Source organism: Neltuma alba, unplaced genomic scaffold, assembly GCF_004799145.2.
Source record: "Neltuma alba isolate B1F8T4 unplaced genomic scaffold, ASM479914v2 tig00010855_pilon, whole genome shotgun sequence".
NCBI lineage: Eukaryota > Viridiplantae > Streptophyta > Magnoliopsida > Fabales > Fabaceae > Neltuma > Neltuma alba.
In genome coordinates, this window is record NW_021635649.1 from 367,329 (window position 1) to 427,043 (window position 59,715).

Below are 59,715 nucleotides of genomic sequence, written 5' to 3' on the forward strand. Positions count from 1 at the left end.
GACGTCGTAGAGACGGAAGCGTATCTCACTGGTACAAACCACGAGGCTGGCAACTCACGCTTTTGCTCCCGTTTTCCTCGCAGGTTAAAATACGCACTTTTTCAGGTGCTTACGTTAGCATCATCAACTACGCCGCGCACGTTAGCATCGGTACGGCGGCGAGGCGTCAAAACCGTCCGATTGACGAATTGAGTATCTCCACCGCCACGCTCTTCGCCGTGGAAAATATATTAACATTTTCTAAAGACGAAAATAAACAAATAAAAAATTCGGGAAATTTTCGATTTATCTCCACAAAGTTTTCATAGTGCCTACTCAGGGATAGTGACGAGCACAGGTCGCCAAGCTCTCTTGAGGAATCTATATCGGAACGCCGATGAGACAGGTCTGAGAGATGTGGTTCCGCCACGTCGGAATGCCGAACCCGTTCGGAATCTGCTGCTGAGGCCGGAATTCGCTATCGCCGGCGAGAATCCGTCCTGCTCTCGCCTTTCTTCATCTTGGCGCCTCTTTTCATCATCGACCGGCGGCGGAGAAGATACAAACAGATCCTTGAGCTTCCGTCGAACTCTGACCTCCTTTTCGTTCATTTCCGTCGGATCTTCATCGGCGAGGTCTACAGGAGCTTCCTCGCAGCGAGCGAATCGGCGGCGGTCAGGGCGGCTGAGGAACATGCGGAGGGTCTTGCGGCGTCGGAGGTGGATGACAGGGCTAGTGGTAGGGCTGCGAGTGGGGCTGCCGGCGACGGCGCACTGGGTGGCTAAGAGCTTGAATTTCTGGAGTGTGGCCATTGAAAAAGGGGAGATAGATTAGATTAAGTAAGGGAGAAGCGAAGGATTGCTTGCTAGAGAGAGAAAGTGAGATCTGAGGCCATTCGACTCGATTCGATTCCGATTCGATCGGCTTTTGAGCTTTATGACTGAGGGATGTTACAGTAAAAGACAGAAAGGGATAGAAGGTGGCCTGAAGCAGGAAATAAAAAGGAATACTGAGAATACGAAGGGCTTTCTCGGTGGAATATAAACACTGGCAGACACGTGGCTGTGGCACGTGGCATGCGTTTTTCCTTTTTTTAATTACTAGTGATCTAATATATATATTTTTTGGAAAAACCTAATTTATACTTTAATTTAAAATACATTTTTAGGTAAAAAATTTACGTGAATACTTTCAAATTAATTTATATAAATATAGTTTTAATGTTTTATGTTTCAATTTATAAGTGTGAAATTGTCTTACTCAACTAACTAGGAATGTGTGCTTGAGTGGTATGAATTCATTCTCCCTTAATCAAGATAAGGGATTCGATTTCTGTTTAGGCATGAAAAGTGTTAAATCCCTTAATGTGAGCCGTTGATGTACCTGAAAGATACTCATCTATCTGGCCAAAACTTAAAGGAAAACTTATATTGGAGTTTTTTTTTAATTTTTAATTTGGTACCTATGTGTTTTTTTTTTATATTTCATTTAATTTTACTGTTTTAGTAATATTATTAGTTTTTGTAACTTTGTTCAATTAGCATTTTTAATCTTTATACAACGGTTAACATTGCTAATAGGACAAAATTAAAGATTTAATTAAGAAAAAACACATAGGTATCAATTTAAAAATTAAAAAAAAATATAGGTACTCAAAATGGTTTCTCCAAATATTCCCAAGAGATTTTACTGTTGGCTTATTACAAGTCTTACTTGCAATTGCAATCAACTTTGTGTTCACTATCAAGTGCTCCGCCTTCCTCCCAATTTCCTTTGACCATTTTGGACTCGCAAGATCCTTCCTTCTTATCCCCAGTCGTCTAACTCTATACCCTCCAAAAGAAGACTCTAAATTAATATTCTTGCGGCAAGGTTGTATGGATTTTTTTTTATTTTTATTTTTTTAAAAATGAAGAGTCTTGGGTAATATTGTAAAAGCCGAATTGAACGTCAAATTAAAAAAGCTAACGATTCATAGATGTAGTTTTCATGATCAATCAATTTGACCCGCAGTCAAATCGGTAAGATAATAATTAAATAAAAAATTAATTATATAGGTATATAATATTATATATAAGAAATAAACTTATGATAAATTTAATGGTCAATATAATAGCGTCACAATATATGAAGTTCTCAATAAAATAATATTATATGACTACAGATTCACTAAAAATATATTAAACTTTTTGAGAAGGCCTTTTTTTTATAAAATTTTTGTATGTTTTATTAAATTCTTCAACATTTTTCGTCATGCCCAAAAAAAATTGTTTGGTTTTATAAAGACCGTTCTAATTTGTAGTTTAATTTCTGGTTCTAACTCAATATCTATCTCGATTCAACTGTGACAAATAGTTTTTTTCCCTCTTTTGTCAAAACAAAGTTATTGACAAGTTCCATCAACAATTCAAACCGGTATGGTATGATTGTCCAGTGTAGTCTGATTTTTCATAAAAGGCGACGTGCCTACTCCACTCCTCCTTTTTTTGGTGAACAAAACTAACGGTGTTAAGTTTAAAAAACTAAAACATTATAAAATTAAGAAATCAAATGAAATCTCATGCAAAATTAAAGGATCAAAGTTGTATTTTTGTTTTTGGTGAAAAAATGTTCCTTTTTTTTTTTTAGGGTTTTACAATGACAGCACCACTAGAATTTGGAGAGTTTGTTTTGCATCTTCATTTTCTCTTGTCTGATTTAATTAAGAAGCTCAAATGTGGTATTTTGGGAAATTTCAGCCAGAGGTGTTTTTTTTTTTTTGCCAATAACAATCAACTTTCATTAAAAATGGTTTAATAATTGAATCCTATAGGAAAAACGCATTTAAAAACAATTAAAGGGTATCATAATTCATAATAAAGCTATTATAGTAAGTGAAAATTCTTGCATTGTTAAGAAAAATTGATGGATATTTAATCCCGTGATCCAAAAAATAAGTTATATTTAACTATTTTTACCAACACTAAGTAAGGGAGTGGAAAATATGCTAACTAGTTTAAAATGCAGTTTTAATGTAGATAAGGATAAATTAAATGAGGGGAAAGATTTAACGTTCTATATACTCATCTAAATGGGACTTTTTTTATGGCAAAAAATGGAAATTTTTTTGGACTGATTATCTAAATGGGACTTAGGGGGTGTTTGGCAAAACCAAAACCTAGGTTTCAGAATCACTTTTCCGCAAAACGAGATAATCTCCTCCACATATTTACTTCGTAATCCGTAAAAGCACTTCTGAAACCATGGTTTGGTTTCTATCCAAACACCCCCTTAGATTATGAAAAGAGTGAGTATGAATAAATTTGCTCATAAATTAGAACAATGCCTTTAAAGAGATATGAAGGATAAAATTTTCAGGTCAGTCTGGTATTATTAAGAAAATAAATTCTTAAGAATGTTAATTTCTTCATTTGATTCTTTTTTATAAGAAATAAATAATTTTTTGCCAAAAAGACAATTAAATTGTTTGTTGGCCGTTGATTGTAGCTTTTGTCAATGGCATCAACGAAAGGAATGGACGATTAATGTAAAGATTAAATCTGTTAGTCATTAAATATGTAATTAAGTTTTTGTTATTTTGGGCAAAAATTTGTCTTGTTTGTTGACTTTGGTTGTGACAAACATTCGATGTTGCTTGATGAAGAAGATATTATAAGACAATCCGTCAAGGATAAGAAACAGTGAATAATAATAATCTTAGCAACCCAAAAAAGAAAGAACAAAAAGAAAACAGAAAAGAAAAGAAACAATGAACACACCATTAAGTTGGCTTTTGAGCACATGACATGCACCTCTTTTCCAGTATTCTACGTAGTATTCTAATGTATTAAACAAAAATTAAAGGATTAAGTAACATTTAGTATCGTAAACCACTTTTTCTAATAGGAACCAAATTATGTTTTTAAAAGTGATTTTACAATATACAAAATAAATATGTAGAGGAGTTTGTATTGATTTACGGAAAAAAAAACTTTTTAAAATTTTCGAAACACCCCTCAATGTTATAAGCTAATTATTAGTGCATTTGGCACATGAAGAGCTTGTTTGGAATAGTTTATAAATAGTTTTTCAATCGTGATATATAGAATACGAGGTAAATATATGAAAGAAATTTACCTTGGCTTATGTGAAACGTGCTTATAAGTGATTTCAATCGTGATGGCAAATTGAGCCTCAACTGTAATTTTTGAATAGCATTATATTATTCTAAAATAATTTTTAGTGTAATTTTATCCTTAAACTATCCTCTATATTGTTAATTGAATACTCAGTATTTTAAAATAATTTTTTGATACATTTAACACGTTAATGTATTTTTTGGGTAGGAATGAGTATCATTTTTTTAGTCAAAAGATAGCACTAAAGCGTTCATTGCTACGGGGAAAAATACTTTTGAGAATAAAATTGCATAAACAATTATTTTAACTTTTAGAATATTGGATACTATTAGAAAATATTTTTAGATACTAGATACAACAAAAATTAGTTTATGAGACTGAGAATTATTGTACTTAAACCTTTATTTTTATTTAATACATTTAAATATTAAAATTTTTTTTGTTTAAAATAAAAAGAAAAGAGTACAGATAAGATAGGCTCACAGTGGCCAGTGCTCAAGTGAGATGGAGAGATAAATTGGGTTTGTACGTTTGGGACAGATGGGGCGGAACCACGACGCCGTATCACAGATGAGCGTTATATGCGGACTTGTCCAAACATCAGCAGAAGATTGAAACAGTAGATGAATGAGCCGATTTACTAATTCATACACGGAGCACAGAGATTTGGGTAAGTTACTCTCTCTCTATATATATATTATATACAGACCGCGCAAATATCAATGTGCATTATCACCTCATCTCATTTAGGTCAACAGTGAAATCATAGAAGTTATGAGGAAGTAGAAGTAGTAGAAGAGCTAACCCAGTTATCTGCAACTGAATCTGGTGAGAATGGAGGAGGGGCATCTTTCAAAAGCATGATTTCATCCACCCTTTTATTATTCTTCTCTAGATCTTCATGTCCACCATACCCTTCTTTTTGGATTCCTCTCAATATTTCCAGTACCTCATTCATGGAGGGTCTCATGTCTCCATCTTGCTGCAAACACCTAAAGGCCAACTCTGCAACTCCTGTTGTCATCTGCTTGATTGCATTGTCTCTTTCAAACCCTAGAAGTGGATCAATCAACTCATGAACTTGATGATTCTGAATTCTGTTTATAGCAAGACTGGCCAAATTTATATCATGGCGGTGCCTGGTGATGTCCACGGCCTCTAAGGATGATATGAGCTCAACTAAGACAACTCCAAAGCTATAAACATCGCTTTTACTGGTGACTTGGTAACACTGATAATACTCAGGGTCAACATAACCGGGTGTTCCTTGTGGGGCAGTTGACACATGGGTAACATCATTTGGGAACAACCTCGAAAGACCAAAATCAGCAACCTTGACCTTAAAGTTATGGTCTAGGAGAATGTTATTGGTTTTAACATCCCGGTGTATGACATCTGATTCATGGAGGTAGGCTAGGGCCTCAGCTGTTTCTACTGCAATGTTCAATCGGGTACACCAAGGGAGCAAAGAAGACTTAGATCGATTCCCATGGAGATGATCTGACACTGTTCCATTAGGAATGTATTCATAGACAAGGAGAAGTTCTCGGCTATGTCTAGAGGTGCATCCATAGAGTGCAACCAGGTTTTTATGCTTGAGTCGAGCTAGAATCTCAACTTCATTCCTGAATTGCTCAACACGTTTCAGATTGCTTTCGTAAAGCCGTTTCACTGCAACTGCACGTCCATCTTTCAGAATGCCTGATCAGCAATCAGAGCTGAATGGTTAAGGGAAATTGATGGCAAGTGTACAAGGGCTAGTGTTTGAGAATCCATAAGAAAAAGATGATATTATATTCTTACCATAATAAACAGTGCCGAAACCTCCATTACCAAGTTCCATGGAAGGATCAAAATTTTTAGTGGCTTCCTCAAGTTCAGCATAGCTAAACACCTTAACCCCATATAAGAAACTGTATTGCTTAGATTCAGTCATTGAGGTAACGTAAGATGGAACACTCTGAGATGAAGTTGTTGTGGAGGTAGCAACGCCTCTGCTATAAGGGGCCATGAAGAGGTCCTTGGTTTGTGATTGTTCTGCAATTCTTTTCCTTCGTCTTACGATAAAGAACAAGCATAATCCAATAAGAATTAAAAAAACTGCAGCAGCTGCACTAGTGCCTGAAGATAATTCAAGAAATTAGTAAGATCATGCCAAACAGCTGCTCCTTAAGAAAACTAATCCATACATGATCACAATAGAGGCTACCTGCTATAAGGGCTGTTCTGTTCTCTGAAAAATACAACAAAGATAAATGTCAAAACTCAAAACTTGAATGACATGAAGACAAACAAAAGAAAGACAGGATTGTCAGCTAAGATTCATTCTCAAATTGAACATAATCAATAAACGATCGAAAAACATCATCCTCATTTTCTTATCTTAAATTGAAGGGAGAGTTTGTACAAGAGAAACTGATAGCAACATTTGTCACTTTTTACTTTATGTACATAGAAGTTGACCATTTGATAGACGTTTATCAATTACAGTGCTCCAGTTTGGAAGCAAAGCTTCACTGCTATTCATTAACGAAAGTGAAAATTGAAGGCGAGGAGTTTTCAAACGGCATATGCACCCAAAAATGGTGTAATGATTAATGAAAATCTTGCACACATGTAATTTCAAAGTTTCAAATCTTCCATATATAAAAAACAAGACTGTATAGAGGAATTCAACTATTATTGAAAAGTCAAACTCAGTGATATAACACGCTCTCTCCTATATCTCTCAGCTTGCTAAAAAGCTCCAAAATATACCAGATTTTCGGCGTTCAGTTTGCTTGCTTCAAAAGAAAGCAAGAAAATGATAATAACAGTAAAATGTACCAGTCTAATAGACAAGTCTCACATATACAAATTAGAGAGTCTAAGATATGTAATGTTAGAGGTGAGTCGTACCAAATGGCTTAAGCCAAAAGTATAGTTAATGCCTAAAATCTAACATGATACTCCCTCCCAACCTCTTCATGAAAAGACAAATAACTAAGTTATGCATATCAAGGAGTTTCAGATTTAATTTTTTCCCCATAAAATGCCCCTATTAATTGTTTCACACGGTGACTATGTATTAATGATGCTTAATTAACGAGAATAAAACGGGAAATTTCATTCCGTCTGTCCCCAAAACAGTCGAAGTTTCTGGCAGATTGTTTGGCAGTTAGGAAATTCGGAAATTCAGAGGTGGCAACTAATATCTCATGCTTACTGCATAGCATGAGAGTTCACGGGAAACTTAACTTAACCTGCAATGTTAGTAACATTTTCAAATCTATTCATACCATCTCATTTTTCGAAACAGTACGTGTTTCCATTCGAATTCCGCGAGTTTTACATATAAACAGCATCATCGCGAAGTAAATCTACCAATCACAGGCATCAACGAACCGAAAAAGTTCAAGATACCTTGTAAGGGACACAGGTGATCCCCACAAATGCAAATCGGTTCCTCCAAATCGTAATCAAATCCACATCGGCCACCAAAATCAACACATTTCAAGCACTCATGTTCGTAAGGGCTGCTATAATTCACATTAAAACCCTCCATCAAAACCTCCCTAAGTAACGACCGATTGGTCGTGAGCCTAGTGACTTCACTTTGAAGAATCGGCACCTCAACTCGAGTACCACAACGAAAAATACTAAGAGCAGGGTCCTGCGGCAACGGACCAATCAAAGAATAAGAATCACTTCGATTCCCCTTAAACGCACACTCAAACAGATTCTCTGGCTTTTTGTTAATCTCAGGAGAAGAACCACACCCATAGATCAAAGTGAGATTCTCGTTCCCGGAACCGTACCTAAAGTTGGTTTGGTCAAAGGTGGAATTGACAAAGTGGTGAGTGCATGTTTTGTTCCAGAGGTCTATGCGAGCTAGGGTGAGAACACGTCCGATTGGGTCGAGTTTGAGGACTCGGTAACTCACAGACGAGATGTTGAGCTCGGGAAAATCGCTCCGGCAGGAGAGATGGAACTCCGGCGGGCCGCAAAAGGAGGGGCGGTCGGCGCCCGTGAAGGGGTAGGGGATGTCGTGAATGTTGCCGCAGTCGAAGGTGTTGAGGCACAGAGAGAGGGAGGCGTTGGAAGGTAACGACGTCGTACGGTGGAAGGAGGAGAGGATGAAGGTGAAGAGGAGGAGGAAGAAGACAATGGTTCGTTGTTTCCTCATTGGGTCGTTGGTGGGAGGCGGGCGGGAAGATTGGTTTTTGACCGAGAGAGATAGTATTGGCTGGGATTTATAATAAATAATAAATAAATAGTAATATTGATGGCAAAAAAATAATAATAATAATATTAAAATGAAGTTCTGAGAAAGCATCATGAGACCAAGATGAATTTATTTGACTTGGAATATATATAAATATATATATGTAAGGACAAAATATCATATTCATATGAGAACAGGATGGCAAAAAAGAAAATTATACCAGAACACTTCTAATTTCTAACGGCGTCTGAATATATAAATTTTTAAAGAAAATATCAAAATCTGCTTTCTTTTCCCATTTCCGTCTACAAAATCAGTAAGATGCGAGGACACCAACATTTTACTCCCTCTGTGACAATTAACTCAATTACATTAATAAAAAAAAATTGGTTAGACAAAAAACATATAAAAATATAACTTTTTTTTTTTTTTGAAGTACCTTGTCTGTGAGGGGAGAGAGCACAGGAGAGATAAACAAATTACAAGAAAAAAGAAGTGTGTGAAAAAAAAAGAATGTGGTGTGGAGCAAAAAGTGGGGATTATCATATGAACAATTTACATTAACATAAAATAAAAAATTTAAAAATTTAATCAATTTTTTCTAAATTAATCTTATTTATATTCTCCCAACAATAATTAAGTAAAGGAGGACGATGATAGAGTTAAAAAAATATTTAGAGTGTTTTAGAACAAACATATCATATTAACTAATTTAATTAACATTTTTAATTTACTCAAATTAGTTAATTATGTTTTATATCAAAGATCAGAAGAATTTTTTTTTAATAAATAAGAACATGTCATAACAAAAAAAAAAGCCATTTATAAAAGGGAATAAAGAGAGTATCTCACATACCAAAAGTGAGATTGTTAATGTTTAAGAATGAGTTAGTGGAAGGGGAGGGTTGGTGGCCGATAAGAGAAACAAGCTAACACAAGGTCAAGAGTTCAAATCCATATGAATGTAGAAAATATTTTTACAAGATTTATTTCTAATTATGCCTGACAAAACTCAATCTGATTAGGTGAGTTAACCATATTTTTGGGGGGGGGGGTTTCTGTTTGCATGTGTACCACCATCTGTTGGAAACATTTGCAAACATAAACGAGAAAAGAAGGGGAAAAAACACAGAGAGAGAGAGAGAGAGAGAGAGAGAGAGAGAGAGAGAGATCTTAAACAAGACTATACTCGTTTACATACCTACTCAAACCTTTGGGTGGTAGGGAATTTTGTTAAAAAGAAAAGTCATTAAACAAGACTTCATATTCTTTTAAAAGAATTAAAACTCATATTTAAGAGCGATGCGAGAATCATACTTTAGTTTTACGACTGACAACTCACATGAGAAATACTACTAAATTAATAATGATTACTTATGAACAACTATCTGAGAACTTCATTTGTTAAAAAAAAAAAAAGAAATAATTTTGTTTCCTATGACTCGAATACAGAAACAGAAGATAAAATAACAATAATAACATAAAGTGAAATCTGAATCTAAACGCTCAAGGAATTGACCAGAATGGTCTCTTGTGGACTAATCCTCAGTCAAAAAAATCATGCATTAACAATACCATGCAATACATCTTTTCACATCAATGATTCACTTACAACAACTTGATCTAACGTTTTGTTTACCCCACTCAATTTTTGTTTCCCTAGTTCGTGTATCTTTGCTAATCAAATTTGATTAGCAAAATGCCAATTTTTTTTAATTAGAAAAACAAACATTAACAGCCAGAGGTTAGTAGGAATAAAACTCACAACCTTCTATTTACAGGGCGAGTGTTTATACCAGTAGATTATAAGATTATTGACAACTATATGCTAAATTAATAATATTATCTCTAGGTCTATTTATAATAAACAAGTCATAATTAATTATGCTTGTTTTTGCTAAACAGGTTGAGAGGCAGTTTAAAATAATTGCTACTGGCACGCCGCCGCCACTAATTCTCCTTGGCAATAGTTTCCAGCTCATCCAATAATTTAATACTCCCTCCGTCACTTTTTATAATAAAAAAATTAGTTAAAAGTAATAAATATGTAAAAATTAATTTTTTTTTCAAAATACTCTCATTCATAAGAGAGAGATTATTAGAAAATACAATAAAAACATTTGCACACTGCAAACTCAGTTTTTTTTTAAACCTAAAATAAGATTTTGGGTTAAGTTAAAACAATACTTAAAAAGATATGCTAGTATGATGATGATTGATATACTATTTTTAGTTCTAAATATAAAATCTAGTTTATAATATAAATTGCACTACAAACTAGATGCAGGAGGTAGTATAATATTTGATAACAAAAAAAGGAGATGAATTCTTTAAACAACACAAGCAAAGAGATAAAGGTCTCAACACAATCAACATTAAAGCACAGGATGGGGAAGCTGACTGATTTAAGATCCATGTCTCGGTTACAAGATCAGACGAGAGGGGACTAGTTCAACCTCTGGCAAGAACACTCTACATCAATAACTAGAGACATGGTTCCAGATCAGACGATAGAGAAGTTACAGACAAGAAGAAAACTTTTGAATGAGCAAGTAAGAATTTCAATCCAAACCTACCAAAGATCGAAGATGATCTAAAAACAAAAGATTCTCCTATCTTGCTTATCGTCTTCATGTCGATTATGTTATATTTGATCCGATATATATTTGGCTCACTATAAAAAAGATTAATAATAAAAAGAAGCCTAACTGTTTTGGACGATGTCATATTAAGCTATAAAATCGATCACTAATCACAAATTAAATAGCTTGGTGCATATTTATACAAACATATGTATGTATGTGTGGGCGATCCGAATTGGAAGGTTTTTCAAATCTAAAGGAGTGAGAGAAGTGGAATTAGACGGAGATGGCTTCAGAATGAACAGCCTAAGCTGAAACATGATAATTGTTTAATCACGAGCAAATAGGATCTGTATGTAATTATAAGTTGATAATATGATACAAAAGGGGTATTTGTAAGTTGATTTGCGGTCAAAGTAGGCGGCCTATATTTTAAAACTGGTGTGAACAACCCATGATAGCCTGGCACTTACCTAACAATGTCTACCTACCGCCAGCAAATACTCTAAACAGGACTTGCGTTTTCTAAGATGAAGTTGGTGTGTATGGAAATTAAGTAAATTAAGCCAATCAAGGAGAAACATGTAGGTTGAGTTTCATTGTAAATTGGCATAAACATGTCTCATTAGTGCCAGTGTCCACGTAAACCGAAGAGAAAAAACTAAGGCGGCTTTTTCTAGCTTTGTCTGGAGATGAACCACAATCAGATGGTTGTCGCAGAAGTCAGGAATCATTCTCGGAGAATATGAATCAACTATGTATGGAGTTATATATAAAGTAAACTAAATTTTCCCTTTGGCATGGCTTCCTGGCTAAAGGCTATCAAGGTCCTATCTGCAGAAAAGAGCAGGGGATATGTGGGCAAAATCTGTAACTATCTAAAAGCAATAACTGACGAGGATATGAATAAGCCAGTATTATCTGAAATAACATATTGAAACTCAAGGCATGTTCATCAATCTACGTTCACAGAAGTCATTAATTTCTTAAACTTCAATCTATGAAGTACCAGAACGTCAAAAACAGACTTGTCCGGAGACAACTCTTCAAATTACACGACATTACATGTTTTGTCGTGTCGCAGTTCTTTATTGTGTATCTGTGCCTGCATATATTGGTATGAATTACTAGAACACTGGTACTTACTTGATTTACATTCAGATGGAACAGGTCCGTCTTTGCAATAGCAAGTGAATTCACTTGAGCTTATGTTATAACCGCATTGCCCACCAGAGTTTCGACAGCCAGAGCACAGAGTATTATTTGCCTCCCATGCAAATTTAAAGCCTGTATGAATAGCAGTCTTCATATTTTCCACACTTGAATCTTCATCTAAAATTCTGGCTTGTGACCCCAAAATTGGAACAATTACAGTAGATCTGCAGGCCCCCGTTTGTTCGATTTCAGAGGTCCCATAACCTCCGCCCGCCAGAAGGAAATAGTTACTATTTTTACTGCAATTAAACTGAGTGGGGGTGATATATGGGTCTGAGAATGGAGAGGAAAGACAATCGTAGTACAGTGTCAGGTTACGAGAGTCCAAACTATAATTAAAGAAAGGGAGATCTATGGAATTGTTCCTAAAATAGGTTAGACAAACATCATCCCAGAAGTCAGTTCTCACAACTCTAAGACTATAATCAGAATAATTGACTTCAAGAACTCGATAGCTCTCGTACTTGATGGTGATTTCCGCATATTCACCAGCGCAATCTAGTTCAAATTTTGGGTGGCCACAATAGTCCGGTCTTTCCGATCCCCTGAAAGGATAGCCCAGGTGTTTGAGATTTGCACAATCAAATGAAGAACTGCAGGATACCTCATAATCAGCACAGAAGCAAATTGGAATTCGATATAGGGCAATCGAAATGATTAAAAAGGAAACGGAGACGCTGAAACGAAGTTGCATCCTGGAGAAAGAAACAGAAGATGGAAGACACAGAGGTTTGCCTACTGCGCAGAATATCTAAACAGATGATGAAGGTAGAATTAATTCACATGAATTGGAATATTTGAAGGATTCAGCTTGCGATAATCGACTCAGTTTAATTTTCGTAGGGACTATTGAAAGGTACTGATCCCCAGCTAATGCAAATTTAGGTCACCTAGCTAAGAAGTTCCCTGGGGCTTTCAGTAGGGAATGAATATACATAACTCTGATGAAGAACCTAAAAACGTGAGATTAAGATGGATCACTGGACATGGTCAAAAAGTCGAGCCTTCGTATGCCAAAATATTCTCCAACCACTCTAAACCACTACCTGGCTTGTTATGAATGAGCACATCAGAATGATTCGCCTGAGCTTAAATTTTCGAGGAATGATTCAAACTATAAATTTAAAATGTCTCTAGATGGTGTGGGATAGAGACATTTAAATCTTTTAGAAAGAAATTTCTTTCTCCAAACACCAGAATACTTCCTTAGGTAATCTGACGTGAAAGGAGGTTCTGCTTCATATGATGCCAAAAATTGGAACGCGGAGCGTTTCCGCGTGTTCTAATTTCTGCCTAATTATGATGAAGTTGGAACCTTAAAGGGGGCTTGATTCTGCAAAATTGCCACGAAGCTGTCTACATATATATATATGTATGTATATATATTCTAAAAGTCAAACATCATCAAAATTTTACTTCTCTTGCATTGCAGACCCTTCCTATTTGACTGCTATGGTGTTAAAAGAAAGAAGAATCAACAGGGTTAGTACTTGATAACGGTAAACCCCATGACAAGCGAGGCAATCCACGCTAAAAGATCTGCTACACCATTCATGTTCTTCAAAAGGTGCTATCCACTCTCTTCCAAGTCTTTTCTTTGGTAATTGGTGTGAATGATGATCCATTAAGAATCCGTTTGGTATAAGGGAAATGAAAGAAAGAGAATGAGAGGAAAAATTTTAACGAGCTCATTTAAAAATATTAAAAAAATGAGATTAAAAGCTTTTAATTAATTTTTATTACTCTTTTATCCTACGACTTGATATATGTTCTAATTCGGTAAGGCTTTTATGGTAATTATCTTAGGTTGAAAGAGAGTAAGTTCCTAAAAGTTAGTTAGTTGCAGGAGAGAGAATGTGTGGCCTGACGTGTGTGAAGGCTGGAATATATGGTGTACTGCTCTGAATCAATTGGTGTGGAATGAATATTCTGTTTCTCTCCCTTTTCTCTCTATCATAAGGTATCAGAGCGCTCCTTCTCCGGCCCATGGCTCCGCCGGAGACGCGATCCTCATCTGATCGTTTCATTGACATCGAACATCGTCTCGATCAGCAACAGACCGTTCTTGACTCTGTTCATACTCGATTGGATCAACAATCTTCTCATATCTCTGACCTCAAAGTGGCATTACAGGACATTTCCTCTAAGCTGTCTCAAATGGGATCTTCAACTGGCATCCGTCCTGGTTCCGGAGATGGTGACAAACGACCTGGTTCGAGTGAAGCTGGCATACTCGGTTCAGGTTCGCCCGCTATTCCAACGTTTGGGTCCTTCCATGAGCTGCACGACTCGCGTTCGCGTTCGACCCTTGAATACTCGATAGCCACCAAACAGAGCCGGGTGGAGTTCCCAAAGTTTGATGGGTCTGATTTTTGTGGGTGGGCATATCGGGTCCGTCAATTCTTTGAGGTCGACGGAACTCCAATAGACCAACGTATACGCCTCCTCAGCATTCACCTCGAGGGCCATGCGTTGCGGTGGCACCAAACATTCATGCGTCATCGCTCGCTTACAGAGATTTCGTGGGCTGAGTATTTTCGGCAGATGGAGATCAAGTTCGCTGATATTAGAGATGAGCATCCTCTGATTACTTTAAAGAAGCTACAACAGCTAACCGGCCCCGTTTCTGAGTATGAAAAGAAGTTCGACGAACTCCTCTCCGAGGTTGACATACCCGAACCAGTTGCCATTAATCTTTTTATCGGTGGGCTCCGTGCCGATATTCAAAAATTTGTTCTCAACTTCGCTCCTTCATCACTTTCGAGTGCAATGTCGACGGCGAGGTTGCAAGAATCGACTATCCAGGCACTCCATGATAATACACCGGTGTCCTATCGCCGTTCTAGCAGCTGGGTACCAGGGGAGTCTGTTGGGTCGCAACCAGTAATGGACCCTCGACTAAGCCCAGTTACGGATGCTACAGGAAACTCTAAGCTTAGATCATTTGACCAGCTACCAGGCCGATCCACTACGTCTTCCTCTGCGGTCACGGCTGCCTCTGCTTCTTCTAAACCGACCCGTCAACTTTCAAAAAAGGAAATGGATGATCGAAGGAGGAAGGGATTATGTTACTGGTGCCACGAAAAATTCTCCACCGAACATCGCTGCAAGGAATCTCAATTATTTGCGTTGGTAATTGAAGAAGAGGAAGATCACTTCGAAGACGCTTTGGGGGATGCTCAGATTGATGCTTCAGGAACAATCAATGCCATTGAAGGAGACCACCGAGCGCCCACTCTCAAACTCGTTGGTCAGATTAAGAATCAGAAAGTCATTATTCTGGTAGACACCGGTAGTACACATAACGTGTTGGATGCCTCGGTAGCCAAACGGCTCCAATTAAAACCTCAAGACCGTACCACAATCCGACTCATTGTAGCAGATGCACGGCAGGTGATAGTTACTAAGCATTGTCCTAATTTAGCATGGGAAATGGGTGACTCAATATTCACTGCTGACTTTTTAATTATGAAAATTGGGGGGTATGATATGATTCTTGGAACTCAGTGGTTGAGGACGATCGGTCGGTTTGCTATGGACATTGAATTGAGATTATTTGAATTTATCTACAAGGGTCGAAAAATTGAGTTGCATGGCTTGGGTTACTCTCCTTCTTCTGTTTTAACAGAGCTCTCTTCAAACCATGATTTAGTTGCTGCTGCGTGTATTCTTCTTGTTAATGCATCCTCATCCTTACAAGTGGAGCTTAAGAACCGTACGTCCCTTCCCAAGGAACATGAACAGCAGTTATATAAGCTACTAGATAGTTATGCTGATGTTTTTGAAGAACCTAAAGAGTTACCCCCTTCCCGTCCATTCGATCATTCGATTCCCTTGCATTGTGATAAGCCTATAAGCTGTAGACCTTATAGGTATGGGCCAATGCAGAAAACCGAAATTGAGAAGCAAGTGCAGGAGATGCTTCATCATGGCATTATACGTGAGAGTTCCAGTTCATTTGCTGCCCCTGTGGTTCTGGTACAAAAGAAAGAAGGCACTTGGCGCTTTTGTGTTGATTACAGGAGGCTTAACGAAGCTACAGTAAAGAACAAGTTTCCCATCCCTGTGATAGAAGAGCTTTTAGATGAATTGACTGGTGCTGTGTTTTTTTCTGAACTCGATCTCAGATCTGGTTACCACCAGATACGAATGAAAGGGTCAGATGTCCATAAAACAGCTTTTAGAACCCATGATGGCTTGTATGAGTTTGTGATTATGCCTTTTGGGCTTACAAATGCCCCAGCTACCTTTCAGGGCCTTATGAATTATGTTTTCAAGGCTTTCTTGCGAAAATTTATATTGGTTTTTTTTGATGATATATTGGTTTATAGCAGGGATTGGGAATCACATTTACAGCATTTAGATACAACCTTATCCACTTTGAGGCATCACAAGCTGTTTGCAAAGTTTTCCAAATGTACTTTTGCTGCCACTCAAATAGACTATTTGGGTCACATTATCTCTGCTCAAGGTGTTCAGGCTGACCCAAGGAAACTTGAAGCAATCTGTTCTTGGCCTATTCCTTCTACTTTAAAAGAGCTACGTGGGTTCCTTGGCCTTACTGGTTACTACCGCCATTTTATTCGGAATTATGGAGCTATTAGTAAACCCCTTTCTGATTTATTACGGAAAGACATCCCCTTCCAATGGTCTGTTGAGGCAAATGCATCTTTCCTCCTGTTAAAAAAATTGATGGTTTCACCTCCGGTGTTAGCTCTTCCTAATTTTCATGAACCCTTTATTGTAGAGACTGATGCTTCAGGGATTGGGCTAGGAGCTGTTCTTTCTCAGAATGGGCATCCAGTGGCATTTGCTAGTAAGGTCTTAGCTTCTAAGAAGAAGCCCCTTTCAGCCTATGAACGTGAATTGTTGGCTATCATTTTTGCTGTGAAACAATGGCGCTCTTACTTGTGCAGCCGCAAGTTTATCATCAAAACTGATCATTTGCCTCTTAAACACCTATTGGAGCAGCGTGATTTGAATCAAGATCAGTTTAAGTGGCTACATAAGTTGTGGGGGCTGAATTATGAAATTGTTTATCGCAAGGGAAGTGAGAATGCAGCTGCAGATGCACTATCTAGGAGGGGGGACGCCTCTTGTTTAGCTTTATCCAGACCTGTTTCCCCACTTTATGAACGGGTTAGGGATTCCTGGTTGACTGATGAACAGCTACAGACTTTGATTTCTTCTCTTGAACAGGATCCGTCCTCACATCCTAAGTTCACTTGGCAGCATCAGCTTTTGAAATGGAATGGCAAGCTGGTTGTTGGCGCTGATAGAGGCCTCCGTCATGATTTACTCTCATTTTTTCATGAGGATGGGGTTGGAGGGCATTCCGGGATACACCCTACCTTCCAAAGGATTTCTTCCTTCTTTTATTGGAAGGGACTCGAGAGAGATGTACGGAATTTTGTGCGTGCTTGTACTACATGTCAGCGATTTAAACCTGAGTTGACTGCCTCACCAGGATTACTTCAACCTTTACCTATTCCTGAGCACATATGGACTGATCTTTCTATGGATTTTATCAGTGGTCTTCCCAAGTCATACTCGAAATCCACTATTTTAGTAGTGGTTGACCGCCTTTCCAAGGCTGCTCATTTTATGGCCCTTAAACATCCCTTCACAGCAGTAGAGGTAGCTCAGATTTTCTTAGACAATGTGGTCAAATTACATGGATTTCCTAAATCAATTGTAACAGATAGGGACCCTATTTTCTGTGGCAAATTCTGGAGAGAGCTTTTCCGATTATATGGGGTTAAACTTCAATATTCATCTGCATACCATCCTCAAACGGATGGTCAAACTGAGGTTCTAAATTGCTGCTTGGAATGTTATCTTAGATGTATGTCGGGGGATTTCCCTAAACAATGGGTGAAATGGCTACCTCTAGCAGAACTGTGGTATAACACTACCCATCATTCCTCTATTGGAATGTCACCTTTTGAGGTTGTCTACGGTGTTGCACCACCAAGACATTTACCTTATATTGCTGGCGATTCTTCCAATGATTTAGTGGATCGCACCTGTCTCTCTAGAGAGTTGGTCTTACAATTGCTCAAGCAACATTTGATGAAGGCACAGCATAGAATGATCCAACAAGCCAACAAACACAGGTCTGAACGTCACTTTAATATTGGGGATATGGTCTATCTGAAACTGCACCCCTTTCGTTGAAATTTGTTGAACAATTCCTCCCTTCATAAATTGGCTGCTCGTTATTTTGGTCCTTATAAGGTGCTGGATAAGATAGGAGCTGTTGCTTATAAGCTTGAATTACCAGCAGAGACACGGATTCACCCAGTCTTCCATGTGTCCCTCCTTAAAAAACATATTGGGCCTACGTCTGTCCTGGCCCCCTCTCTACCCCCTATTGACTCCCAAGGACAGTTTACCTTGGAGCCAGAGACTATTTTGGGCAGGAAAATCATTAAGAAAAACAATGTTGCTGTTACACAGGTGTTGGTTCACTGGAAATATTCTCAGCCTGAAGACGCTACATGGGAAGACTTATCTACCATCCAGCAGCAATTTCCTAAATTTTCTACTGCGGCACTGCCTACCAGGACAATCCTTGTTTAAGGGGGGGAGTATTGATATATGTTCTAATTTGGTAAGGCTTTTATGGTAATTATCTTAGGTTGAAAGAGAGTAAGTTCCTAAAAGTTAGTTAGTTGCAGGAGAGAGAATGTGTGGCCTGACGTGTGTGAAGGCTGGAATATATGGTGTACTGCTCTGAATCAATTGGTGTGGAATGAATATTCTGTTTCTCTCCCTTTTCTCTCTATCACGACTTCTCTTTATTAAAATTTTAAAACCCCATTTTTTTAATTTTTTTTAAATCGAGCTCCGTAAAATTTTTCCTCCTTTTCCCTCTCTTTCATTTCCTTCCTACCAAACATAGGGTAAGGCAATTAAGAGAGTGTTGAGATATAGACTTCATCAGCCCTATTAACGTGTTGTTTGGGAACCTAGGCACTAGTATACGGCACAACTGCACAAGCATACGGCATGTATACTTGAAAGTGCAGAAACAAATTCTGTTCTGTATCAGACATAAAATGACACTTCAAGTAGTGCCATGACACATTTATCATAGGGTCATGTCCAATATCCATGGTTCTAGGGTACAAATAAACACGGGATTCTGAAAAAATAATAAGATACCTGACGTTTTATCAGGACATGAAGTTTTTTGGGGTCCATCTTTGCATAAGCAGGAGAATTGTCCATCATAGCCGCACTGGCCACCAGATTGAGAGCATTTGTTGCAATCCTCAGTATTTACCATCCATTGCAACCCAAACCCACCTTGTAATACGTCCTGTATAGCTGCTTGAACTCGACCAGGGTTTGCTCCGTATATCGGCATGATAACACTTTTGCAATCACTTATACGCCATGTTCCGAGAAGGTAGTACACTGTTATATCTGTATCATCATCAGCTCCCTTGCACTTTGTATCGAAAGTATTTGGTGGAAATGGAGGAGAACTAGGACAATCGTAGAGAAAGGTCACATTACTAAGCCCATCATGTACATACTTGAACGATGTTTGATCAAATGTGTTGTTTTTGTAATCAGTTTGACAGATAGTGTCAAAATAATCATCCCTAGCCACTACAAGAGTCTGTGTAGTCCAGTTCAAATGAAGAATCCGGTATTTGAGGGACCGTACGGTAATTTTTGGGATATTGGCTTCGCAGGTGAGGTTGAAATCAGGAAGACCACAATAATTTGCTCTTTCTCCTCCCCAAAATGGATAAGTGAGGTCTTGTATGCTTCCGCAGCTAAAAGAGCTAATTGAACAGTTTGCATACTGATCATCATCCGCACCAAGAGATATTGGAATATTGACAGAGATCAACAAAGGAACCAAAAGGAAGAACATGGAGGATGGGTTGAGGGGTGGTTTCATGTTGGAAACAACTATGAGATAAATGAGAAGAACGAGATGCAGCGTGAAAAGAAGATGAGATGAGATTGATGAAGCCGCGTTGTATGAGTTAATGAATTAGAATTTCGTCATTTTCATCTAGCATGCAGCCATGGATAGTTCTGAAAAGGAAGGCCTTTGAAAAAGTCCACATTTGAAGTTTCCAGGAAATTTGTACCAGATGGACAATTTGGATGGATGAAAGAAACATATATATTGCATCATGCCCACAATAATTTTGGAATTTCGACTTCAAAGTAAATAAAAATATATGGTTCCATAGAAGCTTCAATTGGTCAAGTCCTATGTGACTTTAAGGACCTATTCAAAGACAGAGAGGAAATGGAACAGGATACTAGGTGGGAAAAAAATAATTCTTTGTTAGAGGATTTAATTTTGAAACCTGGATATGGTCATCAAGTTAAAAAAGTCAATGAATCTTAATTAAAATGGTTTGATAGAAGGGATATGCTGGAATTGTTAGAAAGAGTTACCCAAGAGACTGATTCATCCATAGATTTGTTGGCCCAAAAAAAAAAAAACAGCTATAAATTTGTAAGAGATTTTTTTTAAAAAAAAAATCTTTCAGTATGCAGACGTGCTCTGAAGGTCAAAGCTCGAAATGGAGAAAAACTAGGAACCAGGGGCACAAAGAAAATAAAATAAGATATAAAATAAAATGCATACAAACCGCAGAGAATAAATCAACAATCTATTGTTTTTTTTTTTGGCCAACAAATCAACAATCTGATGCAAGCATGATCTTGACAATAAATTAAAATAAGCCATATGGCCTGATTAGATAATGAAAGGAAGAATATTATGAGAGTAGAATTCATAACATTTGCGTGAAATAATAGTACAAAATATTAATTAAATCTTTTAGACTTTAAAAATTGAATTGATTTTGGTTGTTTCTGGGTTCTCTAAAAGAATAATTATTTTAAATAAATTGTGGTCAATCAATTTATTTAAAATAATTATAATTATTCAGAACATTTAATAAAAAAAAAATTATACGATCAGATCAATTGAATTATTAAAATTTACTTACAACATCAGGAAAAAAATTATTTGTAACAACTATTTTTGTCTGTTTGTAATTGGTTCTTAATGGATAAAATAACTTAGGTCATAAAGTGTTTCTGAAACAACCAGTAATACTAAGATTATATAAAGTTTTTGCCAATAAAGAAAGCGACACAAGGATGACTGAAAAAACACAAAGAAAGAAAGAAACAAAAAACAAACAAAAAAAGGGAAGCAACACAAATATTAAATCATAACGTGCACAGCTTCCAAAAAGAAATTCGATGTTCCTTGTCTGAATGCAACCAAAGAAGCGAGAAACTAGAAAAATGGGATGCATCAACATAACATTCCTAAGTTTCAACTCTCTGATATGGTTCTTGGTTGATAACCATATTAACTAAAAAAAAAAAAATCATAGCTGGAGACAATTAGTAGATAATTAGATTCATTAAACATAATATCGTGAGTTCAAATCAACTTTTGCGTATGGGAAAACTTTGTTAGAAGAAACAAAACCTACATCAATAATTTTTATGTTTTAGAGGATTAGTCTCGCTGGGGAATACAACTTGTTTCTATGGGGGAAAAAACACAAAGTATATATAAAGGCAACAAGCCTAGCTCTATGGCTGTAGCATCTAGATAAATAAATCTATAACTATCTAATTAAGATAACTAAAAAATAAAAGATAACAGATAAATAATTAAATATTACTCTTTTAGTTCTAAATATAAAACCTATTTTATAGTACAATCTTATATTTAGGATAGAAAGAATATCAATTAAATAGGATAAAAAGCAACATATTGAAAACCCTAAAGAGAGTGGGCTGACTCATCATGGGCCTTGGGCTCCCAATCAAATCAAACTTACATATGAGGAGCTCGATAATGTTATATACAACTATACAAGACAGAATTGTACATCGTATGTGTTTCTTATCTTGATTGATCTGTTACGTCACTATCCTAAGTAAATCATATAAATATAAAATTGAAAAAAAAGAGGAAAGAACTCTTCTGATGTCATCAATTATTAATTAAGACAGAGTCTCTGAAATCTCTGTTTTAGTAATTACGATATGGGCTCCATAATGGCTTTTAATTAAGTGATTTTTCAGCTGAATATACATAAATAACCCGACCGGAGTATATTTTTATGAATTTTATAGACTCGCATTGAAAGCTTCATGAGCTAAAATAATTAGATTGATCAATTTTTCCACCTCAATCAACCTATAAAGCTCCAACACGTTTAATTTTACAAAGCTCTGTGCGTGTCCCTCTCTTTTGGAATTAACAAAAAATATTTAAAAAAAATACTTTCATGAGATAAAATTTTTTTATATACTTATTTCATATATTTTAAAATTATTTTTAAAACTAAAATTATTTTTAAAATTATGACTTAATTTCCATCTAAACATCTAAACAACAGATATTTCCAACATACAGAATATTCAACTGAGGACTCTAATGGGAGAGTCGGTTCCTGGTCAAATCATGCCCAGGACAAGTCAAAATTCATCATGTGGACTTATGTTATTTTTAAATACTTTTTTCCCCCCAAAAACTTAAGAATTTTTTTTAAGAAAATTATCTTTGGCAAGATTGTTTTTAACTATTCTTATTAATATTTTTTATAACAATAAAATACGAAAAATACCATAATAATTTATAATTTTGAGGAAAGATATTTTCATTTCAAACATAACTTTCTACCTCAGCTAGATTTTTTGTTTCATTTTCATATCAAAAAATAAGGTTCATAACTCATGAAAAATTATTAGTTTGACAAAAAATTAGCTAAGCTCTTTGTTTTGTTCAAAAGAAATGTCCATTTAAAGGAAATTAAACAGCCTATACTCTTCAAAAGTCAGTGGATATTGGATTTGAAAAGACAAAAAAAGGAGGTTTTGGAAAGAGAAAGTTGATTTCTAGCAAACCTTAATCAATCTCAGCCGCGCAATGCAATGGAGAAGAAGACCAGGAAAATTTGATTAAAATATAAAATTGATCCCCACCTAAGTTTGAAAGTTCAACCTAAGTAAAATATCTTCAAAATCCTACTGGCAGCGTTGTCTTATCCCGTCCCCTTTCGTTTTTTCCCCCTCTCTTTTTATTTACTCATTCCTGTCTATAACATAGAACATTTTTACCAGCTAATGTTGATCCAAAACTTAGAAAACTTTTCAAATGGCCAATAGTACTAATTAATTTTTTCACAAATGCCCCTTATTAATTGAACTGTGCAGAGAAATTACATAATAAAAAGGTTAAAGGTAGATTGATTTGCATTAGAAGGTAATCTAGGAAAGCAATGACACACACATATATCATTTTAATGATGTAAACCACTTTTAACTATTTTTCTCAATCTTGATAAAGTACTCCTATAAAGACTAAAAGTATCCTATACTTTAATTTGGATCAGAGGATCCGTTTTCTACTTTGAATAACTTCATTTGGCCTGTTCTCTAATAAAATATGTTCAATTCAACTTTTGCCTCACAACTACAAGAGTTCATAATATCCGTCAGAATTTCAAAGTTAATAATGCAACCACGGCTAAAAACACCACAGACCTTTGGCTATCACTTTGAATAGCCAAATCACATGGAGAAAAGAAAATGAAGAAACAAAGAAACAAAACTCAACAAGCTAGTCTCTTGCCCAAGACAACGAAATCAACTCACTGCCCGGGTATAGCCAGTGAGCTGATGCAGCTCATATGGCTAACCTTCACTCTTAAGGTAAATAAGCTAAGTGTGCTTGGATGACATCCCTGTAAAATAGATCTCATAGTGTTGCAGGGAATCTATCCAAAAGTGGTGAGGTTCAACCCATTTAATTGGATCTCATTCTTTCTCTAAATCTTATCGAGTATAAAATATGCAATTGGCATCATGTTATTTATAGACGTACCTGAAGTTCCCTGAGGCTGAGGCGTTGAGTTGCCTCTTCTGTTATAGCAGGTAGTCTTATTGGAACCCCAATCATAGCCACAGACTCCCCCTCTTTTCTGACACTCATCACACTCTACAATTCCAGCTATCCATTTTATCTCAAATCCATCATTAAGCATCCTTTGCACTATGCTTAAAACCCGGAGATCAGCCAATGACGTAGGAGCTTTAACAGGAACAACCACGCTTGTAGAGCACAACACAGAAATTTCAGGAACGTTATCCGGCAGTACATAGCCATATGAATGATCAAACCAATCTTTGGGACAAATAAATCGTAGGGGGTTTACTAAAGGGATTGACGGCGGACAACCATAAAAAAGGGTGAGATTTTTTGTTTCAGGCACGTTTTCAAACAACTGAGGGTCAAGGCTTGTGTTGAGAAGCTGATTTGGGCATAAGTTTTGGCCGTAGTCGAATCTAGCGATTGTCATAATATGTTGGTCGGGATCGGCATTCAAAACCAGGTATGAGACACTTCGGATAGTTATGAAGGTCGAACCTACGGAACAATGAAGATACAATTCAGGATAGCCACAACCTTCTGGACGGCCTTGTCCCCAGAAAGGAAACCCAACGTTTTTAATGTTCCCGCAATTGTACAGAGTACTGCAAGCTGTATAATTACCGTACGTGATCGAATACGAAGGACTCTGAAGGAATAATGAAAGGGTTATACATGAAAGAAGAAACCGGGAGGTGAAGAAGGAAGACATTGACGAAGAAATGAGTTGCAGTGAGAGAGAAGAATTTCCGTTTGGGTTAAAATAAGTGACATATTCCACTATAACGTAATGTTTGGTTGGGGGGTTTTATGAAGGGAGGTGAGGAGGAGGGAAGGCAGGCGGTGATTGGTTCATTAAATTAGGAGGGAGGGGAAAGAATTTTTTTTTGTCTTTTTCTGCTCCCTCCCCCCTTTCTCCTTTTTTTCAGAAGTCAGGTTTTTTAAAAGAGGAAAAAATTATTTGTCGTAATCTCCGCACTATTATTTTAATATGCCAAGTCTATCCTTAACAACTTCAATCAGTATTATTATATATATTATAATACAATTATAAAGTATAATTATAATTTATATATATTTTTGCCAACAACTATAATTTATACTACGTATTAATTAAATTTCATTTATCATTATACTTTATTAAGCATTTTACAAAATCTAAAAAAATAACTTAAGATAACACAAGGGTAAAATTGTCCACATAAAAATTTCTCTCCTTTCTTCTTTTTTTAAATCAAATAAGATAACATTAAAATCTCTTTTCTTTCTTTCTTTTTATTAAAATTCCTCCCTTTCTTTTTCCTTTCCTTCCCTTCATTAAACCAAACGCAGCCTAAGGAATTCTCTGATGAGGAGGGAGGGAACGGAAATTTGACCTTGGAAATTTCACAACGGTTTATCACTCCCTGTCAGGTCAATTTCCTAACCAACGAAAATCAGACTCGCTGCTGCACAAGATTCAATGAATTTATCAATTACACTTGACCAAGTCCAAAAATCTTAGGCCATTTATTAATTTATCCACTTTATCTATCCAGGTTCTGTTGAGATTTTTCTCGGGTAATTAATCTGTAATTCTTTTTCAGAAGCAATGGACTAGGTTTTGATCAAGACAATTTATGTCACACTATTTTTTATTAAATTTTATTATTTTTTTAAAGAAACACGAAGGCAATGGACTCGGTAGTTATCATTACTATATACTATGTGTGTAGGCATTACCTGTATGAAATCCCAATCCATTGTAGAGTGGAGTCGTATGGACTCCAATGTTAAACTACTCTTTTTTCTTGAATTTTGAGTAGTTAAAAAGGGGGAAAATCTCGCAAAGTCTTCAAAACTTAATATTATCTTTGGTTTTAAATATAAGATCTAACTTGTATTGTAAATCTTATATTTATGACCAAAGGTAATATAAACTTAGGCAAATAATCCACTCGAGAACTTTCATTTCTATGCAAAAGAACCTCCCTTATTTATCAATTCTGTTACACACACCCATATTGTCTCCTTACTTGGCCAGTTGCTGCACAGTTTGCTAAAGGGAGGAGGTCAAGGCCATCTCTACTGCTCTATTTGAAGGAGCCTCAGTTTGTTTCAGTAAGGAGGCCAATTGGCTTTGAATATTTTAGCCAATTCTCGTTGACCTCAAATGAAGGTCCAATTGTAATTTTAATACTTGATGCCAGAAAAACCTTGAGAGTAGCTTATGGGATTTAAGTGTTAAGACTCTCCCTAGGTGGCCGCGTGCTGCTATAATATATATAAACAAACTCTTCTTTTCAGCCATACAATATGATAATAAAATAACCAGCTATTCATGTGGTAAAAAAGTATAGTAGTTATGATGGTCCTATCTTCTCCGGATGCATACAAACTAAGCCTATCTTGTGTGCATAGAGGACAAAACAAAAATTTGGAGAGTATTGATCATTCAAAACCACACGATGTGGTGATGAGGTGGACGTTACATTTCAGATATATGTAAGTGAAGTAGAGATTAAACAAATGGTATTTTTCCACTGAAAGACTAGGGAAATTTAATTTTAGGAACATAAAATCAACCACACGCCTAAACTTTGTGGCAAGACTAAGAGCAGTTAATCCTCAAAATTCTTCCAGCAGTGCTGTTCTGTTCAATCTTTTTTGTTTCCCTTGCGTCTTCGATCATCAATAGCCTTGTTTGATTGTGTTTTCTAATAAAATATGCACAAGTATATCTTGCTCCAACTACAAGGGGCCACAAAAGCCATCATGAATGTGAACATTTTTTAACTATATTTTGAATTAGTCATATTAGACGATAAGAAACTACGGACGGAATAGTCAACACTGCAAACCAGTCTTCAGTCCACAACAAAGAAATCAAATTGCTTTTGATGTTTAACCAATGAGCTTACGTAGCTCAAATACCTTAACTTCCAAGTTGAGGTGATGCAATGGATAGGAAACTCAGACTCTGTTCCCCACCCCCCCCCCCCGGGGGGGAGTTAGAACCTTATGACCAGAACAAAATCACTGAAAAAGAAACCTCATCTTATACACTGAGGGCTACATGGACGCCAATTATTCAAGCCTCGTTTGCCAAGTTCTACATGACATTTCATCTCACAGCGTCCAAAAAGTGGAACTTAATATAAATTTATCATTAGATCTAGCTGTGCTACAAATAAAATCTCTATCCTTGTAAACTTTTCTTACTTCCTACTCCGATGTCATGAATTGTCTTAAGTTAAAACAAATAAATAAATGAATTAGCTGTTGATGCATCATCGTACAGACGTACCTGAAGGCCGATAAGGTGCTACGTGATATCCTGTTACCGGAGAGGAGGCTGAAGATTCATCTTTGTAGAAGCAGGAATTGCTTCTTGCAACCCAATCATAGCCACATACTCCTCCTGATTTCTGACACTTGTCACATTCATCAGTACCAGCTATCCATTTCACTTCAAATCCATTTCTGATTGCTCCTTGGATTTTGCTCAAATCCACAATATCAACCAGTGACAGAGAAACTTCAATAGGAACAACGATGCTTGCATTACAAAACTCAGAAAGGCCTGTATCCTTACCCAACAGAGCAAAGCCATTTTCATCATGAAGACCATTTTTGGAGCAAAAAAATTGTCCAAGCTTCACATAAGGAATTGCTGGCAGACAACCATATTGAAGCGTAAGATATTTTAGTTCAGGCACATATTCAAACACATTAGGATCAAGGATCGGGTTGATAAACTGATCAGGGCAAAGATCGTCCATGTAGTCAAACCTAACAATTCTCATAACTTGCTTGTCCGGTTTGGCATCCAAAACCAAGTATCTAACGCTTTGTATCATTAAGAAGGTCGAATTTCCAGAACAATTGAGAAACAACTCAGGATAGCCACAACCTTGTGGACGACCTTGTCCCCAGAACGGAAACCCAACGTTCCTTATATTTCCACAATCATACAGATTACTGCAAGCTGTATGGTAATCATAGGCTCTTGAGTGCAAAGGAGTCAGAAGCAGTACCCATAGTGTTATGCTCGAAAGAAGAAAGGCAAAGGTGAAGAGAGAAGCCATAGTGACATTGGCGAAGAACTGAATTGCAGTGAGAGAAAGAGTTTCCGTTCGTGTGGAAAATATATGACAAATTATACAGTAGTCAATGTCCACTCAGAAAATTATCAAGACGATGACAATAAATACAACCACCAAGTGGTCATCATACGACAGAAACGGGAAACGGGAAAACGAAAAAGACAAGTAGTAGATGTCGATTCCCTACAGCTTTAATGAGATTCCTAGCATGAGAGGTGTGATTGAAAATAGCTTGCACAGTGCTTACTATTCTACTAGCCGAGAAGGATTCTTCAGTTAACAAACCTCCCAGAGCTTCCAGCAGAGACTTCCAAAGGATTGGATCCAATTTTGCTTAGAACAACGATGATCAAGATTTCGAATAAGCCAATTTTTAGGCTAGCAGGAATCTCCTCAAGACGTGATCAATATTTTCAATCTCTGTATTGCAAAGTTCACAGGTAGCATCTGAAGTCACCTGCGGTCGCATTCTTTGAGAGTTAGTTAAAAGAGTGTTTGCTGCAGACCCATGCTTGCTTTGTAGAAAAATTATAAGAAATACCTTTAAATTTTTTAAATTCTAAATTAGCCTTGTTCACTAAAATTTAATAATAATTGATAATATTTAAAAAGCAAATAATAACATATTTTTGAAGTCATTCCCGGTTTGGAATTTTAAAATGTTAGAGGTATTTTTTTTATAGGATTTTTCCTACTTAGTAGTCCCCAACGTAATGCATTTAGTTTTAAGTATAAAATTTTAATTCATTTTATCTTCTACATGTATCATTTTTATCAAATTTATTTACCAAACTTCTAAATTAATACCACTCAATTCCTATTTTATAAGTTACTTGTGAGAAAAAAGTCTGTTCCTAAATATAAGTCACTTATAAGATAATTAATAAGTTTTTTTTTTAATTTTACTCATGTTGTCTTAAGTAAAAGAGAGAAAATGTAAAACATATCTTTTTAATATCCTTCCTTTAATAGGGGCAAATGTGAAAAAAAATTATCAATTCAATACATTTCTTGGTTTATATGTTTACAAGTGACTTATAAATAGGAACATAGTGGTAATATAAGACTATTTTTAAAAAGATGAGGTGATATTTGTTATATGAATAACTAATTTATATGACTTTTTTTAATTTATCTAAATTAGCTAAATAGCTCTAATATTAAAGATTGGTGATAGTATAAAATTGTGATTATATATGCAATACACATTTTTTTTATTTTTTAGAATTTAAAAAACAAATTACACCACAAATCATAAGTAGATTAAGAAAACTAGTTAAATTAATTATTTGTCAAAAAAATATGTTAGTTTTTCTAAAATACCCTCTTAAATTTATAAACTATATTATACATATATATTGGCAAAAAAAAAATACATATATACATTACATTGTATATTGAACAAAAATTAAATAATAAGTTAAATTATTTTTAATTTATGAATAATATGAATTATTACATATTTGTTATGGCAAAAATTTATCTTTTTTAATTTCTTATTTTTTAATATATCTTTTTTTGCCACCTTATTTTTTAATATATAATCTTTTGATTCTATTTATAAGACAGAGAGAAAAAACATTTTTTTGCCTTATTTATAAGGCATTGAGAAAATTTTTTTTATAGATATACAATTTTATTCTTCATTTATTATTGTGTTGACTTTGTTTATATAAGGTATAGTATATATTAAATAGAGATAAAATTAAAAATTTATTAAATTTTAAATAAGAGTTAATAAAGTTTAAGGTTTCTTTTTATTAGTATGAAATATGTTAAAAGTGATTTATAAATAGGATCAGAAAAATATATGTATAATGTTGTTACGGTAAATTACAGTAATTATTTAATGAAATTAGTTGAAACCAAATATATTAGTTGGTAAGGCGGCTTAAATATGTAGTTTGACTTTGGCGCCCTTGAAAAAAGTCTGTTAAATGTCAGATCGGGATTAGAATCAAGTCTATTTCCATTAACAGTAGGAAAATTATTACACCTACCCCTAAAAAACTTTCAATGATAAAAATAATATAACTCAAATTAAGTATATATGGGTTCTAAGTTTACAAGTTGTCGGCGGCCTAAAGAAAAAAGTGGTCCCTAGGGTAGCCGTTTTAAAACTTAGAAATTTAGAGGTTGTTTAGATGGAACCAAACAATAGTTTGAAAAATAACTTTTGAAGAATAGATTTTGTGAAAAATAAATTTTGTGAAAAAGTGATTTTGAAAAGTAAGAGTGTTTGGATAGTTGTTATCAGAAGCACTTTTTACATGTGTAAATTACTAAAAAAAGCATAAGTTAATATGATAATTATATTAAGGGATAAATTTTATAATATATTTTAATTTAAAGGAATAAAATTGTTAATAAAATAATTTTTACTAACATAATTAATAATATATAAGATAATATAATTAATAAATAATTAATATGTGTATATATATTTATAAATTATAAGATTAAATATGTTTATAAAAAAATGATTATTTTTTCTAACAAAAAAAATATTAATTTGCTTTAAAGATTTTAAACATAAAATTCTATAACATTTTTTCATAACTGGTTTTTATAACACACTACCTCTCATCTCATCTTTAATATAAAATATAAGATTAAAATATTTTTGAAAAAAATGAATAATTTTTTGTAAACAGAAAAGAAATAAATAAAAAATGGAAAAAACAATAAATAACAACGTAGTAAAAAAAAAAACAATATACTATCTCTGAATAGTGAATGACCAAAGACAATATACTACCTCTGAACAGTGAAGGACCGAAGGGGTATATGTGTCTGGTCAAAATACTTCTCCCTAAAACCAGCTGACACTCTCTCATTTTTTTTCCAGAAGCAGATGCAAAATGCTTCTCACAAAACCATGATTTTTAGGTCAAAACCATGGTTATTGATTTTTGATGGGTGTTTGGACAATTTTTTTCCAAACCATGATTTGGAACGATACCCAAACACCCCCTTAAGATAGCACTTACTCCTCTTTTTTTTTTAAAAAAAAGAAAGAGCTACTAAAATCTAAAATCATGCGGCTTAAAATATTAATCATAGTTAGTTAAGACTAATAAATTTGTTTGATATATATTTTTAATTATATCATTGTTTATAAAATCGTGCGGCTGAAAATTTATTATAAAGAGATAAAAAGATCAGTTTAAAATTTCAGATAAAAAGAATTCACTTCTTATATTTAGAAACACTTCTATAAAAGAAATTATTTCTCATAAAAAAATGACGGGAGTATAAAACATGAGTAGTTATTTATATACTAACATTTAAAAGTTTAGAAACTGAATTTCAAAAGAGTAGTTATTTATAAATTTGTTATTTCATACTACCTTTGGTCTAAATAAAAGAGATAATTTGAGATTTAATTTGGCTTTAAATATAAAATTCCAATCTATTTTATCTTTTATATTTATTTATTTTTCTAAATAGTTTTCATGGAAATTGTACATGTTAAAAGATTTCTATTCTAATACACATGATTAACAATGGTATTTTAGGAAAGACGGTACTCATTTGTTACAAATAATTAATATTTTTTTTCAAAAGAGATTCATACTGTTGATTAAACCAAAACAAGTAAGAACTTTTTTTTTTGGTTGCCTAGAGTATCCTCCCACCCGAATGGTAAGAAATTAATCTCTCGGGGTACTGTCAGGCGCTGTAGTGGGGATCCCTCCCAACAGTATTTTTTTATACATACCGCCCCGAAGATCGAATCCAAAACATGATATTTAAAGTGCCAAAATCCTTTCTACTTGGACCAACACTTGTTGGTAAACAAGTAAGAACTTGTCCACAACAAAATCATCTAAACATCACAGTCCATCAACCCAAACAAAACCTAAAAAAATAAAAACAACAAAACAATTAGATGAAAGAAAACTCCGCTCCATGCTTTGCACTTCCACTCTACTTTGCCCCAATTGTTATGAGAAACTAATCATGAAAGTGGCTGGACGGGATGGTTGTTTTGCTTCATGGAGCCAAGTCCTTATATGCCAAAGTTGCCTTCCTAATTGCAACATTAAAACTCTCTTTCAACGAGAGAAGATGAAACAATCTGATAACCCATGCAGCGTCTTGAACATGGAACAACACAACAGAATAGAGCCATTTGCACTCATTTATCATGTCTATGCAGAGAGTGAAAATTCTCCCATCCCCATGTCTTCTCAAAGTACAGAACATGCAAAAGGTAAATAGGCAAAAGAAATTTCAACTCCATGCTTTGCAACTTTGCATTGCAATGACTAATTTCCTATGAGAAACACACCATGTCAATGGTTGGAAGGGGTGATTATCTTACAACTTGCTCTATCCAGCCCACACCCTTATACATCAAAGCTACTTTTCTAATTGCAGCCTTAAAACTCTCCCTTTCATCAAGAGACGTAGAAACATTCTGAAGACCTTTGTAAACCATAGAACATAGAGAAAAATAGCCAATTGTAGCCATCCATAATAAACATACACAGAGCAAAAAATCTCCTACTCTCCTGTTTTCTTAAAACACCCAAGTTGCCCATAACTTGATACAAAGCATCATAGGCACAAAAAAGTTACAGATCTCTAGTGACCAAACCATAGATTTAAGTTTTAACAACTCCTACTTTAAAAGCACTAATCCTAGGATCAATAGACTTTGATAGCAAGCCAAGTATTTTTAGTAGAATCATTCCTTGGCTGAAAACCAACATTACCACCAAATTCATGACATAAATCATTAATATTGCAAACGATAGTAGAACTAGATGCTGGGAGTGTTCATGAGACGGGACCTATATCCTATCCTGAAAATTGAGAGAGATAGCCTTCCATCTCATGTTCCCTCTCATTCGAGACGGGACACGTAATTAGGACAAGCCAGTGAAATTCCACATATATATATATATATATATATATTATTTTAGGACTTTTTTAGAATTTCAAAATCAAATGTGTTTAGAGTGTAAAAATTCATACTAAAAACTATACGAAGAAAATAAATAAAAATTGTCTAAACATTGACAATAATAAAAAATTAACAAAGAAAAAAGTTTCTTTTTGCAAGACGCAAAATCTATGAACTCAAAGTATTCCCTAAAAAACATCATATAACCCATACAGAAAAACTTGCAGTGCTGAAATTGTTATTCAATCATCCTAACTCTAGACCTTTCAGGATGGCAAGTAGTCAATAGTAGTTGTAGAAAGATAATTGACGAGTATTATTCATATCGAAGGGAATCTGGCCTAGGAATGTTATGTGTCTCGATTAGGATCATAAGTGTACCACAAATTTTTTCTTGAGCTGAGAGTGAAAACCAATCATCCACATATACATATATATTACCACAAAGACAAGTTCTGAGTTTTACAATTCAATTTATGAAAGTTATACCAATCTCTTATCATATATGAAAAATCTAAATAAACATGTCCACTTACTCCTGTACACTGTCCAATTGTGACACTTGTCTCCAATCTTTTTCATTATTGCAAACATAAATATGCTCACTGTTATTATTGTACTCAGTTAATTGTCCTACTCCAATATCATTCACAAGATCCAAAAATGTTTTCTTGTCAAAACTAACTGTGTACTTCATTTTATATTGACCACTGCTTGGCCAAACATCATCTGCTATCATGCTTTGTTGTTCTTTATATATCATCTATTCTCTGATCAATCTTCTACTTATAATAACCTCTTCATATACCAATTTTCCTTCTAAGGTCTTTCACAAATTCCCCTCTCACATGGAAGATGCAAAATAATTGTTTCCCATCACGAGTAGCCATTTATAATCTATTACTGCACATTATTCAACTATCAACTTTCAATAATAATAGACAGTATACGTTAACGACAGGAATTTATGATTTTGCAACAGAAATACAGGTTTTCACAACATTAAATTGCTATTTTCCTCTACAACTCTAATTTGTAAATTTACAATCTGAATATATATTTTCACAACTTCAAGTTACTTTTTCTTTGTACATTTAGCTTTCATATCATCCATTTCAGCACAATTACCCATTTCCCTTCCAGTTCTCCCCCCCAAGTTCCTTCAACAACACATTACAGTTAGTGTTCACCCATTTTTACATATTTTTCAAAAATCACTAACACCTCATGTTTATTAAATTCAAACAAGAAGATGATAACAATCTCTTTTTAAACTTAAAAGCGTCATTAGATTTTTCCTCCCTCACTACCTACTTACCGATGCATTTAAACACTCACTTCTACATTATTCAACCATCACAACCCAACTATACTCAACAAGTCAGCTCAACAGAACAAAAATTTTGGAAAAAAACATTTTACCTCACACACCAAGCACCAGAGATGATCATGACGTCACAACGTAAGACAGAGTTATGGTTTTTGTTAGTTCCACCAACACTGACAGTGACTTCCCACAGACGGTCGATGGATGCACCTTCAGATTGACCGTACTGTATTTTCTCAGCTCATTCTCGTTGATCACCTCCATTCATCACTGCATGGGTATAAAACAACTAACTCTAAGTTCTCCCTTTTCTCTCTTTCTTCTTCCTTTTTAGCACATCAGATTTCATAGAGCATTTTCGTAAAATAGATTGTGCAATTAATTTCAATTTACTTTTTGGGTCCTTTAGTGAAATTTCAGAATTTTTTGGAGATTGTTTGAAATTAATTGCCAACTACGGTCTTTTGTTAAAATTTTCCCTTATTCTTATGTAATATTTTGCATGATACTATTAATAGGATTTAGTGGCCCAATAGTAATATAGTTTTTTGATAACCCAAAGACCATGTACTCGATATTAAATCTTGCCTTGACCGTCTTAACCCCAAAAAATTCTCCAATGCCGACGCCAATCAACAGTAACCGATGGTTGGAACTTCTTCCATGGCAATGGCCAGCAACTCTCCACCAATCAATGGCGGATGGATAATGTTTTTCATACCAGGGCACTTATTTTGTTTAACAAAAGAAAAAGTTAATTCCAAAATATTAATTTAGTCTTATAAATAAGTCATTTTCAATGTGTTTTACACAAATAAAAAAACTTTAATCTCCATTAATATTGTCTTAAAATTTAATAATTTTTTAACTTTACTTCTATTTAATATATATTATATTTTATGAGAACAAAATCAATAAAATAATAAATAAAGTTTAAAAAGAAAAATTTTTCTTTTTGCCCTATAAATATGACAAAACAAAAATTTCTCTCTCCCTTATAAATAAAATATGACGAGTGGTTCTTGAAAGAGTTATGGTAAAAATTTCTTTTGAAAGCTTTTACTCAGCAACTCTAGGTACCTAAAAACGTTTTTTGAGGATGCAAGTTTGCCCTAAAAATTTAAAATCATAGTAGTGTTGTCTAATGCCGTTAAAAATATTAATTGTTAATATTACTAATATTGACCATTAAAATAATAATATTGACTACTAAAATTTTTAATGATCGGGAACAATATTATTAGAATTTTAAACTTATGAGATAAATTCGCAGAAAATAAAAACTTTTGGCTGTTCAGCTCAGTGAAAATTCTTACTTAACCCTTCTTAAAAACTTCATATAATAATTCATTTCACAAGGTTATTTTAAGATTTTGCATACTCCAGTGTTTTTTTTGCCACCTTGCATATTTCATGGTTCCTTATATGTCGGCCTGCCACTATTTAGTTGCATTATTGTCAACCTCCTCTGGCCTAGTTAGTTTTCACTCAACTGTTACAAGCCATCATTAAAACGAACCAAATTAAATGGAGGCACACTCTATTTAGTGTGGGGTCCAACCTTCCCTATCTCGTCTTAAACGTTGGGCATTGAAGCGGAAGAATCTGGTTTCAACAAGGATGGACATTTGAAATACTAGAAATGACTTGACCATTCTCATTAGTTCCTTTGAGAACCGAATGATGAATACGTTAAATTTTTGCGACGAAGATTGAAATATATAATGCTAACATTTATTGCGATAAGAAAATTATAAATAAAACTATAAGATAGATCACAAAATAGAACGTGGATCATTGCTCTCCGTAGAATGAGAAATTAGAATAAACGAAGCATTTAGTATTTGATATACTTTTCCGGTCCTTAATATAAGATCTATTTAATTAATTTGATTAGATTAAGGAAGTTAGGTAAGTTAGTTAATTATAAAAAATATGACATGTTTTTTTCCTAAAATACCATAATTATTTTTCTTAATATCCTCTCCCACAATTTTGTTTGGCAAAGATAAAGCCCTTAGATTTAGCTCTTCAAGTATATTTTTTCCTCAGCATTTACACATATTATTTTTTTTAGGAAAATTATTTTAAAAAAAACTATAAAAATGCTACTCGATTTCAATGTACCAAATTAGTACAGTTGGACTAATCCTGAGAAAAAAAACTAAAAGTCAAAATTGAAAAGTTAGAAAAAGTTACTTCGATTTCAAGGTGACTTTGAAAAAAATGGTTACCCCAAAATCCACATCAAACATGTTGTTTTTATACAGCTAGCTTTTTGTTCTTCCTACTGACTTTCGATGCTCATTAATGCTATCCCAAATTAGCTCCACCATCCTCGCGCGCTGTACGGGAAATGTCATCTTCAGGAATACATTTATCCTACGTGAAAAAAGATGTAACAAATTTAACTTTCGCTTGAAGCAGCTTAACCTCACGTTACAATAAAGTTGGACACACTACGGATCATAAATGCAGTATGTATACAACCAATCAGCAACTTCACTTCACATCACAATTTAACCTTGTACATTGCTAAAAATCTCTTTATACATAGCATTAGTTGTAGTCTTCTTTGTCCCGTTCCTAGATGCAGGTAAAACTATTTTGAGATAATCCATGCATTTAACTCTAGAAAATGCAATACAAAATTGATCACGAGTAAAGATTAGTTTTGACAAGTAGAATGCAACATGATATAGAGATTGTCCTTGACTTTTATTGATTTTCATTACAGAGGATAGAATAATAAGAACATGATATGTACTCTAATTTTCAAGATGAACTTGTGTGGTGATAATCCAGAGCTGTTAATTGTGTTGAGAAATACATAAAAGCTTTTTATATATTGGTTGAAGTCTTCTCAAGTTCAGTTCCACTATCTACAACCATTTTCTATTCATGCATTTCATCTTAATTTCTTTCAATCAACAACGCAACTCACATCTTTCACATCAAAAGAAATCTCGTAATCATGGCAACAATGTATCATTACATGCTTTTTCTTATTTGATACACTAAAATCGTATAATTTTGTATTAGGAATCATTTTATTTTGATTCCAACCAATTAAACGGTTCACGCCTTTAATACCAAACAAATATCATGAAGTCAAACAATTCCTTGAAACCAAAGGTTGCAAAGGGGGAGTGAGTGGATAAAAGAAAAGCAACATATAAATGATGAAGAAGAAGATGAAGAAGAAGTGGTAAAGGTTGGGAAGATATATGGAAAAGAGAGACAAAGGGTGACATCCAATATGAAAGAAAAATGTGGGAATTTGAAATATGAAATTTGAACAATTGAGGAAGAAAAGTGGAGAGAAGGAGACAGGCTTACGAAACACGAAGCCTCATGAATGAAGAGAAAGAAACATATTTGCAAAACACGAAGCCTCATGAGTGAACAGGGAAAAAACAAAAAGGCCTACAAAACACGAAGTCCCATACGTTATTAACAAAGCCATGGGCTACTAACAGGATTGGGTCTAACAGAAAGGGTTAGTTTTTCACAATGAGGTGAATCAAAGTTCAAATTCTCACTGGAAGAAGTGCTTACATTTAGTGTCCAACAATACCTTGAAGAAGATTACTTTCAATAGAAGGATATTTGTTTTAACTATAAAAAAAAAAAAAAAACGAAGCCATGGGCTCAAACAAAGCCCGATGCATTCTTTTTTGTTTGGGGTTCGAGTCATATTTTCCTTATGAGTAGTATTTTCTCGAGCCCCAACGGAGCTAGAGTGGTGAGGTTAGCTTGGGAGAAGAGATTTTAGTGTTATATTGATGATATGCACTAAGCTTTCAGTGCAAAAGTTTTTAAGTGGAACTCAGCCCAGCCCATCTACCACCTTACTATGGAGCATAGCTGAGCATCGTATTGGGCTAGGCCCATACTTCATGGGCTGAAATTGAAAGGTTCGGCTTTTGAAGTTAACATCCCAAAGCACGTGCTTCTGCAGATTGATTTTGAGAAAGTTACAGCCATGATCACCTTCTCAAGCTGACCATTCTAATTCATGAATTGCTGCTCTGAAAGTGAAGGCTTTCTTCCTTCAAAACAGGACACCTGACAGAACCTAATCTTTATCAATGAAACTTATTTGATGAACAATTGTGTAAAACTTGATGAAGGGAAGTGAACATATTATAATATTAACAATTTATGCAATAATCTGGCTCTCACCTGCACCAAACATAATATGCAGAGGTAGACAAATTGATATAGCTGATGATGATATGCGTCATTGAGAGTTGAAGCAGATATGTTTTTAGACTAAAACAGAGCTTCTTGCGTTGAGTCAAATAATTATGCCAATTAAGCAAAAATATTAAATGCCCAAAAAAATGGGACTTAATCCTTTGTTTTTTTCGATATATTCATGTTATAGAATATATTACAATTCTTCAAAGCCTTCATATTTCATCATATCAGAATGTTACTATGTCCAATGTTCTTGGATGAGCAATTTATGTTGACAGAGTTTTCCATTGAGAAATTGATCAATTAATCAATAATCACTTAATCATTATTTTTGGAACCAATTTTTGCATGTCTATGGAGTGTCCTAATAAGGGTCCAGTCAAGTACCTATTAATGAATAGTTTTTTTTTTTTTTCATACATATGTAAATACACATAGAAGGCCATTAGATGCGGCAGCGAAGGAATAGATCAAAAGGTTTGAAGTCTTGTGACAAGGAATAGAGGAAAACTTAGAGAGCATATTTAATGATGTTATTGAATAGGACTTTTAGTTAATAATTTATCTAAAGATTTAGTGACGGATAGAGTTCAATGATTTCGTGCGATTCACGTTGCAACGTTGCTAATTCCATGTAATTAATAAGACCTCTTGTTGTATATGGAAATACACACCTACTTATATATATATATATATATATATATATATAGTGAGATAGAACTCCTAATCTTTTAACAACCTTTTTTCTTTTGTAACACCATCCATGCATTAATATATTTAGCGAGAAATATAAGTAAATTTTACCATATACGGATTTTCATTATATCTTAACAACCATCTTTTTTTGCCAAAAAAAAAAAAAAAACAAGAATCTAAGATTGAATCCCACCCTCCCCCTCTTAGTCAACAGGAAGTTGATGAAAGATAAGCTTTGAGCTCTTGTATTCCTTTTTTCTGAGGTACGATATTCAGTTTTTCATTTAAAAAAAAAAAAAGAAGATTGAATCCCATCCAGCGAAGGCATTATCCTATATAGGAAAGAACAAGACACAAAGGGGTGGGCAGGGTCCCAACTCCTTGTGTGGGGTCTCACCATAAGCAGTCCATCTTTGAGACCACACATTCATAAAAGATTCACATTAGAATATTCCATTCTTGGAAAGGATGCCATACTACTTTTGTCTGTCATGTTGACACCTGTTGGTTTCTTTTAAAATGAAACTGTTACTAAGGGCAAAGTTCCATGAACAGATCAGCTTGAAACATAAAGGAAGGAGCGTGAGAGAGAGAGAAAGGGGTATCCCTAACAAACATCACTTTCATTGAGAGGAAAAAGAGTGAAAGATGTACAACAGAAGAAACCATGCTGGGACCCTATGATACAACAAGATACTCGTGAGTCCCATAGATCCTACTTTGCATGGCCACCCAAAGACAAAGGAACAAGAGAGAGAAAAGGAAAAAAGGCTATGACCCAACAAAGTCATTATTGCTGACCACAAGTTCATGAAACTTCTTTTCCAACACCTCAGAACATATTTGACCCATCGTGTGATAAAAGGTCAAGAGCTCAGATAACTGTTCCACCGTCATTTTTGCCATCACATTTCTTGCCATTCTCTCCCTTTCTTCATTCAGTTTCAGCCTCTCAATGTATGACCCAGCATTTCTAACTGTTGCCCCCATCTGCTTTAACCTCTTCTCTTGCTGTACACTCAACGCTGTGTTTGACTGCATAGTAACCGATGCAAACATAAATTAATGTCACAACAGAAAATCCCTGAAAATCATAGGCATGCTATGTTATGTTTTTATGGTTTCTGAAGGGGTTCTTTACACTTATAAAAGAGCTTTTTGAATGTGTTTGGAATCACTTTTGAAAGTGCGAGGACTCGGTTTTGGAAAAAGCAACAAGACTACTGTTTCCGTCAAAACGTGATTTTGGAAAATAATAATCCCAATGTGGTTCTAAACACAGCATAATCACTGGATATCTCGTCATGTTATAATACAAGTGCCTGAGTGTTAAGTCTCATATCTCAGCATTTAACAACAATTAAGATGGTATTAAAGCCTGCATTTGGATCTTTAGTGGAAGAGAAAATAACATTATATGATTTTAAAGAGAAAAACTAAACATGCAAGAGGTCTTGCTTATTTCATGAATCTGGGGTTCAGATCTACTAATGCATCTGAGGTAAGTTTCTGTATGAAATCCAAGAGGAAAATCCTTCGGGACGCAGATCAAACAAAGAGGAAAAACAAACAAGTTGTGAATATTGTCAAAAGGTTCATACCTCAAGGAAATCTGCTCCAGCTTCAAGTTCAGACGCCTTGGAAGGGTTCATTCCTCTGCCTGTGGCGTACATATCTTTGGCAAGTGAGAAACTTCTTACTATGATCTTCCTCTTGTTTTCCATCTCCTTGTTAAGCTTTACAGGCCTTTGCACACATGTTATACTATTCAACTTCTTCTGGTAAGCAATCACTGCCTTCACAAATTCCTGCAGTTTAAAAAAAAAAAAAAAAAAATCTCCATCAGTAATCACCCTGTCAATTGATTTTAATGTGACAGATCAAATTTACAGCTAAAACTAAAGAGTATATCAGATTCAAACCTTATAAGCAAATGGGCATCCAGGGTAATCAAATTCATCAGAATCAGGCTTCCTCATTCTCTCAGGATGAAACTGTAATCCCATAATGAACTTCCCCTCTTCAGGGTTATAAGCATCTGGGTCATAAAACCCTTCAATCAAACCATCTGGGGCAAAAGCCATCGGAAAAAATCGTTGTGCCAGTCTCTTAACCCCCTGATGATGATAACTATTAACCAGAATCTCCATTTTATCTTCTTCCAAAGAATCCTTAAACCAGTTATGCAGAGGTGTGTTTTCCACTATTTTCACCTTATGCCTATGGCCATCATAGTCATCATAGTTTATGTGTACCACTCTCTGGCTTTCAGGACACTTCCTAGAAAGCTCTTTTCCTATGTCCTGAAAAAGGGTACCCCCACATGCAACATTAAGGACCTGTGATCCCCTGCAAATTCCCATGTAGGGAATGTTCCTCTCAAGGCATAGCTTAGCAAGTCTCAGCTCAATTGAATCTTTTTCTTTATCAATTGCTGTATCACTGGCATGAAGCCTTCTGATCTCTTCAAGTTCCTCCTGTGAAAGACCTGATGTGTCTTCTTCGTACCAAGATGGGTCTATGTCTTCCCCTTCACAGAGAAGCACGCCATGAATGGGCTCGAAGCTATCTAACAGCATGTGAACCCCAGAAACACGAGGCACAATCACGGGTACCGCACCATACCCCACTATAAGATCAAGATGATACTCCCCTGAAAATCAGACGAACAACAAATTCAATGAAAAGAGAAAAATGAACATTCGCTCAAAAACCCAGGCATAAGAAATCATTCTAACAATTGGGGTTTTAAATTCGTGATCTGAATGTAAGAATTAAGCCCTTAACCGGAATACATATCCACATGCATGAATCTTGGCATTATAATGATAAAGAAAGCTAGAAATAGAGAGGAAAAAGGAAACGAACCCACGAAATCGACGAACTTGTTCTTGCGAACACTACGTCTAGAAACGATAAGAACACGAGGAAGGATAACAGAGAGATCAGAAGACATTATTGTGTTGTTGCTGTAAGAATTGAAGCTGAATTTGCTAATCAAATTCAATGGGGGAGGGGCGGTGGGAACGGGAAGATACTGAAGATTTATATAGAAACGAAATGGCATAGACAGTAAATAATACTTGGGTAATTAAATTAAATTAATTTAGTGGGTGACAACAAATGGTGATCATCGGGGCGTTCTGTATGTTACGAGAGGAGAGAGAGTATGAGATATAGAGAGAGAGAGAAAGAGAGAAGTATGGAAAACGATAGTCTCCTGGCGCCGCGTAACTTCCAGAGTGGTTCTACACTTTCAGGGTTTTATTAATGGATAGGATCAAACTTTCATATTTCATTAGTAAAAGTGAATTAGAAATGAGCCGATCGATGGATTTTAGAGAAAATCCTAAAAAATAACTGTTGAATTTTAAAATTCTAAATTAATATCGGTTACTAAACTTATAAAAAAATGATTCCACTCAAAAAGTAAATAACAATATATTTTTGTAGTAATTTTTGATTTGGTATTTTAAAATTCAACAGTTATTTTTTTGGAATTTTTTTTATATTTTATTATACGAAGTTGAGCACGAGAAATGAACTGGAGTTTTTTAATAATATAACTAAGAAATTATATACTTTAAAAAAATCGCATAAAACCAAATTATTTAACACGTTTTTAATTTTTTTAAAGTAGTATAGTACTGCTGTACGTTGTTGTTGACTTGTTATTTAACTACTTTGACCTGTTTAGCTGCCAAACGTGGAGTGGATTTTTTTACTTTTAAATTTGTTGGTTAGTTCACGAATCACTTTTCATAGTGGATAATGTTTTAAGGGAACAAATATGAATATATTTGTTGAATTTATGTGTAAACAAAATTGCAATCGAGCAAAATAAAACATGCACAATTTGACCAAAATCTCATCAATAAAATTTGGACTACGGATAGCAGTGGAGATAAGATAGGCTAAGCTAAGCTTTTATCAAATAGTCCTAAGCTTCCAACAAAAATTTGAAACTTAAACCTAAGCATATATGTAGGCTTTTTTTTTTTTAGACTCAAACTTGAGCCTTCAAAAAGCCTGAAGTCTTTTTAAAGACTTATTTAAAATACTAGTCTTTAAATAGGTTTAAAAATATATGCTTTCAATTATGTATATAACTCTTCAAGCTTATTCAAAAGCCTCCATTAAACTAAGGAGATATACTTTTCTAAAATCAATCCGCACAACAAATGACAGTGCAGGTAAAAACTGCATTTTATCCCTTTTACTTTTTCAGTAAAAATTGGGACAATATACTCCTCTTATGCAGATTAATATTATTTCATTTGGTTATTATTAAAATAAACTTGTAACAATTATTATGCTTAAGTGAACAATACAAATTAGGGAAGAGAGAATGAACTAGTGTTAATATTTTAGGTAGATATTAAAATAAGCTAGGCTCTTATCAGAAATTTACAGGCTGACCTAATTGGAGCTTGGTCGATTTGACCTATTTAACAAATGGTCATGCATAAAACTTATTTAGAGGCCCTTTAAGGTAAAAATGCTAGGCTTTTGAGTTTAAAATCTGACTTAAAAGTCTACAGGCTTGGCCTGATTAATTTGATCCATGAAGCGAGCACCATTAAATAAATCGATAAGTTAATACTATTTTTAGCTACTAAAATTTGACCACATTTTAGTATGCATGAAGATTTTTAGTTTATGAAACAGTGCAGGTTTTAAGGACAAAATAAAACACCTATTTTAAATTTTAGAGATGAAAATAAAAAATGCGATAAAATTTGAAGAACTAAAAATTGATGTTAACCCTAAATTGATTTATTGAGATTTTAAATGTGATTGTTGCTCATCTAGCTTATTACAGTCATCTTACTAAGAATGGTTATACCAAAATAAAAACTTGTACTAAAGGTGGAATAGTGTCACTTTCTTGAGAGCGTTGAGGCTAGGTGTACGTTGATGGGGAAGGCCATGGCCATGCAAATCACGCGGGTGGCACTGTTTCGTATTCAAAATTCAAAATAGATTACGAGTTGACTGGTTTTCAGCTTCCACTTCTTCATTCTAGGTAGCCAGATTACCTATTTAATTATTCAAAATTTTTATAATCACTTTCTTCTTTTTTTAAATGATATATAACTAACCGAATTATATGTAAATAAAAAAATTGACTGAATTCGTTAAAGGTAATAAAATAAATTTCTATAATTATGCTTAAATTCTGATGCGAGCATGTGTAATAATTTCCCTTGGATTTTTTTTTTGAAAAAAGTCAATTTATAAATTAATAAAACGATAAAATGATACATGTAAAACCATCAATTAATCCTTGATCAGGACCAAATTGGAGGTGTGAAGTCTCAAAACAGAAAAACATTACAAAAAGATAACACAGATACTAATCCAACAATATCTAAAACAGATAAAAACCAGAGCGTCTCTGTAATCAAGATATGAGATGTTACTTTTATATATATTTTTCTTCCTCACAAATTCTTTTCTTAAAATATAAAAATAATAAATTATAACATTGATCTCAATCCATATTAGTAATTACTCATGCACCCTAAAAGATCTGTAAAAAGTTGTTGCTTGAATAAGTGTTTCACTCTTAAAATGTACATGTATTAAAACAATGTATGTGTTTAATGAAAAAAATTATATGTATATACATTATTAAGTATATGGAGGATGGACCATTAATATTGATGAAGGTGTTGGAGTAATTATCAATGTAAATCGAGAACTGTGTTGTAATCTCCTACCATCTATTAAAAATTTAGTATTTTGAAAATTCAACAAAATCTGACAAAAAAATCAGGAAAAGAATTTGAGGGAGACAAACATAGTAACAACTCATATCACAATTATAGAGGATATTCTAGACTTTTAACAGTATTTATAAATTCCTAAGGAATTTATTTAAAGTATAGGCTTAATTTTAGATTTTGATATTTCAGTTGGATTTAAATGTAGATAAATATTATCATTAATTTTAATTAGAAACCTTAACTTCCTATGTTGGTTCTTGAAAACAAAAAAAATCAATGTAGAACTATGCTTTGTCGTTTGTCTTTTTTCTTATTAAAAAAAATTCCACGTCATAAAATTGTACAAAGGCTAAAGTCAATGATATCCCCATGAAATCTCTGCAGATAAGCTAAAATAAACCACGAAAGATTAGAACTTATTTAGAATGATTTATGAATAATTTTTTAATTATAATTTATAAAATACGAGTTAATTAGGTGAGAAAAATTTTATTTTGACTTATCTAAAATACACTTATAAGTGTTTTAAATCCTGGTTTCGAGCGAAGCCTTAGTCTATATTATTTTCTTATGCCTTCAAGGTAATTAATTCATAAAAATTTAAAAAAATAATCAAATCAGTTTTTCATACAAAAAAATGTATATCATTTTTCTAAAATATCCATTTTAATTGATTCTATTGAAACTACCCATTAATAAAATTATTTCTTTAAAATGTGTAATGGATAAGAATAAATTAAGAAAAGATTACAAATTTTCAAGAGAAACTAAATTAATGAAAGTCTTACATATCAAAATAAACCCTTCAGCTGCCTCTTACATTTATCTTACAATTTCAAAGCAAAACCAAAAGGAATGGTGGATAAGAACCCTCGTCCCTCATTGTCTTACAATCTCAATTGCTTATTTATTTATTTATTTTGCTTTTTTCTCTCTTCTTTTATATAGAAAAGGTAATTTGATTAAACACCTTGAAGATTTGGCACGTTAATATTTGGTAAAATAAAAGATATAAAGAGGAAATAATATAACAGAGAGATAGAAAAATGAGCGAAAATAAAATGAATAAAATCATAAAATATTGGTAAAAACGTAATACAAAAGTTTTATTTTCTTCAAAAATGATTTTGTTATGAATTTGAAGTTAATTCAACATTAAAAAAAAATGCAAAGTGGATGGAAAAGGGCCATAAAATGCGGAGATCACAAAAAGAGGTGAAGACTGGGGAGGTTTCATGTGGAGCGGCGCCTAACTACTCTGATTTCCTTTTTCTTTTGTTCCCGCTTTTGATTAATGACTAAGTTTAGACGTAGGAATTGTGGGTATTTAAAACTTTTTATTGAATCAATATTATATTATCTTGAAAGTGTTAAAAAATGTTGGCAAAAAAATGTTAAAATGAGAAAAATCATTTTAATTGTGAAAAAAATAATTTTGACATTTTTTAGTGGCCAGCGACGGTATTGCACTTCTTTTTTTAAAAATACTTCCAGTATAATATTGATTCAAAAAACTTCTAAATACCCGTAATTCCTATGTAAAAAATTTTAAAACAAAATTGCACCCTAACGCTTTTTTTTTAAATAGTAAAATATTTTATTAAAAAAAAGGTGAAACAATACATAAAAGATTAGATTTCAATGCTCTAGTCAAGGAGGTAAAGGACACATTGAAGCCTGATTTACAGGCAACACAAGCTTAAATCAAATTGAGCAAGACTAGCACCGATAAACTATTCAAGATTGCTATTTGCATAAGACACAAAACTATTTTTCCCTTCTTCTTCTTTTGAAATTATATTCAATCGGCAAATTTCCATTTAATTGCCTCGATGAAAGGAATATTAACCATTAGATTGTAAAGAAAGTTACAATGATTATACATTTTTTGAAAAATTAAAAAAGCTATTTTTTCAATCCGATGGTTCAAGTCCTCCTTTTTGTCTCCTTCCTCTTTTTGATTTCTCTCTCTCAAGTCTCTGTAAATCCCATAATTAATATAAGAATTATACAACTAATTTGAAAAAATTAATGAAATTAGTTAAATTGATTATTTATAACAAATAAGTGTTAAATCTTTTAAATCATTCATATTAGAATTATCTCTTGATGGGACCCCTTACAATCGATAGGGATATTTTGAAAAAAACATTATAAATTTAAGAGATACAATATATTATAATCTTATATTTAGGACTAGATTTAATTTTTAATTAATTTTTATACTTAGGACCAGAGCTAGTACAAGAGATCTGCATCAATTTTTTTTTTTTGGTCAAGATCTAATACATTAATTATGAAGTCCACAAAAACGTGGATTTATATATTAATAATATTCTTTGTTTACTCTTTAACGACTAACTTTCGTGTTTGTTAGAGCACACCTATATATTTATACAGAATTGTTTGACCTAGATTTCATTTCAATACGCATCACATGCTTAAAGTGATTGAACTATGTAGTTTTGTACTGTAGTTAATCAATTTCACGTTTTTTTAAGGGTTAATATTATCGTTAGTGTTTATAATGTGACTAAATTTTGGTTTTTATTCTTGTAGGTTGAAAACAATATCATAATTTTGTTGTTTAGCTTACTACCTCCGGTCTTTAATATAAGAACTCATTTGATTTTTGTTTTGATCCTAAATATAAGACCTCAATCTACTTTATCTCTTATATTTATTTATTTATTTTCAAGATAGTCATTCTAATATAGGAGGCAAAGTGATTTGTAATAAATATATATTATCTTTAATAAAATATCATTACAAATCATGTACTAGAGTAGAAGCATTTTAACGTGTAATAACCATGATGAGACTACTTTTAAAAAATAAATATGAGAAAAAAAATTAGACTGGAGCCTTATATTTATGACCAAATTAAATTTTTAACTAACTTTTATATTTAGGATCAAAGATGAAGTATATTAAAAAATCAATTGATATAATGAGTTTTAAATAAATTTTTAGAGAACAGTAGTAGTTGACTTGTAGACTGGAGTAGTACGTAATTAATAATTATTAAAAAAAAATTCAAAGGAATAAGTGAAAGTATGCGAGGGAGGTGAGATTCTGGGAAGGTATCAAACAATTAAAGGGGGGGACAGAAGTTTGAGGCATGCAATGCGCAACACATTGCACTGAGACATATCAAAAGAGGTGCTTGACAACACGAATCCACAAAAAAACAGCCATGCATAATTAACTTTTGTTTTTTAGAGTACTCATTATTCTTTAACTAACTCCTTCAATATTGGATTTTCCACTAATTAATTAATTGATAGGATAATTTATGGCTATTACTAGACCAAAGGACGAGAAGTTCTAATAGCACATTTTTCAAATATTACAAGCCAGATGTGGTTGCAACCTGCCCCACATTGAGTGAAACCCAAATAAATACTCCATTATATATAAACCGTTTGTGACATGGTTTTATTCATAAGGTACATGTAGGAGATGTCTCAGATTTTCTTTGTTTATTTTTCATTTGATCTCTATTTAATTTCTCATTTCAATATTAATAAATTTATTATCATACCACTCTTGAAGCATCATTTCCTCTTTTACTTGTGTTTCCCTCCACCACGTATTCTCTCTTCCACGGTTCCACAATGCTCTTTTTTATTTATTTATTAGTAATTTCCTTCCACACTACTCTTTTTTTTTATTAGTAATTTCCTTATTCTCTCTCCCTTCATAAATATAGGTTTTTTTTAAGAAAGAAGTTACAATTTTTATCTATTCATTGATTTAACCAATTTTAACCAATTTTTTTTATCAACGTGATTTAGTTAAATGTCTTTTATAAAATGAAACAAATGGAGTATATACTCCTTTGGTCTTATTTATAATTTACTTCCAACATGTTTCATATATATTAAGAAAAACCTTAATTTTTATTACCTTTATTTTAAAAATTTAACAACTTTTCCACCTTATTTTTTAAAATATAAATTATACTTTATGAGAATAACATCAATATAATAATAAATGGGGTTAAAGTTATACATTCCTCTGAAAAAAATATAATGATATACTCTAATAAACAGAACTAAAAAAAGTATTCACTTTCTAGACACACATTTTAGTTAAAAATGATTTACACTTACGATGGAGGGTGTATAGTATATTAAATTAATTAAACATTTCTAAGCATATCGGTGATTTTCTTGTGGAATCATTCTAGGGAAAATTTCACTGTAGGACCGCAGAAGACAAAAAATTTCAAAGAGCCCCCAAAACATTCTGAAATCTCACTGCAGGACCAAGGGGCCAATCTGATATTAATTCCACAAGCGAAATGACGCCACTGCCCCTCATTTTACTTCCGCTGAAATTTGAAAATAAGGCGAAAAAGCGACGGTCAAAAGTCCTCCCGCTCTCTCTCTATATGCGAACGTAACCCGTGTGCGAAAAGTGTTCCCTCTCCCGCTCTGCGAACGTGCAACCACTCTGGGAAAACTGCTGCGTCTCTCGGTCTGCGAACGTGCTACCACTCTACGAAAAATCTGCCCTCTCCCGACTGCGAACGTGCTACCTCTGTGGGAAGATTCCTGCCTCTCGCAATCTGCGAAAAGTGTTCGACGTGGCCCCCAAAAATTCTATCAGCTTCAATCTGCGGGTTCGTGGTAATCACTAGAAGCGGAAGGAGAATAAGAAGAGGCCGACAAAGGAGGAAACTTGCAAGGCTATCGACAAAGAAGGAAGAAGCAGGGCGAGAAGAAGTCACTGATTTCCATTTGGTAAGCTTCGCGGTCCCCGTTAAATGCAGTAGATTTCTTGCATTTTGTTTTCATGGTAGGTTAAGGAGGAATGACCCACTGAAAGGTGGGTGTGTTTGGTAATGACATTTAGGTTCTAACCCAGGAATGATTACCAATGTGTCACATAGTGTTCGGCCATTTCCCTGACTGCCCTTTAGCAAATGCTCCTGATTTAGTGAGCGAACGCTTGTGAGTGTAGCATGAAGAGTTTGTGTGGGGGCTAAATAAGAAAGTTATTAATTATTTAGGGAAAAATTAGTGTTGGTAGTTAACTGCATTGCTATAGTGTTTGTAGGCATTTTGCAGGAATAAGGAAAAGAATTGGGAGGGGCAAATGTTGTCGTATGGATTAGGCAAATGAGTTTGTTTTGTTTGGTTTATCCCGTTGATCGTTGGAATGTGAGATTTTGTGGGCTAACAATGGGAGTTAGTCAATTGACGTGAAGAATTAGTTGACTAACCAGTTGCATGTGACAACCTCATGTGTGCATATATCTGTCAACTTAGGCAATTTACACGAAGAATCAGTAAATTACCAGCTATGTTTGTTGGAATCTGATTTGTAGTGGCCTCGCAAGGAAAATTAGGAAATTGACACGAGGAATTAGGGGTTTATCCAGTTAGCTTATGTCAAACAGTTTTCATGTTTCCGGGAATCTGTCAAGTTAGGAAATTTACATGGAGAATCAGTAAATTACCCAGAAAGTTTGTGGGAAATTGGTGTGCAGTTGCCTGACAGGGAAAATTAGGCAATTGACACCACGAGTGAGCTGGATTTCCACTTAGCTTATGTGTAACTGTTTGATGCGTGGTGGACTGAGAAAGTTAGGAAATTTACCTCGAAAATTAGTTAATTAACCACCTCTGCTGCATAATTGCATGTTTGTGGGAATGTGGTTTGCAGCGGCCTCACAGGGAAAATTAGGTGATTGAGACGAGCAATTAGGTGAATTTGCACTTAGCTTCTGTTTAAGTGGTTGATGTGTGGTGGACTCTGGAAGTTAGGGAATTTACATGAAAAATCAGTAAAGTAACAACTGGCAATTCAAAATTTCATGTTTGTTGGCATGTGATCCGTAGCGGGCCTCACAGGAGGAATTAGTCAATTGACACGAGGATTTAGGGGATTATCCGCGCAGCTCCTGTCTGACGGTTTCATATTTTTGTTGAATCTGTCAAGTTAGGAAATTTACATGGAGAATCAGTAAATTACCCACAAAGTTTGTGGGAAATTGGTGTGCAGTTGACTGACAGGGAAAATTAGGCAATTGACACCACGAGTGAGCTGGATTTCCACTTAGCTTATGTGTAACTGTTTGATGCGTGGTGGACTGAGAAAGTTAGGAAATTTACCTCGAAAATTAGTTAATTAACCACCTCTGCTGCATAATTGCATGTTTGTGGGAATGTGGTTTGCAGAGGCCTCACAGGGAAAATTAGGTGATTGAGACGAGCAATTAGGTGAATTTGCACTTAGCTTCTGTTTAAGTGGTTGATGTGTGGTGGACTCTGGAAGTTAGGGAATTTACATGAAAAATCAGTAAAGTAACAAAACTCAATTCAAAATTTCATGTTTGTTGGCATGTGATCCGTAGCGGGCCTCACAGGAGGAATTAGTCAATTGACAAGAGGATTTAGGGGATTATCCGCGCAGCTCCTGTCTGACGGTTTCATATTTTTGTTGAATCTGTCAAGTTAGGAAATTTACATGGAGAATCAGTAAATTACCCACAAAGTTTGTGGGAAATTGGTGTGCAGTTGACTGACAGGGAAAATTAGGCAATAGACACCATGAGTGAGCTGGATTTCCACTTAGCTTATGTGTAACTGTTTGATGCGTGGTGGACTGAGAAAGTTAGGAAATTTACCTCGAAAATTAGTTAATTAACCACCTCTGCTGCATAATTGCATGTTTGTGGGAATGTGGTTTGCAGCGGCCTCACAGGGAAAATTAGGCAATTGACATGAGCAATTGGCAGAATTTTGACTGTTCGCCGGTGTAATTGTTTGATCTGTGTTGGAGTGTGAAAGTTAGGGAATTGACATGAAAAAGTAGTTAATTAACCACCTCTGTTGCATAATTTAATGTTAGTTGGAATCTGATATTTTGTGGCCTGACAATGAATGTTAGCTAATTTACACGAAGAATGGTGTCATTATCCAGTTAACCTGCATGTAACAATTTGATGTCCTGTCGTATGACAAGTTAAGGATTTAACAATAATAATTAGTGTGTATATAATTTCCGGGTTTATGTTACAAGAAATGTTTGGATGGTATGAATGTTGCTGTTTAATGTACTAACTAATGACTTTGTGATTATTGGATACAGGAAGAAGATGGGAAAAAAGGACGCACAAGTTACCGGCTGGAAAGTATTCAAGGGAGAATATTGGGAGCAAAAGAAGCAGGAGATGCATGGAAATATGGGAGCAATCACAGATGCAGCTTCAGCAATTTGGAGGGAGATGAGTGATGCTAACAGGGAGCCGTACAGGAAGAAGGAGGAACAGCTGATAGAGGAGAAGAAGAAGAAGGAGAAATATGTGTCCCCATTTTCTACTCGGTGCTCCCCCACAAAATTCAAGGAAGTGGCAAAGTTTATAAATGGCAAAGAAAATTTAAAGCGCAAGGTAGAAGAAATGGGGTTTGGTCATCTTCTTGGTATTACTTTGAATAAGTTGCCCAGAGATTTATGTCTGGAGTTGATTCATGCATATGACCCCCCAAGTAAACAAATTACCATAAGGGGGAAGACAAAGAAGGTCACGTGTACAGATGTTAGGAGGGTTCTTGGGTTACCAGATAAGGGCTCCAAAGTGAAGTTGGATGGCTTCAAGGATGAAGTAAATGAGCTGAAGAAGGACTATACTCCACTGACATATTCTCAAATTGCGGAGAAGATAAAGAGTGATGAAGAAGATGGAAACTTTGAATTCTATTTTGTTCTTTTCACAGTGGGCACTCTTCTTTGTCCCACGGGAAGTGCAAGTGTGAGTGACAAGGTGCTAAAAGTAATGGCCTGCACAGAAAATAACTGGAAAAAATTTGACTGGGCTTCCTTTGTGCTTGACGAGCTCAGTGAGGAAATTAAACGGTACAATAGGAGCAGTAAGGAAGGACAGACCGAGAGTGCCAGAGTCGTCGGAGGGTGCATCTACTTTTTATTGGTACTTGCATATTTCCTTACAAAATATGGCCTGTTGGATATGCTTTGAACATTAAACTGTTGATGTATTATGTAATTTGAGTTTTGAGTCATATTTTTTCTTTCTCTGCAGTTGCACTTCCTGCAAAGGTTCCCTCTACAGGGAGGTGAACCAAAAGACAAAGACGCCGTCACACATTGGGATGATAAGGCTGTGAAGAGGAGAATTGATGCGGAAAAGGAGAGTCGACATGGCATTTTCTACAGTCCACCCGCTGCTGAAGTGAATGAGTCAACACAACCGGGGAGCAGTACAAGTTTCCATCATCCGGTGAGTAATACCAATGTGATAATGTCTGTTGGTGAGACTTAATATCTGTTTGATGACATACATTTACAATGTGCAGGACATTAAGGAGTTTTGGCTCAATTTCAACACCACATTGAACAATGAGATGACCAAGATTCAAAACTTAGTTTGTGATGAATTAGTTAAGCTGGAAAATAAACTTCTTAACCGGGGAGGCAATGAAGAAGAAGGAAAAGAACACCACACTGAGGAGGATGAAAATGAGCGGCCACAACATGATGAAGTTATGACTGTAGAGAGCGGAGAAACACATGAAAGTGGTGACAAATTGCATGATGATGAACAGCAAGAAGAAGAAGAAGAAGAAGAAGAGGAAGATGAAGACGAGAACGACAATGTGAGAGAAGATGAAGCTGCAGATAAGGATACTGAAGATGAACAGGCAGCTCAAACGGAAGAAGGGAAAATGGTGGGCAAAGCAGTGCAGCTACCCACAAGGAGGTCAAGTAGACGTAAAGTCCCAGCAGTTAAATCTCCTTACATGTCTACTTATGGCAGAAAGGTGAAAATGAGTGAGAGGGATGCATTTTATACTGTGTGTACTGAGTGGTGTCAACCAGATGAGGCTCAAGAGTAAGTATAGTCAGTTATTATGGAAAAGACAGCCTGTGAATAATACTACTATGCAACACTGACTACTTATTTTCACTTTCATATTTGTTGTAGGGTCATGGTAGATATGTTTGGGCATTTGGCAACACGATCAGACCTACAAGCACTGGGTCCCAGAAGGTGGATAAGCAACAGGGTACGTGCACCTATTCAAGTTACATCAAAGTGGCCATATATGGAATGTGCCACAATTTTAATTTAATTTTCCTGCTCCTTTATTCTACAGATCATGACTCTGATTGCCCACACCTTGAACGCTGACCAACATGAGAGTGCCTCTGCGGTTAAAAGACACATATTTGATGCAGATTTCACGGTTAGTGCTATCCCCTGTTAATGGATCAATGCTTTAAATTGTGCAATAAAGTTATCGATACAGTTTCTTCACTGACAATTTGCATTGCTGTGCAATTTGCTGTTGTGATAGGCAAGGATGGTGCAGCAACACACAGCATGGCAAGTGGACAAACACCTGAAAGAACTACTTCCCCAACACGTGGGATACAATTTGGCTGAATGTGAATACATATTTGCACCTGTTGTGTTTGCACTGCATTGGTTTTGCTTTGTGTTTGAACCGAGCACACTAAAGTTTTATGTGCTGGACTCTCTGCGTGGTGGTGAGGATACAATGAAGCACCAAAAGAAGAAGAATAAGTCTGATCCAGCATTAAAGGGGCAGCAAATGATGGCGCAAACTTTTGTAAGTGGTGTAATTATTCTGCTACTTTTGTGTTGGACAACCATAGTATCCCCTGTGTGATAATCATCTGTAATTGTGTAGAGGGCACACTTCATTGAAATCCTAAGGACAGTGAAGCCTGAGCTGGAGGGGTTGGCCAACCCAGATTCAAACAATGACATCTTGTATCCCACGGTTCATGTTCAAGACAATACGTGAGTCTTTTGTTCACTGAAAGTTATTTGTCATAAATTATAATCGACATACATAAGGCAGCATAGTGATGTGTTCATTTTTTCAGTGATGATTGTGGGGTTCATGTCATCACATATCTAAGAGAGTGGCCCAACCCACAAGAGAAGGATGGAGTTCTATTCACCATGCCTTATTATACAGCAGTAGGTGTTGAATTATATATTAATGACATCATGCATTTGTGTCAACTTACTGAGAACAGTTGTTGTTGTCCCATAGGATCAATACACATCTATACGGTGTGAGCTATTGTGGTGGCTCGTGACGCATCAAAGAAACATCAAGTCAGATGCTGTTACCAAACACCTTGACCACATTAACAGACAACGCAAGAGAAAGCGATGACTGATCAAATTCCTACCTTGTAGTTTTTGCTGATAAGCACTGTAATTGTTGTTGTGAACACTGTATGCGGACTAAAATGTTGTGCATACAAACGATGTTAATGAAGACTGTTTTGATGGATTCATATTATCACTACTTGTTTACTTTCATTAGATGTACGGTTAACAACACAAATTAGGGAATTTGCACCAAAAAAACAGGAATTAACACCAAATGTTCGTCCATTTCCAACTGAACAACCTACATCAGGGATTAGACCTTTGCACGAACGATTAGACAATTTGCAAGAGAGACAAATAAGTTAACAACAGAAATTAGAGCATTCACAAGTGTCGTTCATCTGCTGAACAACGTGTCCTCTTAAATATGCAAGTGCCCTCCTTCACCTGAATAAGGTGTCCATTTCCATGAGGAACTAGGGAATTTGCTACTCCGATACATATATTCACAACTGTAATCAGTCCATTTACATGTGCCGTCCTTGACCTGAACAGGGTGCGCATTTGCAAGGGGAACTAGGCAATTTGCTAAACACATACCTATATTCACACGTGGAATCAGTCCGTTCACATGTCGACTGGTCCAGCTGAAGCATGTGTCCGTGAGGGAACAAGTGCGGGAGAGCGCATTTGCAAGGGGAACTAGCCTATTTATAAAATACATACCTATATTCACACGTGGAATCCGTCCGTTCATATTGGCAAGGGGACTAGCTAATTTGCAAGACACATACTTGGCTTCACATGTGGACTGATTCACCTGATGCATGCGTCTTCCTTAAGTGTGGGACAGCCCATTTACACGTGGGACTAGACAATTCGCACCATACATGCATATTTTCACAACTATAAATAATCCATTTGCATCTGACCTACTCGTACTGAAGGAGGTGTCCGTGGGTGAACAGCTGTGCAAGGGCCCATTTGCAAATGAGATTGACAATTTGCCACATACATACATATATTTACAACTAAAAATAGTCCATTTGCATGCGGACTGATTCACCTGGAGAAGCTGTCCAAGTATGGTTTCTTATACCATTTGCAAGTGACATTCGACAATTGGCAACATACATATATATATTCACAACTGTAATCAGTCCATTTACATATGACGACCTTCACCCGAAGAAGCTGTCCGTCAGTGGACAGGCAGGGGAATCTCCGTTTGCAAGTGAGATTACACAATTTGCAACATACATACAAATATTTACAACTAAAAATAGTCCATTTGCATGCGGACTGATTCACCTGGAGAAGCTGTCCAAGTATGGTTTCTTATACCATTTGCAAGTGACATTAGACAATTGGCAACATACATATTATATTCACAACTGTAATCAGTCCATTTACATATGACGACCTTCACCCGAAGAAGCTGTCCGTCAGTGGACAGGCAGGGGAATCTCCGTTTGCAAGTGAGATTACACAATTTGCAACATACATACAAATATTTACAACTAAAAATAGTCCATTTGCATGCGGACTGATTCACCTGGAGAAGCTGTCCAAGTATGGTTTCTTATACCATTTGCAAGTGACATTAGACAATTGGCAACATACATATTTATATTCACAACTGTAATCAGTCCATTTACATACGATGACCTTCACCCGAAGAAGCTGTCCGTTAGTGGACAGGCAGGGGAATCTCCGTTTGCAAGTGACATTACACAATTTGCAACATACATACAAATATTTACAACTAAAAATAGTCCATTCGCATGTGGACAGATTACAGCCTAACAATCCTGCGACAGCTATAGTCACCTACTGTCATGAAATTTTTCAACTATTGACACCACTATACAAATATAATCGAACCCACCACCAAAAATCAAAATGGTTGTCATAGCTACTTCCCCAACAACTCAACAACTACATAGTGGGGCTCATTTATGTGCAAAAGTAGCTGTGTGTTGAACAAAAAAATAAAAGACCATTTTCAGCAACAAAGTCACCCAGGGTTCGGGTTAGTGCAAATCTTTCTAGTGTGACCAGCTTCACCACATCCTGAGCAATGATACGCTTTCTTCTGCTGGAATTGTGATTCAATCCTCCTACCTCTGGGTCTTCCAGCACGCCGAGTTGTCAATGGTGGTTGTAGGAAGATGGTGGACGAGTAATCTTCATATCGAAGGGAATCTGGCCTAGGGATGTCATGGGTCTCAACTGGAATCATGAGTCTGCCATAAATTTTCTTTTGGGCTGAGAGTAAAAAGCAATCCTCGACATATGCATATATATTACCATATACCTTCTTGATTGCAGCACACGCATGTGGGCAAGGTAGTCCTGACATTTGCCAACCTTTGCAGGTACATTCACGTAACAAGATTTACCCGCACATCTAGGTTTCCCCATCTGACCCTAAAATTGTTCATTCCATAATTTTGCACATCCATTCTTTCTGATCTGGCCACATGATCCATCAACTTTTCCTCTATCTTAGGTCCCACACCATTGCTCCAATTCGTCATGGCTTCTTTGCTGTGGTACATCTTGTTTGCCAATTTTTCCCTGTGCTCATGTATCAAGACAGCTATGTTGTGCTTCCTCTCACAACAAGCCAAGCATTAAAGGATTCGGCTATTTTGTTGTGATATTGTCCCACCTCTTGTAAGGAAATTTGCTTTGTGCCCAACGGTCAATGTCTCCATTTGTTTGAAGCCATTGTCCTAATTCTGGACAAAATGCCATTAGCTTTTCCATACTGCAATCAAAGTCTCTATCAAGTCTTGCGTATGCAATAGAATCAAGTAATTTTAGTGCAACTTCCTTTGTCTGTCCGCTGGTCCTCCTCTTTCCCCTGGTTTTCTTCAACTCAGCACTGTAATTCTCCTTCACATGACGGTAGCAAAAAGCATGTCGATCTCCTCCAAACACGGCTTGCACTGCACCTTTTATTGAGTTGTGTCTATCCGATACTATTGTCACTTCTAATGAGCCCGTATATCCTTTATGTTACCAAGAAACCATGCCCAGTCATCAAGCGTCTCACCTCCAACAATCGCATATGCAAGTGGGAATAATTCATTATCCGCGTCATACGCTTGTGCTCCAATAACGTTCCTTTGTACGGACCACTCAAGTGGCATCCATCCACATATAATACAGGTCTGCCACCTTTCAAAAACCCTTCTACACAGCAACCGTATGCAATAAATACAGCTTGAAATCTATTATCTGATGATGCAACCCACTTTGCTACCGTTTCTGGATCACTTTCCTTCAGCCTTTCACATATCCAAGGATTAGCATATAAGACTCCTGCGGACAACCATGAATTTTTTCCAATGCTTTCTCTTTCGCCCTATATGCTTGTTGGTAGTTGAGCCTCAACCCATACTCTCTTTCCAAATCCCGTCTAATGTCATTTGGAGCTTTGTGCATGCAAGAAATCAACTCATCTATTATGACTGCTGAAGCAAGTTTGCACCTCTTTCTCTGAGGGACAACTAAGTTGTCTTGTGCATAATGCAAGTGTTCATAGTTAAATCTTCTCACAACTAGGAATCCATTATTCTCACCTACACCATATGCTGAAATTTCCCAGGGACAACCCTCTACACAGCACTTCACAATCATCTTATGCCTATCATTCTTTACGTACCGGTAACCAAACTTGTGTGCAAGGCTATACTTATATAATGCCTCTCTAAAATGTTCAGCACTAACAAAGGTTTGCCCTCTTGACATCAACAAATCTGCCCACTTTGATGAATTCATCACCGCTATTGGGGTTGGCAACGTTTCCATACCTACACTTCCTATCAGTGTTGGCACATCTTGTACGGAAGATATGTTTATGTTGTCTGTGTCTAGATCCAATTCCATTGCACATACTGACATTCCACAAGGGCCAACCAAATCATCTAACCTGCATAAACAATACAGCTATTCAGTATTACAGTTCAATTTATCAAAATTGGACATATTCTTTCTTATCCTACACACAATCTTAATAAAACCAGTTGAGAACAACTTACTCTTGTACACTGTCCAGCTGTGACACTTGTGTGAAGTCTTTCTCATTCTCACAAACATAAACATGGCCACTACTATTGTTGTACTCAATTACTTGTCCAACACCAATATCGTCAACAAGATCCAAGAATGTATCCCGGTCAAAGCTAACTGTGTACTTCATTTTATATTCACGAGTCCCTGGCCACACATCATGAGCTACCATGCATTGTAGTTCTTCATATGTCATCCCTTCTCTAATCAATCTTCCAGTAATGATGCCCCCTTCATAAATGAATTTCCTTCTGAGGTCTTTACAAAGTGCCCTCTAACATGAAAGATGCAAAATACTTGTTTCCTACTACTGCTAGCCATTTATCCTCTGCTGCTGCACATCATTCAAGTATGACACAACGTACGTTTACATCAGCAATTTGACAATTGACAACAAGAATTAGTATTTTCACAACATTATATTGCTTTTTCTCGCACACAATCAGAATTACCAAATTTACCATCGTACTATGTATTTTCACCATTCCTCTGCGCGTCTACCTGTCATATAACCCATTCCAGGCCAC

The 59,715-nt window shown here is 35.2% G+C and overlaps 4 protein-coding genes across 4 annotated transcripts; 1 reads left to right on the top strand and 3 right to left on the bottom strand.

The window, feature by feature from the left end:
- Positions 1-311: 311 nt before the first annotated feature.
- Positions 312-791, bottom strand: LOC114759486 (uncharacterized). The gene has a single exon (XM_028948663.1). It carries the CDS (start codon positions 789-791, stop codon positions 312-314), a length of 480 nt encoding a protein of 159 aa, XP_028804496.1.
- A 3,971-nt stretch (positions 792-4,762) lies between these two features.
- Positions 4,763-28,103, bottom strand: LOC114759471 (LEAF RUST 10 DISEASE-RESISTANCE LOCUS RECEPTOR-LIKE PROTEIN KINASE-like 1.3). The gene is made up of 4 exons (XM_028948649.1): positions 27,323-28,103; positions 6,307-6,330; positions 5,901-6,218; positions 4,763-5,798 (listed from the first exon to the last, which is right to left on the bottom strand). The coding sequence occupies exons 1-4, from the start codon at positions 28,101-28,103 to the stop codon at positions 4,870-4,872; spliced, it is 2,052 nt and encodes a 683-aa protein (XP_028804482.1). The 3' UTR covers positions 4,763-4,869.
- Positions 28,104-39,873: 11,770 nt separating this feature from the next.
- Positions 39,874-42,259, bottom strand: LOC114759472 (putative glutamine amidotransferase GAT1_2.1). Its single transcript, XM_028948650.1, has 4 exons — positions 42,128-42,259; positions 41,182-41,912; positions 40,861-41,067; positions 39,874-40,294 (listed from the first exon to the last, which is right to left on the bottom strand). Exons 1-4 carry the CDS (start codon positions 42,213-42,215, stop codon positions 40,031-40,033), a joined length of 1,290 nt encoding a protein of 429 aa, XP_028804483.1. The 5' UTR covers positions 42,216-42,259; the 3' UTR covers positions 39,874-40,030.
- Positions 42,260-49,872: 7,613 nt separating this feature from the next.
- LOC114759487 (uncharacterized) lies at positions 49,873-55,169 on the top strand. Its single transcript, XM_028948664.1, has 11 exons — positions 49,873-49,946; positions 52,090-52,356; positions 52,447-52,927; positions 53,039-53,236; positions 53,313-53,848; positions 53,942-54,023; positions 54,114-54,203; positions 54,315-54,590; positions 54,672-54,784; positions 54,871-54,967; positions 55,044-55,169. The coding sequence occupies exons 1-11, from the start codon at positions 49,873-49,875 to the stop codon at positions 55,167-55,169; spliced, it is 2,340 nt and encodes a 779-aa protein (XP_028804497.1).
- The last annotated feature ends 4,546 nt before the right edge of the window (positions 55,170-59,715 follow it).

Bases quoted from the DNA above. Each gene is read 5' to 3' on its own strand.
- LOC114759487 (XM_028948664.1), top strand. From the start codon at position 49,873: ATGTGTCACATAGTGTTCGGCCATTTCCCTGACTGCCCTTTAGCAAAT. The intron at 52,928-53,038 runs GTACTTGCATAT...CTTTCTCTGCAG, and splicing joins GGTGCATCTACTTTTTATTG to TTGCACTTCCTGCAAAGGTT. The intron at 53,237-53,312 runs GTGAGTAATACC...TACAATGTGCAG, and splicing joins GTACAAGTTTCCATCATCCG to GACATTAAGGAGTTTTGGCT.
- LOC114759486 (XM_028948663.1), bottom strand. From the start codon at position 791: ATGGCCACACTCCAGAAATTCAAGCTCTTAGCCACCCAGTGCGCCGTC.
- LOC114759472 (XM_028948650.1), bottom strand. From the start codon at position 42,215: ATGTCTTCTGATCTCTCTGTTATCCTTCCTCGTGTTCTTATCGTTTCT. The intron at 41,913-42,127 runs GTTCGTTTCCTT...TCTGATTTTCAG, and splicing joins CAAGTTCGTCGATTTCGTGG to GGGAGTATCATCTTGATCTT. The intron at 41,068-41,181 runs GTTTGAATCTGA...TTTAAACTGCAG, and splicing joins GATGCCCATTTGCTTATAAG to GAATTTGTGAAGGCAGTGAT.
- LOC114759471 (XM_028948649.1), bottom strand. From the start codon at position 28,103: ATGGCTTCTCTCTTCACCTTTGCCTTTCTTCTTTCGAGCATAACACTA. The intron at 6,331-27,322 runs GTACGTCTGTAC...TGTATTTTTCAG, and splicing joins AGCACCTTATCGGCCTTCAG to AGAACAGAACAGCCCTTATA. The intron at 5,799-5,900 runs GTAAGAATATAA...ATTGCTGATCAG, and splicing joins TTTCGGCACTGTTTATTATG to GCATTCTGAAAGATGGACGT.